The sequence below is a fragment of the Trichoplax adhaerens genome, genomic scaffold (assembly GCF_000150275.1).
Source record: "Trichoplax adhaerens TRIADscaffold_9 genomic scaffold, whole genome shotgun sequence".
In the NCBI taxonomy this organism is placed as follows: domain Eukaryota; kingdom Metazoa; phylum Placozoa; class Uniplacotomia; order Trichoplacea; family Trichoplacidae; genus Trichoplax; species Trichoplax adhaerens.
Genome location: NW_002060951.1, coordinates 1,311,524 through 1,383,612, shown reverse-complemented (window position 1 = coordinate 1,383,612; position 72,089 = coordinate 1,311,524). Strand labels below are relative to the sequence as shown.

Sequence of the window (72,089 nt, the reverse complement as noted above, 5' to 3'; positions counted from 1 at the left end):
CATGATAGATATGAAAATGGTTAGTTAATATCCCACATAAATGTTGAATAAATAAATGTGGATCTATATTACCAATTCTATCGATTAAACGACTGCATATCTGTTCTAGTTTTTTACGTGTTTCTTTCTCGAAATGATCACTCTGACTTAAATTTTTATACCAGGTTGAGATAAAATCACGACAAATGTAATTGATTAACTTATTTAATTCCGCCTGTGCCGCAGGATTTAATTTTACAGATTTAAATTCATTTTCATGATCTCTATCATGGCTATTTTTACTACTCCTTGATGGATTAGATTCAGTTAATGATTGAATAAATGCTTCAAACCGTAACGATATATTATTATTGAGTGCCAACGTTGCTGTCCATATACCAAGTATTGGTGGCACAGTATAGATTAAAAACCAAGTTGTCGTCTCATGTGAATATAAATAAAATAAACCAGCTAAAATTAAAACGTAGATACGCCATGAGAAATATGACCATAGACGCTGTAAGAAACGATTTAAGCGAATATTAGTTAAGATACTTAATGATTGTATCTTCTCATTAGACAAGAACATATGAGTGGAGTCTTTTTTCTTCATCTTTTCTTCTTGAGCTAATATAATATACTTTAAACAATTGATCGATAGGTAAAATTCTTATTCATATTTATCATTTTTTTTCTCTCTCCAAATACTCTATTATACTGCAAGAGCAATTGATCTATTCGATCTGGTAATGTTTAGGAGTTCAGCGGATTGTAAACTCTTACCTAACCTTCAAAATTACTAATGTCAATTACAATGGCTTTCTATTTTTAAATCTTAATTTTCTACGTCTACCGTTAGCCAATTTAAGGTGATATAATCATCATCGGTAACTGCTTAGGTGTAAATTAGTACTAGCTAAAACTATACTAAATATACTCTACTATTACGAGAGTAATACAGCTCTACCTGTGTGTCCGGCATCAAGAATAATAACAAACAATATTGTCGCATCTATTCTAGCGTGCCGACATTCCAATGAAACATATGGTTTCTTATTCGTATAAGAATTAACATTTCTCATCAAAAATTGAATTATTAATGAAAGGTAAAGTAGTCTATCCTAACTTGAAGCATTACTATGACTAATCTATATATTATATCAGTGATTAAAATAGATTAGACAATAATTGAAACAGAAAACAATGATGTATTGTATTGGAAAATCTTCACTTTAGATAACGGTCATTTTGATTAGCTTACAGTTGAATTTTCTAATTAAGCCGATATTATTAACATTGCATTAGTATCACAAGACGATATGATACATCTGAAATTGGAATAGTGCTGTAGCTAGTTTATGATCAACAGGTGGCGATAGATTGAACAGCAACTAATTTGAAAATATTTCACACGCATAGACTAAAGTATTAGCGTAATCTGACTTACGAATTCTATACCGACATTAATACACCGATCACCATTCTCATCATTAATGAATTATTCAGCAAGATACGCCAATCTATACAAAATCAAGATAATGTTATAGCTACATTATGAATTAGCAACCAAGTCAGGTAGTAATTAGCGTAGGATAGGTTGGATCGATATTCTTAGTAATATTGGTTATTACTATAAAAAATATATCTTAACTGAACTAGCGATAAATCTAGTCTACGAATCAGACACTCAGGAATAGATTAGATATTAGTAAAACTAAAAATGATGTATAAAATAGTCTATCTTAAAACTCAAAGTTGATTGGGCTAAGATTAATGTTACAACTACACTCTCATCAATAAATGTCATCATTGCAGGGTAATATACTTCAAATCGAAGTATGATACAGTGGTTTACTGAGAAAGTGATGGATGAACTCAAAAGACTATTATTGAACTGAAAATAAGTCATTAAGAACTTTCGTATAGGTCTATAGTAAAACTCTGAAATAAGCTGAGCGATGACTAGTAAGAGTATACAGAGATTTTTACTCACATAGGACCGAAAGCAAACACTACATAATCTGATAATTCAGTAATTATATCGATTCAAATACATACGAAAACGTGATACTGATATCATGTTCTGGGATAAAAACAGTTCGGCAGTGATTATAGTAATACCTGCGGTATGTCTCAAATAATACGTTTAAAAATGCAGATTTCTTTTAAATATGCCTCGAGCTAGCTTCAGCTAGTACTCAATGACATTCCATTAATTTACTTATATACCAACGGAAAAATCTTAAGCCAATTTGTATCAAAAAATTCAGTTTACTTTCTTATAACTAGTACAAAAGCAAGAACAAATACTCCCCGAGGAGTCACTACAAATTCAAATTTATGTATTCTCATGGTTTAAAGCAGAATACTATTTTACCATTTGCTATCAAATGATCATCTTAATAGCTGATCTTAAAAAAATATAGTTACGCTTATGTAAATCGTTCAAAAATAAATAACATTATGATTGAACAAAAACATTTTTAGCATTTTGTTTATGATACATGGCTATAAGCCACTATAAGAGAAGCAGCTAATTACAAACAATTGCTTGATCCTTAAGGATCTTATTACTGCTATTACTTTGCTTCCAAGACATATGATTAAAATATATATTTCTGTACAAATAACTCTACATTCGATTTCTAAAGAATCAAATTTCTTTCGGGCTATTCACATCGTTTAAATACAATAAATATATCACTTGCTAGTTCAGATAATTTACGTAACTTAAAATGATAATAAAAAAGCGCATTCTTATGAAACTAATTAAAACATATTCACAATAAAATTAGCATGAGCTTTCTGCTCCAAGTAGTTCTTTAGTTGCTCTCAAATCTGTGTTATAGAGCGATCTAACAAAAAATTTAAATTAGTCATATATACTGTGTATCATTGGTATGACTATCAAATACATATTTCTACTAACTGTAATTTCGTTGTCGTATCTAAGAAATTTTCAATTTCATTTGATAATCTTATCTCCGGATTTAACTGTTCCTATTAGTAAGGTACGCATAAATGCAGTTTCATAATATTTTCTAAGCCTTAACCAATGGAGTACATAAACTTTGAAAAGTACTTGCATAATCGATTAATCGCAATGAAGCCACAAACATTTAATTAATCATATCAACCCCCTAGATTCTACTAACTTTTACAATAACTTGCAAGTTTTTTGATTGGTCTTCTGACGAATGATCAGCAAATTGCTGCTCCAGTAGGTACCCAAGCCTGAAGCAAAATACATAACACTTTAGAACATTACTGCAAACAATTAAATCTTTAAAATCTAAAGTAACTAACCGGTTAGTTTCCTTCTCTTCATTTTTTAACACGGAGTCTAGATAGCTGAGCGATTTCCACAAATCAGTATCATTTCGGTCCTTTGTCGCGAAATGATTTAATTCGCTTCTATTTGTAGTACCTTCAAGATCTAAATAATTGATCTCAGTCGTTTCGGAATCTGCATTAAAACTACGAGTATAATCATAATTCAATGGATTGATTAGTTGAACAAAGGTTATTTGAGTATGATACGAAAAGAAGCAATAGTTGTGAAACCTAATTTACATCTATCGAAGAAGCTACTGATGTATATGCATACCTTGGCTCAAGGGCTAATGAATTATATACGTTGTTAACTTCTATCCATTCAGTTGGCGCGACAAATGAATCAGCCTCGTCTATTAAATAATATACTTCTACGGTATTAAGCGGTGGCAGGTCATAAATTCCGCTATTCAGCATAAGAATAAAAAGCAGTAGGTACGTTATATTCACTTGTATCCAGTATTCTATAAATACATATTCTATTTCATTCAACACTTACATATCATCTGCAGCACTTGAATATAAACTTCCAAGGCGAAGTTGCAGGTATTCATCTAAGCCAAGCGTCCAAGGCACAAACCGAGGATCATGGCTATGACATATGCCTGCTCGATTTAAGAGGTTTTCAATTCTATTTTCAAGTTTATGGATTCATAGAAAATTCGTAATATTGCATATTAGAGGTATATCTATAATACTGCTATCAGCACTGTATCAGTCACAACCAATATGCTATGCTTTTTTACTATACCTTTGCGTAAAGCCAAGATTTTTATCCAAAAGCTTAAAATATTCCAGATACCTTATTGATTCGTTCTCCCAATTACCTTGTAAAATTATTAAATCATAATGGATAGAATATCAGTAAATTGACTAATAAGTAATCACCACCGATACATTGCATAACCGGCAGTAATTTTCCATACCTAAATTAAAACTAGGTTTAATTTCAGGAATTTTAAAAGAAAGCACTAAGTTTCTTATTTTTTCGAGACGATCAATCGAATTCCAATTTATAGGTGGCAAATCTGTTACAGATAGCATTAAAAGTATTGTTACACAAACGTTATAATTCCATGAGCGAGTAGTAGATTGCTGGCACCTAACCATTTCTATAGTGAACACTATTAATGAATTCTGAAGCAGGATAAGATAATTCGTTTAACTTTTCGTTTCCAATTGTATAAGCAATATATTGAACAACGGCATTGTATAAGGCTATGAGTATCTCCGGTTCCTAAACCAATAATACAAATCGAAAGGGTACATAGCATTACTAATAACTCAGAGTACTTTATAAGTGTTTTGATACCAACAGCTGTATATCCCCATTTGTAATATTAGAGGATTATACATCACATCACGGTATCAATATTTATATAACTTACCAATTGAGATGAATTCAATCTTTCTCTTTCATAGTAATTCTGCAATGCCGGTGTTTCAAAATGAATTTGAAAACCTATTCAAGAATAGCATATCTTAATTTTAATTAAAGAAAATTAAGTTATTCACTCCTACGAAATGACCTTCACAAATTGCATCCATAATGTTTTGACGGTTAAGGCGTGGCACGAAGCAACTATTATCAGCAAGCCAGCTGTTCATATTATATATCTACACAGGAAAGATCACAATAAAGTAATATTTATAGAGTTAAATATTACATATAACAGTAGGCGTTAGTGAGACTTTAGCTCTACTCACTTGATTTAAATCAATACTATCTTGATTTAATCGAAATACCGAGTCGCATACTAAAACATTTGCACCACATGATGCTGTTAGAGTATTTATATCTAGAAAAGAAAAGACATTTCCGTAAGGTTGCTTATTCATTAGAAAGTATAAAATGTAATCTAATCATTTTACTTACACGATTTTAAATCTGATATACTTATTTCTTTTAAAAAATCCATTAGGCAAATAGCCATCGGTATTTGATAATTGTTGCTTAGACTCTTAAATAACTTTTCTAATCGCTTTCTCTGCTTCATCCAATGGCTCTTTATATAAATTAAATCGTTGGTTCAATTAATTAGTAAACGTCTCCAATTAACGATCACAGTAATTATTAATTTTCTCAAATTTAAGTTTTACATTTATAGCATTAGTAAGAATACTAGATTATTATACCTGCAGTGACACGTTGTCAGTCTCGTTTAATAAAAATAAAATCCCATTCGTTCCAATCAAAGTAGAATCAGTAATGTCATCTTCGAAAACAATCTGTCACGGAAAGTATAGCAATTTCAAATTATGATATTATAGCATTTAAAACATAAATTAAAAATTTACTATGAATTTAAAGTAAATCAACTATCTACCCTATAGCAAAGATTTGCATTTATGACACGATGAACATGACTTATCAAGCACGTTTTTATTGTAAAATTTTCGCTTTCTCGAAAGTTTTCCTATTCGGAATCATTAAAAAATTCAAAATCATAAATAAATTTTCATGGAATTGTTCGAATATAGGAAGAACTACTCCGATCTTATTGCACACCTTTATTCCATATACAGATAAAAGACTTTTGTATATATTGACATTGCATAAATCCTTTGCCGATATCACAATGACTAATTTCCACCATATCGTATCAACAACTGGTGCATTTTTCAGTTTATTGGCCAGACGTGTTGCAATCATTTCACATACGCCAAGTGTTGCACCTTTTAAATTCCTATCAGTACAATGATCAAAATTGTCGGAAAACAATATTATACCCAGCTATATCAAAATCTTCTATTACTAAACTAACGTCCAATTTATGGCACTCTCGTTCTTCATTCTTTGGATCTGTTGTACTTCCATGATTCTCTCCTGAGGGCTAATAATATTGTCAATTATTTTTAATGTGACCACTAAATATAGTCGATACAGATAATTTTACTTACTTCATTGATGTATCCAGTGAAAGACGAAGCTTTTTCGATGGATTTTTCGGATCAACCAGGGCAAATAACTCATCACATTTTTGGCTAACGTCATAAAAAAGCGGATGACTTGGGAATTCGCCCAAAGCAGTTCGCAATTTATCGAACTCAGCTTTCACTGATTTCCATCTAACGTTAAATTATATTTATTTTCAATAAGTAAGTTGCATATACAACTTAGAAAATACTCAAATTTTGCTTTAAAACAAACTAGTCATGAAACTGAATTACCTCAGAAAAAAATTACGCAATAAAGCTATGTTTTTAGTACGTAAAAAGCCGTTTAGTTTCATTATACGCTGTTTCTCCTTTTTCATTTCTTCATCAACATATTTTGCAGCAACCGTAGAAATACAATCATCCATAATAGTCTTGTGTACATCCAACGAAATCTTGTTTATTAACTGAGTCAGTTTTTCTTTTCTGGTATTATTAATCATAGCTCTGCGGAATATAATCAATTACACTTTTTGAGTAATGGAATAAAAGTAATAAGAATTATTTCATTACAGATGAATCCCCTTACGTCTTTAGGTGTATCAATGACTGTTGTACTGCATCATTAACAACTTCGTCAATTAAATTATTGCAGGTTGTAGAAGCACAAACATCTATTATCTCTTTCTTTCGTCTCTCTTGCTGTACTATTCTTTGCCTAAATTTAAAAAATTGTTATCATTAAAAATGGAAACTTAGCTAAAAAAATCTTCCCTAATTCATATAAGGAAATTTAAATGGCGATTTTATCTTTATCACCTGTTCAGTTTTTCTTCGGTCAAGGCCAGTTCACGCTGCTTCCTCACCTACATTAAAATAATTTATTACCAGTAGATTTAATGATATGTAAACTATAAATTTATTAGACTAATTATGGTAATCCTTACGTACATCATTTAATGTCGACCGACAGGTTTCCATCACCATACCGCGTACTGTTGTTTCTATAATCATTTTCGCAACTATTTCGATCTACGCGAGAAGTTTATCAGGTTATAAAATCTTAGTAAATGAAAGTATACGAACAACGTAATTGTTTATCGGAACGCATAATAAATACTACGTATATAATATCAAGCCTAACCTCTGTGTTTGTAAATGCAGGTGCTTTAACTTTCTTCGGTACAATTTCCGGTATAAAGTTCGATATTTGAGGAACATGAGTTGGTACGGCTTCTCTAACTGGCGATACCCTAGGTATCGCTCGGTTGCTCTCGCGAACCGGTGATATTATTTTAGTCTCTTCCATATTCCAATAAGAACCAATAAACCTTAAAGATTCATCAAAACTTGATGATGGAACTTGTACAGAAACATCCGGTAAGCTGCTTCCATACACAATCTATCACACAAAGAGATATTGCATTACTACATTAAAACCTGCTATGACCATTCTCCTAAAATATTTTTCATACTTCTCCAATAGTTAAATTTCTCCTTTTCTCTTCAATAGCAGATGACCTATGAGGAATAATTCTCTTATCGCAAGCAGTGAATGAATTTCTGTCCAGTTGTATCACTAATTCAGTATCATTATCATTCACAGTCAGTCCATGTTCGTGGCAGAAATTAAACGCCTGTGAGTAAAATGTATCAAAGTGAAATGCTTGTAGATATAAATAAAATGTATTCCGCTGTCCTAACAGATATGAAGGATAATTTTACATCTTTAACAAACCTCTTCATCGTTTTCAAAAAAAAGTTGCCTAATAAACTTTTTCATTGGATAGGCAACAGCTTTTTTTCCCATAGAATATGACCGAATCATACATTGTAAACCCTTTATTCGCATCTATTTAAGAAAATAATATATCAGGTGCTTGCTATATTCGGTACGACGACAACGACAAATATGCCGTAATCCCTACCTGAGTGAAATGCTGGTGCATTAGACATGCACATAAATATGGAGCCGACCTTTAAATTTTATAGATAGATGATCAGTATTAATGAGTGTATTGAATAGTGACTAATAATTTTCTGTCGCAGTATAAAATTAATTCAAGATATAAAAGCATCGTATCAGCAATGGATATCCCTAGACTCTTTAGGATTACAGCAATAAGTTGTCTTTATCAGCATGAATTGAAAACTTACTTTATTAATTTGAAAAACTTAATGTAATTATTACTAGCAACAGCCTGTGCAACCGAAATTGCAAATTGGACAGGGTCAGAGTTGAACACTTCAGGAAGATATTCTTGAGCTTGCCTATATTGATAAAAGTATGACATGTGCCCAAACAGATCACAATCCCAAATTGTTATAAAGCAATAATCTTATAGTAATTTTTTTGATGATATGATAGCATTCACTGTACATTACCTTAACATATCTCCTTCATTTACATGAATTAAAATGTCATAGCACCTAAATTCAGCTTCACCCTCTGGCTTGAGACCCTGATAGAATAGCATACCTTTATATATACGTGTATATCCATAGTTTAAGTAATTAAGTTGAAAAGGTAGACATGTAAACCTCAGCATGTAAATCTGAATAGAAATGACGCAAAGTTTGCAAGCACTTCACTAAATTTTCATTGTTTATTTTCATATCAAACGTGTGCATTGATTCCTGACATAGTAAGTGTCCACATAACGCATGAAATCTAAAAAAATACGGTTGATATTGTCAAACATTCTTTATCTTATTGTATTATATAGGTCACCTACTGTAGCATACAAGTTGGACCAAAAATATATATAGACTACCTTGCACATTTTTCAACCAAATCCGCACTCGATAAATCACAAAGGCGTTGTATGGTAATGTCCTAATTATTATAAAATACTAAAATTAGTACTAATACGAGTATATCTACACCTTGTTAATCTACAACGATCTAAAGTTAATGATGCCATTCCGGTGCTATATACTTTTCTTATAGCTCGAGTTCTATTCCAAACGAAATCGAACCATTCACCAACATCTCTCCGATCTCCATTAATCACTTTCACGATAATATAATCCATTGTCAACGAGAGAGTTTTCACAGGGCGGAGTTCATACGGCATGGGCTCATCCTGTTAAAAAAAGATTTCATGATTATAATTTCATACTCATGTACGGTATTTAAATTTTATTAACACTTAATACGTTATATAGGTAGTAAAAGCAATAATCAAGATATAAGAGATATCTATGGTTATTTTATATTGCTTATTAAGCATGAGTACCACAAATATTTTACCTTATCAGCAGCCGAGCCGCTGTATTCTTTTACGGCTATAGCACGTACAAAGTGCTTGCGACCTGGCTGTTAAGAAGATACAGAGTACATTTAGGAAGAAAGAATTTTATAGAAACGTTAAAGCTTATTGTAATATGTGCCTTAGCATCTACCTCGCTCTCATATATACTGAACCGGTCTTGTTTTGCACGCCTATAATATTCCTATTAATACGTTATAGAATATAATTTATTAAAAATTCGAATAATTGATAGGAACATGACATCAGAATCCCAAGTACTATTCTGATTATAGTGTATATTGACTTACAATTTCCGGACACATCTCACGACACGTACCAAAGGCTTTCTTTTCCTGCTCTGATACAGATTCTGGAGGACGCTCTAGTAAGATATGTATTGTTTTCTCATATCAATATCAGCATTCCACTTTTCCGTTACATAACGGAAGCTACTATTAGCATATACCAAAAGTAATATTATTAAAAGACCTTTTCTTAGGTTAGTGTCAATTTCTAATAGAATATCGTAGCATTCGCCGATATCATTAGCAATTTTATCCTTAAACGGCAAGGCTGCAGCGGTAAGTTTTCCTTCCGCTGTAGCTTTAGTTACTCTTGTTAAGTTGGGGGGTTGTGCCATCACCAGTGGAGTATCATTTTGCTTCTAGTATAAAAGTACAAGTTTAGTACCTGATATAATTATCGTTCTCGTGTTAATTCGTATAAATTAAGGATGAGCAATTGTCGGTGAAGTGTTATCCTACAAGTACAAACACTTGCCCGCATTCTTTTATCGACGATATCAGTAAAAGCATTCACTACATTGTCTTGGCTTTTTTTAAAATCTTGCGAGGTAGCACGATTGAAGTCTGGAAATCCACTAAAATTACCAGTTTCTGATAGCGAAGAATTATTAGCACTTGCAAGGTCCTTAAAATTTCTTCCATCTGTTTGCATTACTTTTAAATTATTGTTATCAATCGTACTGAAATTAGCGCCCATTGTAGCACTTTTTTCCTGCAAATTGGCATCATATTCAAATCTATGATCCACTTTATAAGATCCTACAAATTTAGCGGCATTTAATTTAGTTTCTTTGGGAAGTTACAATATTTGAGTTAGCACAATAGCACCAATAAATGTAATAGTAGTTACAGGCTGAAAACTTATTCAACAATTATTTTTGATATTATTTGAAATGATACCTTTATGTGGATTAACTTTTTGTCCAGAACTTAGTCTTTGTTTCTGTGCAAGAGTTTGAGGTACTCTCGCAGTTGGAGAAGGCAAGGCTCCAATACGACCAATTCCCCGCTTAGCCCAGGTAAGTGATAACTGACCCGTATTTCGAAACGGTTTCCGAAACTGTTTTCGACCTGCTGTTGAGTTAGGAGTTACATCTGTATCCAAGCTTTCGTTGGTAGACACGAGATCACTTTCGTTTGAATTGCCTGAAATAAAAAGTAAACCGAACCTACTGTATTTTATAATGCACATTGCCTAAGCTTTAACAAGTTAATACTGTTAATTACATTACATTAAGTTGTAAGAATAATGATTATATTTCTGAGCACAATATGTTACACCGATATCGACGGTACAACTATAGCAACAGGTAGCTTAACGAAATATTAACGTAATAGCGTTATGAGCAATACGTAATATTTTGTAGCAATATATGCGTGTACATATTATTGTCATCTATAGGTTTTTCCTGTTATTTGTAGAATCTACCCATGTTTCAATCATTAAGCAACTGTATACTACATATATAATGACGATAAACTGCTCAAACGAATAACTGCAAGTGCGGATGGTCTACCTTGTTCATATCCTAAATATTCTTCATTAATGTTGGAAGGAGTGCCGCGACCAGTTCCTCTCTGCCTACTGATATTTCTACGTTGAAGTGGTGAACCTCTCGCAGTATTTGATGGATACTGACCTCTTCCTCTCCCACTAAACAAAGCCGTGACCACTGGACCAACTTTTACTCTGCCTCTACCTCTACCTCTACTTCTACCACCACGTCCTCTATCACCCCTTATTCTACCCCTTTCAGCACCTCGGTTACCTCTTGAACTTACTCTCTGTGATTGTTCATAGTGTTCATCTTTATTATTATAGATAAAAAATAGTACCAAGCTGGAACATTCAATACGTAATTACCTTGAAATCTATGTAAATAACATTAAAACAGACCTTTTCCTTGTATAGTACTATCTTTTTTGAAATTATTACTTGAAAATCCTTGGTCCACAACTTGACTGGAATTCGTAATTTGATTATTGCCAAGTCGAGAGAACACACTATTACCAACGCCACTTGTTGCTGTATTGCCTGCATTTACACATGAAAAAGAACAAAAATTGATTATTGAACTGTGTTGTGTATTATAATGACCGAATAGTAAGGACATGCAAAGTAAAAATTCGAACTTATGTAACATTAATATCAAAAGTAGCCCTTAGATCTATTTCAAAGGATACTGTTACAATTTACCGAATTGAACAGGTATCGCTGGATCTGTATCTTGCATGAAAGCTTGAGATGGTTCTTTATTCAATGTTGGGAATACGTCGTTACTAGAACTGAAATCAGTGGTAGGAGCTACGAAGGTATGAAAGAGATTGTGAATATAGTAATCGGATCGAATAAATTTATTTTTTGACAATATCATCATTATCAACAATTCGTACATACAGTATAGTATTTTACCTTGAGTCATTGTAACAAAGTTTGATTGTTTTGGCTTATTATAAGCCTCAGTAGGAATTTTAAATGAAGCAGCTTTCTTATTTGATATTTGCTGACTGTTTTTTTTATTGTTACCAAGCCTTGAGAAGATATTTTTGCTACCTCCTGATACATCAGCTATTAGTTTATAAAACAGAAAGCAAGGGTGTCTATTATAGTTCACTGATGACCAAATACTTTTAATTAATGAATGATTGTCTACAGTAGTACAGCATTAGTAAAGTATTGTTACTCTTGTTGGCAATCCGGTTCTAGAATTGTACATAATAGGCAATGCGAAGCAAAGGAAAATACTAAACGGTACAGAATACAGTACGATAACGTTATGTCCAAGTGTCGAGCGTATAATATACAGTACACTGCGAAACTCACTCATTTCAACGGCATCATCAGGTATCGCACCAGAAAATCTATCCCTAGCTGTGTTTCTACTTCCTCTACCAATTCTTCCCCTTGATCTAGGGTTGCGGAGAGTACCTCCCCTCTTGGCTCCCATCCGTAATCTATTCTTAACATTCTGCGTAGCTCCAGTTGCAAATGGTATACCTATACAATTCAAATGAAAGTGATTTGCATGAGTTAGTGTACTACTATTTGAAAATACAAGCATGAATTGTGTTGCTTTTAAAGAGAACATTGTTCTCCTAGCTTAGGTATACTTTACTGTCTTGTAAAAACTAAGTAATTTTATCGCACTATCAAATTGAACTGTGCCATATCATGTACAATTAAAGTGACAACAACAGTATTTGCGATTTAATATTACAGCATGGATTAAAAGACTCAATAAATACATGAAGTAGTCTTGGATAAAATGTATCCATTTTTTAGCCAATACGGGTATAGTAGATCAATGATAACTTGTAATACATTCATTAATTAATGTAATGCCTTATAAGCATCCCTTACTTTCATCGCCTGTATTTTGGTCGGGACGAAACATGATTTCAGTCTTGATCGTGGTACAGTATTTTCAGTGAAATATGTCTGATACAATCAAGAGCAGCAGTAGGAGGAGTAAACTTTAGCTATCTAGGATAAAATTAGCAATAGCATATTACTGTAACAACATCAGGCATCAGCAATCGCTGCAGCATTTAAACATTTCAAGAAATTACACAGTTGGTGCGGCAACAATAACGACTAAAGTAGGTAATAATTCGTCAGTAGATGGCCATCATTCATTGACGCTACTGATTGCTATAGAACAGTTGAATTTTCAAGTGCTACGATTTCCTGTAAGAAAACAAGGTGAATCAAATTTTGGACTGTTGTTATCCATGCATTCGTATCACTGAATGACATCATTGATTTGACATTAAGTCTAACATAAACGAGTATCTACCTTAAGATTTTTACCTATAATTACTACAGAAAATCGATCTATTCATACTCTATCTCATAATTGAGTGTATAAAGCAGTCAAAACAGCTAGTATTCAGTACTTTATCTCCTAAAATCACCCCAATTTCGATTTGTAATTGAATCTACTCATCGTCATGGCTAGGCTAATTTGCTTCGCTGTTCATGCAGCGTACCGTTACCGCGTTGAAAAAAAGTGACGTTGACCGAGCTGTATATGGAATTTATCCATGACTAAGTTGAAGATGAATTACTTACGTGCTAAGGCATTCAATTGGATTTCCAATCTTGCCCTTTCAACGATATTAGATTGAACTTTAATGGCAATAATAAAAGAAGATTCTAAGGCGAGATTGGTGGCAATGATGGCTGCTGGCTGAGTAATGCTAATTTCAATGAATCGTCCGCCAGAGCCCGATTCTACTTCACCGTGTACAGTATACAGTCTTACAGTACCTTGACGGTCCTACTGTACAGCGTACTGTATCGTACTGTACGGTACTATGCGTATGACCTGCTACAGTAGCTTCACTGTACTAAGACAAGTGAAACGCACCAAAAGACTGAAGTGCCGTTGACAGTAGAGGACTGTACCCGAACTAGCACACACTAGGGTATAGGCATACCTCTAGTGAGTACACTACAGCCACAAGTTGGTACATTAAGCACTGTATAGTAGATACTATAGTACGTGTAACCATATCAGCCGACAGCCACTGTACAAATTCATAGCGATTCATCATGGCGATGGGCTAGAAAATCATGCACGATTAGAGCCAATATCAGATTCATTCTCGAGTTTCTATTGCCATAGCTTTCTCTCTCGATCTGATCTTTCATCTGGGGTCAATAAGCAAACTACGACGTATACCGGATTGGATGACTTCTTTACTCATCTATGATTACCTCATCGCTTACAGTAAATTAATTAATTCATTATTATTATATAATATATGTGAATGTCGGTAAAATTGCCTGGCTAAATTAATTAATTATAGGAAACGAATCATACACCCAATATTCCACGGTGAGTAGTCATCCTCAAATGAACTACGATAATTCATCACGACTACTAATAATAAATTGGAAATTAGTAACCATCGAAGAGACTCAAAGCTATCTAACCTAAAGTCTTGAGGGTTACGTTAGTAGCGTAAACCTTACGAAACGGACAATCGTCGTCAGTTCAAGACTGGTAAACACTGCACTGAATAGTACTAAGTAGAATCGCTGAAGTAGACCGTCCATGTTATTATTAACCAGGAGAACAAGAACATGTCCTTGATTCATCGAGCTATTAGTGCTTGGCTAGCAATTCTGTTATTTGTCATATTCGTCTTATTGCAAGCTGATGGATTCATCCAATGGAATTGGTACCTAATCTTTTTATCTTTATGGTTATACGACTCTACTGCAGTCGTTTATTTCACCTACGATTGGTGGAAAGATCGCCATAAATACTCTAACCTAAAAATAGTAGTCTTGATAATTGTTAAACTCGTTTTTCAAAGTATTTTATGTGCTAAATTGGAAGGATATATTAACATATCCTATTATCAAGTCTTCATACCATTATGGCTACTTTTCATTGCAATTATAACTGATACCGTCGTACAGTTATCGCGTGTCAAGCGTAATTAAACTAAAAATATAGCATGACATGATATATCTAATTGTTCATGTTCATTGCCGAGATATAGTCAATGTCAAAGAATTAGAATCTCTCTTAATATATCACAAATTAGCGTGAATCTTAACAGTTTTACATTGTTGTTTCAATGCTCCAACAACTCGTTTGTTTGAAATTCTGCTTGCAATTGCCATTCGAAAACAATCTATCCCAACATACATGTACATTGTACAATGGTACAGTAACCAAAGAATAGACCGAATAATAGACATTTTCACTAGCAGTGAATAAAAGTAGCCATTGGCATCTACTGCGAACCTTTAACTTTATTCGATGGTTGGATTATGTTCTGGAACACCATAATATTAGATGTGTTGAAATTGCCGTATAATACGCAGAGAAAAAATATTGCTGTCCTGTATAACCAGGTTTTGTTGGTTCTGATCATGATTACACATTCCAGAAGACCGTTATTTCGTCTACTGTACACTCCTATTTTGATATATATTATCCTTTTATAGATACCCAATCTAAAAATCGCCTGTTGGATTTCTAGAAACTCAATATTTTAGTTATAGTACCAATGTTATCTTTTATTATTCATCAAATGGTTACAATATAAATACAGTACGAGTATAAACTGAAATAAATATGCAAAGAATGTATGCTCGCATTATACTGTATACCGTATGAAAGGCTATAACTTCGCTGGCATCTCATGATTGATTACTTACTGTTAATAATATACTGTATATATCCTGTATATCTATTACGTACAAATTGAAAAAAATTTATTAAAATATACAAAGAACTAATAAGACTGCTGTGCAAGCTTTATTTCAAGTAACGTGTGGACGTTGATGACAATTGTTTCTTCTCGCATATCGCCATGAGGTATGATGCAAACGGAGCATAAAGGCAATATAAGACGCTGTACTATGATATTACAATCATGCAGAATATCGAAATCTATACATAACCTTCCATTCGAAATCAGACAGCAGTATGCGCTAAGCAATATTGCTTAACATAACCTTCCATTCGAGATCATACAGCAGCATGCGCTAAGCAATATTGCGTATTTCAATTTAAAAAATATATTGACATCACAAATTATATTGAAGATTTACAATGAAATGCCCTAAACATGTAATCACAGAGTTAAAAGAGTGTATGATACTCATTTGTACATTAACCTTGCAACGTATTCGAGCTCATCACAACGCTTTCGCACATAATATAAAAAATTTACAGGAGCTCAGATGTACCCATCGCTGTCGTACATCAAGAATAATAAAAACATGCAATGCGATCAATCCCTTTCACATACTTTAGTGCATTATACAGCTTCATTCTGATTACCTTAAAATGTCACTTATCTATATAAAACGATAGCTATATACTCGGTTTTTTCAGCATAAAGAGGCAGCTTTAACAGAATCTTTCAAGCATTTAACATCAATAAATTTTGTACCATTGACAGAATTTTATGTACAAGTTATAAAAGCTATAGTAGCTGTTGGGATTATATCTAGCCAAAGCAAAGCTAGCCATTCTAAATGGTAGAAATATAGGTTATCCAGCTGGTGCAGATATCCACATACTCGACAACTCATATACGTTTACCCTAACGGAAAAATATCAATAAAGTAGGTTACCTTAGCACTATTTATAATAAATGGATATCAAAACCTAAATGTATCTATAGCTAACGCAATAAAGCCGGATATAAACGAAGATATTACCGTCTTATTATACTGATATAATAACGATATATGTTGATATATAGTATTTACGTATTAAATGATATTGTATGACTACTGAAAACATAGCCATCTATCAATTAAATACGCTGATTTTATACCCTAAATATATAACTTCTTACTGAAAGTAAGAAATTAAGGTAATTCTAGGGCTAACCCAGATTAATAACAGCTTTTGATTTCCTTAAATCTATTTATACTTGTAGTTTCTTACCGTAGCTCTAGCACATTCGGCTAAGGCATTAAATTCCTTTAAACAATTGTTATGGCCCAAGTTTTCCTTTTGGCTAACGCATTTTCCATATATTATAGCCTTTCGATGAAATACAGAAATTTATGAACAGTTAACATTGTTATTAGAGCCCAAATACATAGTATAGCAGCTATGAAAGGTAAAAACAAGATATCCTATATTGTGTATCCGTATAATGAAAACACTGCACGCTAGAATGAAGTACCTCATTGTGACAAGCTTGAAGAACCTTTGGCATATTGGCAAGTCTTTTACGCGCAGACTGTACCGAACTCATCACTTTATGACCATGATGGCCAATCATGACTGTTAAATCTGCAAAACAATGATGAAATGTCATGTTTTATTGGTTTTTGTATTACGCTATTAGGGTTGTTGTTCGAATTTGTAGACTGTACGTAAGATGTGCATTGTACAATATCTGTTACTGTGCATCTACACCAGAGTGAGTCGCCGTTCCTTCTTTGCATAGCATCAATGCCATATAAAATTATGCACTTTAAAAATCATACCAGACTTGTAGAAATATCTAGATTAGTGACTATTATGTTGACGTAGGCAACTTAAAATTCAGGGAAATTAAACTATACGCGTATATCAGCTACATTTTCAGCTGGTTTAGATCTACATGCTATGTTGTAGTTGTTTAATCGTTCATTGAAATATTGCTGTGCGCTGATTACTGATTTACTGTATAGTAACAAACAGTAATGATAGTTTATGAAGTCAATTCTAATCATTTATGGACAGGATTACAATTGGTACAGTCTACTACGGAACGGATTGACGAATAATGATACAGAATACAGCATAATTATGACCACGTACAGTTAGCTATGCTATGATGATAGAGAAAAACCTCTCTAGTTAGAACTTTCAAGTGTTACGAAGGCCTACAGTCGATTTTGCAGACGCTCTCCGATACATACGCGTACAATCCACCGTCGATGGCATAAGAGCAGGGAGTTTTTAAGGGAGGAAGTGTTGGGAAGGACTAGAATTGCTATCTGCTGTCGAGACTATTTACTGTACGTCAAGGTGAAAATACCAATTCAGTCATTTCAGTGTCATCGATGTACTCGTGTTACTCAAAGTGTAAAAATATTCTCATCATTACCTTATTTGCTTTTTGCACTGTCAGCTCGAGAATAGCAGCAAGAGAAGACAGCAACCCAATGTAAGATATTTAGTATCTGCTATGTTTAGATACAAGTAGGATTACATAGTTACATTACATCACTTGGATAACTTGATCACTAAGCACATAATGAGTTGATTACACCTTAGCATAGACATAGCATACCTAGATATGGAGATATGGAGTTCAGCACCCGTAAATTAGCTAATTAGGTCTTAAAAGTTCACGTTATTCAATGTTCGCTTCTTGCTGATTCATTAGTGTAACTGCAGTACTATAGAAGAAGACTTGGACTGATCACTCTTGGATGGACAGACATTTTCGGATTCATCTCGTCAAAATATTGTGTCAAACACTTCGTTATGACAGTACTGTACTGTACTTAACAAGTATCCAAATGGTCGATTTTAAACTGACTGATTATTTCTAAATTAAGTAATATTACGCTTAATCTTTATTATCTGTTACTAAGTTCCGCTTGGAGACAAGTATAGAAGGTCGTCAACGTTATTGAAATTAGTACCAGCGATTTAGAAAGGAGACACGCAAGATCGTAAGTAGCTCTTTTTGGCTATTTACAGTAAGGCCTTATTGTTCAGAAAAGTCCGCCTGTCTGAAGCAAAGCAGACTGGCGCATACTAATGTAGAGAGTTTAAAAGGGGTCTCTAGCGCACACTCCTGTACTACTACTGTAAACTTGAACTTTTTTCTAGTCTATGATTGTGATTGCACTGCCATAGCCATAATCATGGACTACTAAAAGAAGATCGGACCACGAAAAGAAGACCGGACCAGTCGGTCTTCTTTTAGTAGTCCATGCCATTACTCAACGTCGAGTAAAAGTACAGTACTGTATCACTCTGTATGTAGAAAATCTTTCGTTTATGTAAACCGTCATAATTGATGTACTGTATTAGTACTAGTCCTATTAAATCAAGTTGAGCAAAAAAGTATCCATTAAATCATCCATGCCTTGCATGCATAGGGATTGTCGTCAACAGATGATAAATTGAAGGTAAAAATACTAAATCGACTCTTTTAACTCTTTTAACGAATTAATAAAAGCTGCAGAAGTCCAAAACTAAAGGAAATACAGTATTCTGGCCTCAACTACGCATGCGGTCCACACAGACTATACTGTATGATACAGTCAGTACTAAGTCATTAAAACATCACTATGGAAAAGTTGCAGCGTTGATCGTACGGTACTGTATGACGTGGTACAGATGAAATGACGCCAACCGAGTTTGATAACAACACCATGCGAAAACAAATGCATGGATCGAAATTCTTTGTAGATAACACCCACGTGATCATCGCTGGTGATCATGCTCTGTCTAATTTGGTATTGTGGCGGGAAATCTGAAAGGCTATTTCGCGCCACAAAATTCTATATGTGTCTGCCCAAATTGGATTCAATCTCATTCCAGCTTCAAGCACAATTTCGTGGGTCACTTGCAACAAGTGTCAGTCGTCTTTCCTACATCCGTTCCACATCGTGCTTGACCATTCAACCTTTCAGGTGTGACGTCTATCCAACATCGTAATCGAAGCCCTCCAACGCGTGGAAGAAATTTTCTCTTTCTCCTTGGCCACCTGGAAAATCCAATCAAGTGTTGGACCATCATGGAATTGGTAGGATTACTCTCTATTTCTACCTTTATACAACAGTCTATATGATGGAGAGTTGATTGGCATGAATACTATACTGTCGATGTTGATTGCTAGCGAAAAAGAAGTCTTCCATCAGTCCATTGCATCTACAATTGACGTTGTTGTTACTGTTTATTAATCGACTTGTTGGGTTACTTTTAGTCTAAGAAATCGAAAGATGATCCTGCTCGCCAACAGGAATTACTCATGCAAATCAAGGTAAAGATGATGTTTCATCATCCAATACGTAGAGTAATCATCTTGTCGCTGAGAGCACAAGAACTAATTTTGGGGGCTTGTTGTCCTTCAATGATGATCCAAATTAATGAATAATCAATGATGGATCTGTCGTAAACTTTGATGATACCCACTGCTAAGTCTACCAGCCCTTAATCTACTGTAGACTCGGCTTGACTCATCAATAGCATGCACACTTAAAACGGTATAATAATAATAATCAACTCCATACCAATCTCTCTCCAAATAATTAACAAGGTTAAAAGAAGCTGTAACAAGACCACCATCCAAGATTGAATATCGCCAATTGATATACAATGACTTGAATGTATCCATTATCCAATACAATAAACTATCTAATAATCCCCTCATCACCATCATCATACGTATGATACAGCAAGCGATTGCATAAGTGATATTGCCTTCCAGTATCCTAGACAAAAACTGAAAAAAAAAACATCACCAATAGAACACGATTCGTACGGCAGTTTCCGTGTTGATCCTTTCCATCACCAGTCACTAGGCGTGATGAAGTGAGTACAACTTTATACTTTAACTTAGGAAAACATCGGCAACTACTGATGTGCGCAATTGTGCTATCTACCTGCCGGCAATGCTCCAAAAAATGATCATCAATAGATAGTACGGTATTGTCGGAATCAGCCTGCCCCATAATCAATAGGCTGTAGCTTAATTGACTGACCAGATGGTGATGAAGAGAGTATCAATGGCCTAAAAGATACAGAATTCGTATAACAAAGAAGTAGTAATGCCGCAGATCTTGTAGAACACTGTAGCGATTGAAAGGATCTTGAGTTAAGGTTAAAAGCAACTAAAAATATCGATAGATAAAATTCCACGTGCACGTAGAACAATTCCTAAGACATTCTTGTTAGTAGCCCTAGAGGGAAAGGATATAGCATGAGCTTATCATTACGATGGTAGATTATATAAATTAGCCCTACACAATCCACTTCATGTAATTAATTTATTTGCAATACTGTACGGTCTCTTGCTAAACTTGTACTAACAGAGTATTTGATATCGATCGTACTTCCAGAAATGGCTAACTCTAAATACGTTAAGAATCTACTTCATGTAATGAATTCATTTGCAATACTATACGGTCCCTTGCTAAACTTGTACTAGCAGAGTATTTGGTATCGATCGTACTCTAGAAATGGCTAACTCTAAATACGTTCAGCACAAGTATCATAGCAAATTTTACCGGGTCAATTTCCCCTACACCATTGGTGTTGGTGTCCTAGAAATTTTTCTACTCATCATAATGTCGAATTCTTTCATCATGTGCACGAGATCGTTCACTGCAATATGACCTTGCAATGATAAACAGCAGTTCCTTCCATACAGTATACAGTAGTACGTTTTTATATCTAAATTCGTACTGTAAGTTATGTAGCACGAATCCAATGGTCGATCTTCACGACTCGAACCAAGAGTAAATATTTTATTGGATAGAAAGAAAACAATCGATTATAACATAAATATTAATACAAACTTACGAATTTATATGATCATCAGTAAATGGTATAACTGACTGCTATATTTTAGGCAAAACGAAGACTGGATATGGATCAGACGTTGAACAAAAACAATCAAAATGTCTTTAAAACTCCTACCTCAAGCGGACGAGGTAGAAGGAGAGGCAGGAAAGCATCAACTGTGAAAGGTACAGTCGCTACGCAAGCTTTGGTTTCGTTTATCGGTAGTATTCACCATGGCCGTCCTGTACGGTACAATAGTAATACTTTAATGACGGCCTCAAGATGTTCATTCATGATATATATTTATTTGCCTATACATATGTACAACGTAATCGGTCTAGTCATTATAGACAATGTATTAGTAGTAGGAAGATCATGTTTAACCTGGTCGACGCTCTCGATCTTGCGTATCGACTAGCTGATTAAAGATTCTCTTCAGTAGATGTAGAGTAAATGACAAAGAATGAACTGATTCAATGTTAAGTACGTACATACCCTTAATTAATTTCTTTTCTAATCCGTCATATTAGCTGCACCTGTGAAAACCACTACTCCACCAAGTGAAAGCAAACGTTATGATACTTCACTGGGATTGTTAACTAAAAAATTCGTAGTCTTACTGCGGGAAGCTCGAGATGGCGTTCTCAATCTTAATAATGCCGCTGATAATTTAACTGTACAGAAACGTCGAATCTATGACATAACAAATGTCTTGGAAGGAGTAGGGTTGATTGAAAAGAAATCCAAAAATAATGTTCAATGGAAGTAGGTCTTGACATAACGCATTCGGCTTGACGGTTAAGATAAAACGTTAAAATGAAATTACCGTTACTATTTATTGTAGGGGATTTCAGTCATGGAAATGTGGTAAAATCAACATTCCTGCAAACTCTGCTAATGAGACTGGTTTAAAAAATCTTCACACAGCAGACGATTTCCGATGTCAGATTAAAAAATTACGTGAAGACGAGAAAACATTAGATTCCATGATTGCTAAACTAGAAGAAGAAAATAAAGCTTGTAAAATATCTGATGAAGCGTTAAAGTAAGTGCACCCTTAATGATCTACTGTATTAAGTTATTATTTATCAACTACCTCAAAAGCTGACTTCAATTGAACTATGAATTAATCTAATGGCGTACCTCAATTTATTTTATAAAGGTATGCATATGTTACTTACAATGACATCACAAGCATCAAGGATTTTAGTAATCAAACTATTATTGCGATAAAAGCATCCAAGGATACTCTATTAGAAACAACAGAGGTATTAATTATACTTGCAACGGTTTATCAGTATGTGCCCATTATGTAAAGTGCAATAATAGTTAATTTTAAATATACCAGTGGTGTATTTTCCTTTACATTGTACAATTAACAAAATGATTCTCTCTTCTATATACAATTAATAGGATAGACAAGTCTGGTTAAAAAGTAATACTGCACCTATTGATGTATACTTATGCTCAGATGGTAGCCAAAGCTGTGGCGAAGTAGGCCAACAATACAATCAATCTAATGATCATCTTACAACCTTTTCTAATGCGTTTGAATTTCTGACATCAAGTGATGACAGCAATGATTCGTCAGCTTTAGTATCGGACAGCAATCAAAGTAATAGTAATCATGATATGGATTACTACGACTATGGTGCCAACACGGATGCAATATCTAAAGATAGAATGCTAACATCGGTAGCATCTGAGCACAATATCAGTATGGGAATTCCACCAACTTTACATGGAAGTATAACAGCACCTCCTCTTACTAGTTATGGCAATAATCCTAACTTATGTGATCAATTAGATGTTAATAACCATGGCTTGAGCAGGTGTCTATATGAATCAGAAATAAATAATTACCAATCTGATTTGTCTTTCTGTACACTTGACCATCCAAACGAATTTACAACCCGCGCTAGTGACTATTTGTACTCACTTAGTGAAAATGAGGGTATTGCGGATCTATTTGATTGTGGTGATATTGTTGGTAGCTTATAATAATCCCATCGTATCACGAATGCCTGTAGCCATTTTTATTCAGTGCAAATTTTATGTAAAAAATACAGTGAAACTGTTATTGATGAGCAAAATTATATACTATCCACGCAATGCGTCTATATCAGTATTATTGTTTTACATAATTTGAAATATTTTAAAATTGCAACATTTCAAATTTACTATAATGCGATTGATACTTACCCCACGTCGCTATTGCAATTTTCAAATCTTAAATGCTATTACTGCAGTATAATGGTATATGTTTATTTTTGTGATCAACTAATGTAGATAATAATATCATGCTGCGCTATCGTAGTACAGGAAAGTATTGTATTATACAGTATGTGTGTTGTATCCTCCATATCTTTTTGACACCATTGGTTAACCCCATATTTGGTGCAAGAGTATCGGCTTAAAAATTATAAGTACAGTTTATGTTTAAAAGATTACTCAAATATCTTCTTTGCGTCCTGGTATATTCACAATAGCTTACCGGCTATTAAAGTATAAACTTTGTGAAACAGCATAAGTAGTTGAAAATAGAACTACCGTTTATGCTGCAACTTATAAAGTAAGATTTTTGATGTAAGGATTACTTTCAAAATATTGTCAAGTTTATTGTTGTTTGAAGTTATCGATATATTTATAAATCCCTTTGAAAAATTTCAGCTCTGAGCAATATCAAAATAAATCTTCATTGTCTCCATTTCTTTAAGCCTTAGATGTGTAAGGTATCCTTATTAGTTTCTTCCTTCATCGTGTTAGTGGATACAGTAAAAATTCTTACAGATAACGCTATTACTGTATTTACTCTTTAAGAACATCCATCAATACTACAATGTCAGTAACAGTGAAAATTTTCTTGGTTTTAATCAAAATTATAGGTGTACCGTATTTACGGCTCAAGAACGGCTATGATATATAATTTACGATAGCCATAGCTAAGGTTGTCACGAATATTGTGATGATAGTTATTGATAATACAAATCATCGATACGAACAGATATCGCATATCCTAAATTAGAAATAGTAAAGCAAAAATCGCCGGTATGTCACATCGTGCATCTTAATTTATGGTAATCGTAGTTAATTTTTTATCCAAGCTAAATGTTCCAATTGTCTTTACTCATGATAAATACGTATATCTCAGGGACAATTAACTGCTGCTTTGATTTAGAATGTATAAAATTCATAAAAGCTACAAGTTTCGATGATAATAAATGTGATCTACCATTGTTGATGATCAAAATCATCGTCATAGGATATCGCCTAACTTCATTCATAATCACTGCTAAAATCATCACAAAAATCAGTTCTACGAACAGTTACTGTAACTGTGCTAGCCCTTGCTACTGAAACCTTATTCAAACAGTAATAAATATCACCGTTACGGCCATTCTTAGGAATGGCCGTAACGGCACTATCTAGTTCAAACCTCATAGATGATATCTTATACATAATGTGTAATTATAATCGCCATTTTTGCAAAGTTTAGTTGAGATAATAACAGGACTAGCCAATGTTCTTCACAATACATACAAGAGGTTAACTAAAGAAACTGCCATTTAATTCGTATAGACTTTAATTCATTTGTAGTATCATGAAGTATAAAATTAAAATCCACAAAGTAGAAATAGATAGCATATGGTGTAAATATATAAATTTAGTTTGTCGGTATAATTTACCTTACTTCTGATACAGTATCATATTCAATTACAGAACGCCATTATCACGTCAACAATCGATGCTAAATATTCTATGAATAGATTATTCTTGACAGTCTGCCGTACATATGCCCACTTTACCATAGTTATTAGTTGTGAGTATCTTTTTATACTTATCTTCATCGTTATTAGTAGATACGGCATGACGTTATTTAGGAATTGCGTTAAATAGTTTCATAATGGTTTACTATCATTATAATAAGTTAATAGGGCTAAAAGCTCTGATTAGGAAAAATTACAATTTATATGAAGAAAATAATTGTCACTTTACTGCTTACAAACAAATTATTGGATTATAAACGTATATAGATAGAAAGAATAGCTTTATAACATCCGGATTAAAGGTATAATACTAGTTTTTGTTCCTTTAGAATCTCATATTGATAGAGATGCGTCGAAATAGGGCTGTCTTATATTAGATTTTAAATTAATGCAAGCCAGTCTTCTACCAAAACTTATAGTAACCATTGAATTTTAAATTTAGTAATCAATATATACATATATTAAACTTTCTCTAGTGGAACAGTAGTTTGAGTTTTTTGTGTTTCTTTAAGCGGTTCACTAATAATATGGCTATGTATTTCCATAAATAAAGGAATATAGGTTAAGTAGTCTATAAATTCAACGGTTCCAACGTTGTTTTTATCAAATTGTTTGCGAACCTAATGGAAGTAAAGAATCGATTTATATCCTATCAGTTAATTAGTATAAATTAACATTACTGTTATAAAACTTAGCTAAATAAAAATTGATGACGTCTGTCAATAAAATTAAGTGAATATTGAAAATTTTACCAGTCTGACTTGATCATGGGATAAGCCACCAGCAGCAAGCTCAATAGCTAGATTATCCAAAGTAACAACACCCGATGGTCTATTAAAATTATCTTCGTCCAGTAAATAGAATAATTCCTACAACAAAAAATAGATTAAAAATTAATATACAATATTTGACTTAGAATAGTCTAATCTTGATAAATTTAATTATTTAAGTCAATTGCATGCTACTTGAATCACTGAGCTAAATTAACTTGATCATGATAAGGTAGAAATTATTTTCATCTATGTTTTAAAACGAAAACAGGATAATTCAATTATAATTATTACTCTATATCAAAGCCTTTGCAGTCTTATTTATACATCAAATACACTATCCGGTTTTTAATTTTGGACCTATTATCTAATCATAATCTAATAGCGTTAATCTCCATCACTCCTTTAATACTCACTTTGCACTTTTGTAGCTTGACATCCAGGGCATCAAAGGTTAGCTTGTTAATCATATTTTTAACAACACCACTAATAGATCAAGAATAACATAGATTAATTTATTGTAATTACAAATCGCTACAGCAGTCAGAAAATTTCCTGACAGAAATACAGCTATATTGGTTGATAAATAGACTTACTCCAAAGCTACAACTTTCTCTGACAATGCTGCTACTAAGGTGAACAATTTAAAGTTCAACTTTTTCCGGCCAGGTAGATCAAGGATCTAATAAGATTAAAATTAATTGATTAATTTATGTTCACTAACTCTATTTTAGATCTATTATCTCCTACTGCAGTATTTTAAATACTCGTTGTCGACAAAACCCATTTTTAAAGCAAATTTATATGGTCATCAATGAACTATATGAAGGGAATTGTTCTAATTGTAGGTTATTATTTATTAGTATTTAATCTAGTATTAGGATTTATATCAACATTCTACTCTTTAATTTCACTAGAAGGAATGTTGAATTATATGGCAAACCTGTTTGACAAAATCGATTTCTTTCTCTGAAATTAAATTTCGATTGACAGTCTTGAGAGCTGAACCAAGTTGTTTTAATGTCAATGATTTGTGGAACTATACCAAAAAAGCAAAAGCAATCAATAATAACAGAATTAAATTTTATCAAAAATCGACGAATTGATGGTATACCGTACTAGGTAGTTGATAGTATTCATTAATAGATGAAAACAACATTTGTTGTCTAGCAAACCTTTCCATCGCGTCCTCTCCCTCGCGAATGTGATGTAAGATATTTACTTTCTTTTCTGCCACCAGCGCTACCTGCTGTGGAAACATGGCGTGTTTCGGTCATTGCTCTCCTTCTTGGTTGATAAGATTCTCTCTGGTCAAATTCTGAGATATAATTGGAGTGTTGCCGCAAAATTTTAGTCGGACCATCTGATGCACTATTAGGCTGACTACGATGTTGCAAAAAATCTGGCCTGGCAGCTTCATCTGGCTCTTCGATAATTGGTAATCTTAAATGTGCACTTTCGCCATCCATGGCCATACCACCTGCACCTCTCGATGCTAATGGCGTTGTAGTTGTCGAATCGACTTTATTAGACGATGATACATTCGATAAATGATGATCTCGGCCAGATGAACTGAGAATGCTAGCCGCTGATTTAAAGTCAGCATCATTAAGTACCGATAGATCACCTCTTGTCTTGTGCAATAAATCTCGAACTTCTTTCATATTATTACGAAATTGGATAGACTTTGAATCTGTTCTTGGTATAGCTGATAACATGCCTTCAATTTCACCAATGCTTAAATCGCTATCGTTGGATGATGCTGGCGATACATTTGTCGACATGACTTGTCGTAGTTTATCTAGTAGTAATTCCCTTTCTTGTAAGCTACCTTTGGTTACAGCATGACGGCCTGTAATAGTTAATTGCGGCTGTTGATTTAAAGCAGCCATGGTTCCTTCAGGATCCAATCGATCTAATAATTGTGCCGGTGTCATTCCACGAATTTCACTACCGGTAAGGCCTAAGTGTAGCTATAAATTTGCAATCATATTTCAGTCTTGGTTGTGAATTATAATTGACGTATTTGACATTCTGCTATAACATTACTAATTCTAGTTACAATATAATACTTTTAGGCATACAATAATAATATGATTAAAGTAATATTATCAAATTATTCGAAGCACTTATAAAACTCTCAAGAAGCAAGGAATACATTGATGTATCTACCCTAGTTGATATGGTACTTCTTAATTTGTTATTAAATTAATATAGAAATAAAAACTCTCAATGAATATATTAATTTATTTACCCTGGTTGGCATTGCCGATACTGTTTTTTTTGGTGATTTTTGAGGTGAGCTAGTGATGACTGGAGAAGATTTCTCTTCATCATTATCAACTACTTTTCCATTTTTTTCCATAGTATCGTCTTCTTCTACTTCAGGTTCTTCTATAGTTTTCATTTTCTCTCCTTGATCCTCCTTGTCATCATTAAAAAAATCATACCCATATATTTAATAAACAGACTATTGTTTTATAAAGCGTTGTTGTATACTTACAATATACCGGTAAAGAATTACAATAACGATAACGGCAATATTTTGTCAAAATATTAAGTATAAAATATCATAACTTAATTCTAGAGTAAAACTAAGTGTTAGAACTGCAACCAAGTCATAGAGTTGAAAATTAACTGTAAAATTTAAATTTTAAATGGGATGGAGACTGAATTTATAATATAATTTTCTTGATAAAGATAAAACTGAAATCTGCTTCGATAGTAAAGATATCTGACCTAAGAAACAATTTAAATAGATTCAAATGAAAGTCGTTGCTTTACGCTATTCTTGCTTTACGCTATTCTTGCTTTAGATATCATACCTTATCATCTTGAATAATTTTATTGTAGACACTGCTGTACTGAATAATTTTATCTTTGCTGTGTAAAGGAATAGATACAATAGGTTAATTGCGATTGGTAAAATATTATGATGATATAATAGTACGCGTACACAGCATAAACCAATTTTAATATAGGCTATGATGAACCGATTACAATAACAACTGGACATGACATTATAAAATCTTATTTACCTTAGAACCGAGTATTTGGACAAATAATCCAAAGCATCAAAGTTAACTAGTGTGAAAAGATGATATCATATTGATTATTTACAGAGATTCAGAAAGTAGAGGTACATTAAAGTATTATTTTGCAAGTTAATGGTGTATCAAGCACAATCTATTTCATTAATTGCGATATCAATCACTTAGTCATGATATTATAGATGGGCAAGAGGCTAGCAGAGACTCTATTAGATTTATAAATAGAGCGATGCTTACTCGGTGATATCATCTTAGGGCTGTAAAATCTATCGTAGTAATCGTCTTCATCATCATCCAAACCTAACTGATTTGTTTCACTATCTGGGGTATGATTTTGTCGATTTCTTTGAAAACTATTGAATTTAATTAATTGATAAGAAAAGAAATTATTCGATCGATAAATTTGGTAGCCAGAAAATGTATTACAACATATTCTTGAAAAATCAATTACTCTACCTTGCTTTAATTATGACTTTCTTCTTTTTCTTTTTTAACTGTTTCTTTTCAGGTGCTTGTGATTGAATTTCTTTACGTCGGAATCCTAACCATTTTGATCTATCAATGTTTGGCTAAAAAATAAATGATTAAATAATGGTTATCCTTTCAGATTTAAATAATATTTATGCTCTTACTTCGCTACGACACAGGAGATGAATACATATTATATGAGTTTAAAAACGATTAGTTGTCAAATTTTTCATGATGGTTGTATGCTAGACTGTAAAATTGGATGAATATGTTCCTCTTATTATTCGAAAAGAAAGTAAGTGTTATAGGCTTGCGAATGCAATTAGAACACGTCATGCTTGTTATACTTTATACGGTAAAAAAGCATGTTTATCATTCATGCTTTGGCATGAAGAAGATCAATCGACTTGATCTTTTCCTTATATATACGCAAATTAATAGGATCAAGAATCGCTCCATTAAGTATCGTATATCCGAAAACATGAACAGAGATAGGCGCACAGTATCTTGATATTGTAATCAGTACAATAAGAAAGATCTGTATTCGAAAAGCTACCTTATCATCGGAGAATGTTGGCACTGGTGGTGGAGCTATAGCAGGCATATCAGGAGCTTCAATAGCCACTTTAGGTATGTCTGATATATCAACATCGGGAATCGTAGTTTCTGTTTCGTCTATTTCTCCTTCTTGTCTACTTTCATTGCGTGAATTACATTTACTTTCGAATAAATCACCTCCACGACGAAAAAATATTTCGGCATCGAATGGAAAGAGATTACCAACAAAATCTTCATCTTTCTTATAATCTGGTGCAGTAGCAGTATCTTGTATATCAACAGTCTCGTCAAGCTGGGCGGCAGTAAATGAATATAAGCCTTCACCCAATGGATTTCTATCTTCATCATCGTCGCTATCCTACATTACAAAAAAAAAATAGATTAGCAGTTATATCAGTTCATTTCGTTAGTCAAGAGCAAGCGGATCACTTAATATGTAATAAAATATAGAAATCAACATCAACTTACTGCTAATAGATCGTCCGTATCTTCATCCGTTAAAACTTCGGAACTACTAACTTTGAAAGATAAGGGATCGATTAATGGGACTAATGGAGGTTCTTTTAGAGACCTTCCAGCGTTAGGTTTTCGGATATTTTGAACTTTATTCTTTCCCCTTGATAGAGGATTTTGCCTTGAAATTGGAGATACTCCTAATGATAATCCTTTCGTTTCTGTTGTTGTATCATTTGCTAAAGAATCTAATTAACCAAACAAAAGTTAGTCTCCATAAATGTAGTCGATATGTTCCGGCAGATAATAATAGTAAGATCCTGTAATGACTTACTTGTCGTGCTCAACTTTCCTATCAATTCAACATCAGGGATTGGCTCAGGAGTTTGAGGAGCTTCGATCTTTGGTACATTTTGCATGGTCGGAGCTTCTGGCCTATTCACAGTTTGGTTTTCTGAAGGGCCATTTTTGGGGATAATTTTATTGGGTTTCTTGATTGAAATGCTGCGGCCTTGGTTATTCGTATCTTTTTCCATATGCAACGATTGACCATCACTAGCTGAATGACTTTCTTCCAAGTTATTTTCGTCATGAACTAGAGCATCTTGATCTGATTTAAGCATAGAATCATCCGTTTCATGAGCATGGTTATGATCAGGATTGTCTATATATTCTCCGTGCAATAATTCTTCAGTTAAATCAACATCAGTCGGTGAATTTTCTCGCAAGACAGGATCATCTTCATCAACAAAAAATTCTTCTTCTTCTTCTTCTTCTACTTCAACTTCTTCTTCTACTACTACTATTTCTTCTTCTCCCTTCTCATTCGTTCGTTTGATTGTTCTCTTAATTCGACGATTTTTCTGTCTCTCCATAATTCTTCTTTCCACGCCTAAAATACGAAGCGATGAATAATAAATTTGAATTACGGTATGCTTGCATAAACTGATCATCTTATTATATACTATATCTTATTCTGAATCGATTTAGTGAAATAATCGATTAATTCCATCATACCTTGTCGTTTATCTAGCGCGGCTACATATTCATCTCTTCGAAGAGCATTATTGTTAACTAAAATGCAAAAAGCCAATGTAGTTAGTGGTTAAAACTATAAATGATTATTATTATTATTGGCTATCCAGCGCCAACTTTGTTAAATAAACACAGCTATCAAGTGCTACTAATTAGATTCACCGACAGCGCGATTATAATTTAAATTAATTTTGAGGTCTGTATAACATTGATTATAGTTTAATCAAATCAATATTTACAGTTTTAACAATACTGGCCGTTGAATGAATTCTACAGTCAGAAACAACATTAATCGAAAATTTTAACTAATTTATTATAATGAAAGTTGTTAATGAATTAAATGTTACCTGGCTTATAAGTTAAGTAAACTCCCCCTCCAATAGCTCCTGTTAGATCAAGTGGTACTGAAATAGGAATACAACCAATTATTCACCAAATAAATATAGACTAACTGATAATTTTATTTTTCATTATACGATGCCTGTTCTACCATCACTTCTAAATAGAATCACACCTATCAATTTACAGTATAGCAAGATAGTAATAATAGCCTGTAAACATTTTCTTTACTATTTTCGGAACTATACTTGCTCAAGCTAGGCCTACTTTGTAAAAAGTGTAATCAAAGTTACAATAGTCTATTTTCTATAGCAACAGACCATCACTACCATATAGGATTAAAAGTTTCAAATTCATAAAATAGCGGTATATTATTGCATAAAATTGATGATATTTCTGCGATCTATGGCCTTCTTCGTATCATAGTGATTTCTATCACTATTCAATAAAATATTTAGAGTTTATTGGCAAGATAGAGGCATCTCCTTACATGAATTTTCTTCGACGTGTCCATCGTCTTTACTCTGGTTTTTACCAGTTTGAGTTGAAGACAGACTATGCGTATCCGTATCATCATTCCTTTTTCGATGTTCTGCAGAATCAGTACTTGGATTAATAGTATAACTGCGTTGTCTAAAGGTTGGTTTAGCAATTTTAATCCCATCGACTTTTTGAGCAACAATTACTGGATTAACAGTTTTAATTCCAATTTGGAGCCTTGGCGGAGCTAAAAATCCTCCAGATGCTGCTGGTGCGTCATTACTGTTTTCAACATCTTTCGATTCTAGTTTGTGTAATGTAAATAAATCAAATTTTAATATGGTAAGCCAAATAATTTAGATTGACTTGAAGTGACAACTTCGAGCAATAAATAATAGCACTATAATAGAAATACGTTTTGAATAAATTGCTTTTAATAAAAACTAGACAATTAAATATGTCGCGATACTCGTAATCATAAATAAATAATTTTGTAGTCAATTCTATTATCTAACCTTGAGGTGGATTTTTAACCGATTTCGTTATATTTTCGTCATCATTGTTATCGTCATCATCAGACTTATCGCTAGGTATATTCTTAATTTCATCCTTTGCTACTGATTTAGGAGCAGCGATTTGTGATTTAGCTCGGCTTCGCCCAACCTGCATTACTATAATGGTAAGGGTAAAGAATTTTAAAACTTTAAGACCACATTCAATTAATTTAGCAATCTTTTACATAAGCTTATCCAACTGTCGCAAAATTGAATACAGGTAGGCGAAATCTGGCAAGACAATGTAGGATACATACATGGATTTAATGAACGTTTATTCAATTCATTAGGGTTATTTTTTCGCAGAATAACCCGTTTTAGCTCGTCCATAACTTCATGGTGACTTTGCTTAGTTAATTCTACTTGTTGTCCGATAGAAATATCTTCTCTTGCTTGTTGAGTTGTAATATGTTTACCACCAATCATGAAACCTAAATTATCATTTGTTTGATCGCCTAACTGACTTGGATGAGCATCGGTAGAGGAATAGACCTGCTGCATTCTACTATTAGTTGCTATAGACAGTGCACTATTAGGAGTTACACTACCATCATCTAAGCGATAGATCTGACCAGCAAGATTCGTTGCACTTGGTGCTCGAGCTTCGTCAGGATACCATAATTCACTGGTAGGTGTTGCAGTTAGAGCATCTTCAGCCGGTTGTGCAACTACAATACTAGCGGAATTTTCCTCTTTCTCTGCCAACAACAGTGATGATTTCATGTTGGATTCAGGATGTTGATTTGAAGCCGGAACATTGGTAATATGAGCATTAGATCTATCCTCATGTAATGCCAATCCTTTTTGCTTTAACTTGCGAATTTTCATCATTTTATGGCCTTTCTGGCCTTCTATAACCTCATCATCATGCCCATCATCTTCTTCCATTGTTAACATTTCTTCTTCTTCTTCTTCTTGGGGATTAACGATAGTGTAACTCTCTTCATTTGAATCAACTATATCTGCAACTACATTCTCTGTAGTCTCATTTTTATCCTCTTCATCACTTTTCATAACATCGATATTGGCGTGGGGTAAACTATATGGTACCGATGACGAAGTAGTATTAATTGTTATAGATTTCTGTGGTTTTCTCGAATAAGCATGATCTTTATTTGAATGATCGCTGTTATAATTATCTTCTTGCGATAGATCATTGACATCATCGAGATTAGATTGTTCAAGCCTAGAAGCCAGTATTTCCCTTTTAACTTCAGCAGCTTTATCTTCTAACTTGGCGGGCTCATTATAGATAGATAAATGATCAAAGTCTTCAACAGGAACTGGAATATATTCATCTTCTGGGTTATCGAGAACTGTATTAGGTGGAACTATAGTTGGGATATAGCCAACCTAGATTACATTAAATTAATTATAATTTAAATCTGTTTGTCATGATCTCCTAATCATAGTAAAATTTGGCTAAAAATATATTAAAAATTTAAGGTTAGAATTCTTTTACCGATAATAACTTATAAATAAATATAGAAGAGATTAAAAGCTATAATTACGAATAGCTGCACTATAGTTGACTATAACAATTGCCTTTCAAAAGATCGAATGATTAAAAACTGTGCATATTAGTATATCTATTCTGTTATTATATGTTCGAGCAAATATATTTTAGTTCTAAATAAGTGAATATAAAATACTATACTATTATATCTCTCTGATAGAAGGTAAGAATTAAAAAATTTTATGAAATAAGGCTCTAAAACACTAATTTAAATCCGTGAAGTTATTGCGTATCGCTATCTTGTAAAATAATTTTAAGATATTGCATGGAAAATAAATACTATAGTTTGCAATAATTTAATTGGCTCCTAATATTATAATTACCTCCGTAGCATGGGATGTTATTACATCGATTTTAATGGCAGGCTTGCTTCTTTGTAATCCAAAACTGCCAGTATGTTGATTCCCTAACTTGGTATAATGAGCTATTGTCGTGTTTTTGATATCGTCCATACTTTGAACAATCGTGAACTTATTATTGCTAATATGATTACCACGGCTATCAGTAATTCTCAATGATTTCTTTAGTTTAGGATCTAACTTGACTAATGGTATGCAATAAATTTTACCAACAGCCTTATCTTTATTTTTTTCCTTTTTTAATTTTTTCTCTTTCATCCTTTTATCAGCTACTAAACTAATTCGTTGATCAATAAACTTGGTAGTTGGTTTCTTTTTCACTTTAGGCCAGACTGGTGCTGGCCAAGGCAGTGGATTATGTGGAGTCCACTTAGGCGATTCAGGTCTAGTTGAATTCTTATGTACAGGTGTGATAGGTACATGATCTTTTAATAAATATCCTAAATTGAAGCAAAATTATAAGTATATCGATTGTGTAAACGATATATCATGATTACCTAATAGTGGCTCCGTGCAATCAGAGCCCGTATTCGCTACTTACCGGGTAAAATTTTACTATAATCTCTTTCAGGTAATTCAACAAATCTCAGTCGTGGTGGAATAGAACCTTCATCATCAGGATTAAAATTGGACAGTATATCTCTCAATTGCTGGTTAAATATAATATAACCCCCTCCCGTACGAATAGCTCTTGGAAACCTAAGGTATATGTTTAGCAATTGAATTTTATCATTAAAATATAGCACTTAGCTTCTATAAGATATTTCAAATACACATTCAAGCAATTTATTCACTATCACCATTCAATTACCGAAGTTCTTGAGTTTCTAATCGGATACACCCTTTACAAAGAGATGCAATAGGCCTATTTGGTTCTCGTTTTTCGTGATTGTGGATGGATTTATTGTCCATGGGTGGCTGAGCAACAATAGGCATGTACTGAACCTTTTTATCCTCAGTAGGTGGATGATATAATTGCTGAACATACCATATACATAAGATTTATTTTAGATATAATCGATTAAATATATTGTCTTTTAGAATTTCATATCAGATGCTATTTAATTCCAATGTTTATGCTAAGAGTAAACGTAATATTATACATCTAAGATATATCGGCGATATCATTCCGAATCTACGTAAAACAGAACTTAAATTACAGTAATCATGAAATTAGTCCTTCATTCAATCTCCAGTATACTGTAGATATTAATTCTGTCTATTGGTAATTATACTGAAACAACATTGTAACTGCTATGCTAATATAAATAAGAAATAGGTGGTTTCTGTACAATTAAAAATATATATGAGTATAATGTACACACTTACCTCTAACATCGGTCGAATTGTATCGGGTACTTCAGGAATATCCGGCAACCATATTAAATCATCTTCGGTAATATAAATATGTCCACCACTTTGTAACAAAAGAAGAAAGTTTTGTTATTCATTTAAAAATAAAAATAAATAATCAAAGTATGTAGAACATCTTGTCCAAAATATTGTCGAAAATATTTCTTAGTACAGTATGCAATGTGATAGCTATCATAAAAGTATTGATAAAAACCGTAGTTTTTACTAGCAAAACTAACAAAATGGTACATATTATATATCCTAAGTCTGGATTGCTATAAAAGCTTATTATAGTACAATTTTATTTAGAAACAAGTCAAAGTCCTTACTTTCCCGCATGCTTTTCTTCCTCCAATTGGTTTAAAGTATCGACCGATTTCTAGAAGAAAAATATTTTAGCGAGGATTTAATTATAAAATACGATAAGAAATAACTTCAATTTAAAATTGTATAACTACTAGAGAAATTATAGCAAAAATATCGTACTCGCATATACTGTACGATATAAATATGCGATACATAATGAGATACTCTATCCAATAGATATTTAAATAGAACACCGCTTATAATGATCTAGAATTAAAGTCTAATCAGTGCATGAAGTACGATAAGTGTCATAAATGATCAACGCCGTTAGACGTATATTTTAATACTGTTAAGATCAAAAATATTTAAGCTATCAAAATAAGATTAAATGAAGTAGCATATTTAAGTTGTACATGAATGCTATTACTAAAGTCACAATCACTTTAAAGATCAGTTAAGAAGAATAATAGATCTCTGACCTCCCGGCAGTCTTTAGTATTTGCCGCCACTGTACTGTAAATGTACTAGAGTATCATAAGGTAACTAGAAATCTTATTTAACAACGACAAAGCAGTTGAAATGTGTAGTGCTGGTATATTATTTTCTGTAGTCTACTAAGCAGCATCATAAGTCGTCTGCTAACAAATGATGAAATAAGAAAAGGATAAATCGAAAATAGATGGTCATCAGTATAATTTTCTTATAGCACCAATTATGGTTACAATGTAGTACATATATTACTCCTTTAATATTAGATAACGTTAGTAGTTTTAAGGTAGAAGGAGAGTAGAGTTGTTACCGGCAATTTGCGAAATCAATCATTTTGCAAATACTTGAAATGCTTTAGTCTACTAAGTAGCATCGTAAGTCTCCTCTTAGGAATGATGAAGCCAGAAAATTGATAAATCAAAAATAGATGGTTATCGGAATAATTCTCTCATAGTGCTAACTATAATTACAATATAATATATTACTCTTCATATTGGGTAAAGTTGGCAGTTTTAAAGGTAGAAGGAGAGTGGGATAGAATAGTTTATCTACACGCGTGCAAGAATATGGGATTGCGAAATGTTAACCATCTAATCTGTGGGATTTTCAAGCGTGAACATGATATGAACATAGCGAGAATCACATGTACAACTATTACTGGACTTTAGGTCAGAGAGAATCAAAAGTTTTACATTTCTACTAAATTAAGAAAATAAAGTGTGTGATATTATTGTTATTAGTACAGTAGCTATACTGTACGTAGTGAAATATCAAGCCATAGAATGCCATCAAGTACTTTATTTCGCTAAGTGGGAAAATACAATGTGATCTGACTTGAAATAATTATGGTGATATATTATCTTTTTAAGGAAGTGAAGGGATTAATAGTTATACTTACACTTAATTTATGATGAGAAGGACGCAATTGCCCATCATCTTGTTTAGGATCGTATACATTCTCTATTGAACGTGTCAACGGATTTAAATGAAATGGTTTCTTGACTGGTGGTCGAAAGTTAGAATTAATTCCCACCGTGCCATCGGGCCTTCTGATGGACGATTGGTTCTCTTCAATTAACTGGCGTTTTCGAGAAAGTTGATAGGGAAAATTTTGGTGTAAATCTTTCAGTTGATTAGCATCATTCTTCAGTTTTGGTAATCGAAATTCTTTCTCTTGATTTTTAAAATTATGTTCTTTTTTTAAGTGATCCAAAGGGTTAATATTGGTAGCTTTACGATCAATAATAGCAGGTAAAGCCATAGCGATTAATATTGAGTTAAAATAATCCTATCTGAATATTACAATAGCTAAATAAGAAATCATAATCACACTTTCATCTTTAGAAGAATAAAATATCAGTTTAACAACTGATTTTTACTAGAAATTCAATATTGTAGCCTATTGCGGACAAATTCAAAATCAATCTATAAAATAGAGATTAAGGAACCAGATGTTACGAAGCTTTGATTTGATTACTTTCTTTCTTTTTTTCCTTGTTTTATAACTGCCATTGACATCCAAGTTTACTTTGCAAATATACAACCTGTTGCTATCAATTTTTAATCATTGCATAGCACAGTCATGATATCGATAGCTTGATTATCAACAGTTGAAAATAATTTTCCTTTAAATCAGTTGCATAACGTTACCAGTAACTGCTTAAAGTGGGCAAATTGCTGTTATAAACTATCAACGACGAAGCAGAAGGATAGTAATTAACTTGCAGTGATGTCAGTAAGATGATAAATTGTTACCTTTTGTCATCGAAGCGGAGTATACACATGATAGACCGAAGCCATTTCCTTGTTTTAGTATAGGTTTTGTGATGGACTCGGTTACTATGGCACCCAAGCTTACCGATGCTATTATCATGCAAATTATTTTAGAGCTGAAATAAGCTAATAATTAGTCAATTTCTCCTGACCATAAAAAGGACTACCCGCGAATAATTAATTAGGATATAAAGAATGTAATCAATGTGCAGTAACAATGACTGTACCACATTATTTAAGTCTGATAGAATAAACATGAATGAATAATAATGGTAAGAAAATCTTGATGAGGTTAGGTATAAGTAGCTGCAGAAAGATTCACTGGTGATGATGGACTGATGCAAATACTGTATATACTATACAGTCCTTTAATTAAGAAATCGGCTTATTCCTATAGGGTATGCGTAAATTTTCTTCCTGACAGTATTTACTATGTGTACGAGTATATGGGTCTTTGTGGGCCTATTTCCGTTCTGATCTTTTCTATTAGTCTACTCGTATTGGCTATCCTTATCCACATTTTTGGGGGTCTTGTTCGGTTCATCCGTGTTAAGACTTTATAATTTATGTAGGTATTTCTATCTCCGGTAAAGTTTTGAAATTCAGTAAATGTAAGGCCAGCCTAGTAACATAAGAACTTGAGAACAAATCGTTATTATTATTTCGGAGCAGGAATAAAACTCTGTGATTTATTAAAATTTCAATATACAATAATGTCTTAAAATTCAGTAAGAGTGATATTGGGCAATTAGGCAATGCGAGAACTTGCATACAAATCGTCATTATTTCCTGACTAGATCTTCCACCTTTCAGTAATCCATGATTTCAGATGGCTAATTTCATATAAGAGTAATATTCTTATAATCTTTAAATTTAAGTTATCTTTATCATGATATTATATTTATTTCTACAAAACTTGCTATCTATTGCATATATACAGATTCATATCTAAATTCTCTTCTAGTAGTCCATAGTTTACGGTTAGTTATTCTTTTAGAGTTAAATTTTGCCTTAAAATGATATTCGCACCATATTTACCGTCTGTAAATTAGTACTCATTGGCCAAATGTGCCCGCTAGATTCTACGAGTTATAACAATAAATCTCTTGAATCATTGAAATTAATTCTTGAATATTATAAGTACCTGTACGCAAATTACAATTATTATTGATTTTCCTTCAAAACCTCTGGTAGTCCAAGACTTAGGACAGTTCTGTACGATAGTAAAGTCCTAGAAACTTTAAAATCAATATCTTTTTGATGCTTACAAAATCAGAGCTATTAGCTGTCTTTGTAATCAATGAAAATCATATTAAATCATCGTCTATATAACTTTTAATGGTTGTTTTCACACAAAAATTTGATTAGCTAGGTAAAAAATGAATATCAGTAGTCAATCGTGAAGACTTATACGCTATTTGTATATAGTTCATATACATATGTTATTGCCAAGGCTGTTAACATTGTGGGAATAGTATATTGACTAATAATCTTATAATAAAGCTCTTGAAACCTCGAAATTTTTACCTACCTGGTATATGTCCTCTAAATTTACGCCATTATCCATCTTTATAATCAACAAGAATCATATTAAATTATCGTCTATGGTGCTATTAATAATTATTTTTACACATGGATTCAATTAGCAATGCAAAAAAGAATATTAATCATCAATTATGAATTTTTAACATTTCACATAAAATACTATTCAGTAAATCTGAGCCGTTGTCCATCTTCATTATCAAGGAATATCATAGTAAATCATCGTCTATAACATTATGAACGATTACCTTTTACATAAAAATTTCGACTAGCGATGCAAAAATGAAATATTAATTAGTCATTGATTGTAAGGTTTATACAGTAAAATGACAATGTCTGTCAATTTTCGAGATTATAATACAGCATGAAAGTGTCATTAATACTCTTGGCTAAATCCGTCATCTTATTTTTGGGTAATTTAGCTTATAATACGCAGATACTGTAAGCAACGTAAAGATTTTAGTAGAAAAGGGATACTTTATCATAGAGTATAGTTGTGTACATGTGGTAGTTACTATAGTGCAGCGTGCAGTCTATCGTGTAGTAGCGTGGAAAGTACTAACGCTGTGATTATTGCAACTAACGAAATCTGAGATAGAAATCGGTGATATTTTATACTTTTAAAGATGGTATACATACAGAGAACAAGATTGTAGGATTAGAGATACAAGATATACCATAATAGACTATGTAATAGCAAATGATTGTAGTAAATAGTGAAGACTTTAAGTGCTAAACACGATAAGCTATATTTGGCTATAATGGAATAAGATTTTAAACATCTCTTTATTTAAGAACGATATTAAATGCTTATAGGCAAGAAAGTATACTATATGTTAGAGTTGCAGTAAAATCTAAATACACTACAGTAAACAAGTAACAAGTACTCCATTTTATACCAGTAGTAATACCACAAATCTCTTGTCATTGAATAAACAAATACCGATAAGTTATATTTAGCTATAGTGGAATAGGATTGTAAATATCTATATTTAAGAATATGTTAGAGTTACAGTACAATCTAAATCAACTACAGTAAAAACAATAACAGGTATTCCATGTTATACTAGTAGTAATGCTATAAACCTCTTGAAGCAAATACCGATTAAAATACAGGGAGTATATTGAATTACGTTCGCTTGTACTGCGTGTATAAACTGTCGAGCCTAGATTGCAAGTATTGATACTATTAGCTATCTAACAGCATATAAATCATTCGCTCTAGAAGATGATATAACTTTCCATGTATATATCAACCATCCTATGTTAGTGAGTAGATAAAACTTGAATTAATTATTTAAAATTAGATGATGTAATGCAAAACACATGCCACGACGTCATTATTCCTATCATCCTGTAAGCAAATCTACGTATATATACTATTATTAATATCGTAGGTGGTTGCTATACTAGGATCTTAAATAATCTAAACTAGCTATAAAATAAGCTGAGATGGAGGTTCATGACTGAGATTCGACATGGCGTAAGAATGAATTTGATTTTGTATTCCGATTAGTTTTGCTACAAAGTCTCCACGTAGAATTTACTATACTCAGCGTATGGACGATATTCATGGTAGGTTAATGTGATAGGATAAAGTCTTTAATTTTGCCAAAATCACATAGCAGAGATCTCTAGGGAGTTTATATCAATAGAACGCTATTATTCAAGTTACATAATAAGCTGTAGACAATTTGTTATGTTCTACGTAGAGGAATACACACGCAAATTCAATATACAATAATGAGCGTTTACACTGTATTTTCTTGTCCTTTAGCATTTAGAAATGGCTGTCCTAAAAGAATTGTATTAGTGTATTGTTTAAAAATTAGACATCACAGGCAGCATACAAAGAAGGCCATAACAGCCGTTAAAAACTGGTACTAATTGAACTAATACTATGTTCATTTTTACAGTAGTGTATTTAACTGGATGGATAGAATGGTCCAAGTTTGTTGATGTAATCTATCCATTTATTTTAATTAACTAGGTTAAAGCTGAAAGAACTTACGAAAGTGTTTAGTCGCTAATTCAAGACAACAAGATAATTCGAACTGCTGTTTACTTCAGCAATGTAACATTGGGCTAATTGACTATAGGGAACCATGATACAAAGCTAATATGACCGATATAAGTCCGTTAATGATTACATTTCAATGGCTGATAGGTTTTGCAAAGATGATGATTCTCCTCTTGATGCTGACATTATACGATCAAGATATTGATCTTTATCGTAGTATAGCTGCAACTTTGCCTCACAATGGCCTCGGTATTATCACGGTTGGTATTTCGTTTTCTTTTTTCTCGTTCTTTCTTTTAATCCATCGAAATAAACGAATAATAATTGTGAATTCAATGCTAACTAACATTTGGAAATCCATTTTACTGACGATAAATATTAGTTAATACGCTGAAATAATTGCTATTACTCGTATGTGCTTTTAGATGATCATCTCGACTGCGACAGCCGTAATTTATTACCGTGGTCGTCGACTAAGTATGGTAAGTGAAGGTGTTGCGCCTTGAATAACATTAAACTGTTGTTGTAGTATGTCATTATTTTGTTATTACTTTCTGATTAATTTGAATTAAAGATCGAGTGTAATTTCAAATGGATTCTGTCCATATTGCCCTACTTAACATGCTGATCAGTTACGTTTGGCGATTTTACTATCCAACATGGCCGAATCACAACGTATCGTTCTAGCTAGTAATTTGCGTAGTAATCTATTTGGCAATAAGGTAGTCAGAGATATTTGTAATATTTTCTTTTAAACAAATCTAACCTACAATCCTCTTGCTTACACCGATAGCGATGTTTTAATTTATTACTTGATAACAAGTGTAGATATCTAATTGCTGATTTACCACTTCAACTATTACATATGGTTAGCAGTTAGCTCGAATAATGTCCATAATGGGCATTAAACGATGTCCTCAAGAGCCAAGCAGGATAGAAAAAACGTTAACCATTTGATCCAGGCCACTATTTTCATTTATGTACTACAGAAAACAGAGTCGAATCCATCACCTAATTATTAAGAATACAATATTTACTGTACTAGCTTTTATTCATTTTGAACATATTAGTAAAAAGTAGAAAAGGAAATAATTTCACGAGAAGTGGAATTAATTTTACTAACCTTGATGATAATCGTATAAAAGCAAAAGGTCTAGAATAAATATTGACAAGCTTATAGTGTTACTGTGCCAATCTCCTCTGTAAAACATCGTCTAGAATATCGCTTCGATGGTAAAGCCTATTACCAGCGCATCATAGTTCTTCAAGATGTAGAATATAAGTCTTGATAAAATTAATTACATTAACAAGACTTGTGATAGGCGATTTCGGATGGCATAAACTTTTAAAATGTAGCATAGAAGGTCTTTAAAACCTCAGGTTTTTAGCCTACTTGGTCTCGCCAAACGACTACTCGAATGAATGCACTGTCGTAGTTAATACGCTTAATAGATTACTCTCTTTCCATCTACACTAATAAGAAATAGCTACGATGAGTACTTTTATCCGACGTAACATTTAGAGGAAATAACATAAAGGGCCTTCAAGATAGAAATAACTTGGAGATTTTTAGTGTACTGGATGCTGCCCAAAATGACCGTATTACTGAATAGGAATAGCTTCTGTTGATGACGTTGATTGATGTTAAGACTTCTAATATAAGCATCAGCTGACTTTCATGAGCAAATTCCCTCTACACAATTCTCAAAAAATACTTATGAAAGATGATATGGCTGATTTTAAGCTTTAAGGAGTCATATTACAGTCCTAATTGATGTCACAACTTCTAATATAAACGCCAAATTCTCAATAATATCAATTGAGATAGATAATAAGTTCATTATGACTTTGGTAAGAAGATTCCCTTTATACTAGAGCTCCAAACAATAATACTGTTCATTGTACTTAAGTTATCCACTTTAACATTAAATTAAACTTAGTGGAAGATGATATGACTGACATTGAGCTTTAAGCAAGCGATATTGCAGTATTCAAGATAAGAGTAAGCTCATAGCTTTACTCTTGCAGTTGTTATCTGCCCGACTACCTTATGCTTCAATAAAGGCAATAGTAAATATCATTAACATTAATACTCAAGATATTAAAACAAAATCTTTTGTAGTGTCAATATTTTCATGCTTTCTACTTTTACCAACTGTTGGTTATAGGATTAGACCAATTAAGATTGTATTGCTCAAACAGAGTTAAAATAATAAACTGTGTTAACCCCTTAAAGTCCATGAAAATAAATGATGCCTTTTAGACCATAGGTAGACCTTAAACTACCATACTCTGAATCATTCCTGTTGTAATTGCATATTGGCATATCAATTTCGCTGCTTAACAGCAATCAATTGGACGTAGGAATGGAAACATTTAATGGTAATATCATTCTGATCTTCTATTTTTCAATATTATTTATTTTGTAGTTGTTATTCAGCTTTTCATTCTCCTTGATGACTATTATTTCTACCGCTATGGCAATGTCTACCTCAATGGCTTCGTCAACAGCTTTTTATGAAATGCCACTGGCCCAGAGTCTAACATTTAATCAAAAAGTAGCTATTAGTTACATGGCTATCATCGATGTTATTATCATCTCTTCCAACATCTACAGCAGCTACCAATACTGGATGGAATTACAAAATTCTGTGGGACAAGAAGAAGTCACCAATACTTGCTTAATAACTAGAAAGATTAGCAGGCAATGTTTAATAGCAGGATGTATCGGTTTGATACATTATTATTTAAATTTAATTTTTGGCAGGCAGCTATCCAATACCTATCTTGGTACCAATGTAAGAATCATCTGTTACGATCATTACTGTAGTTTCCAATTTCTTATTATATTAATTAATATCATTCTGGGAAAGTGAATATGATTGCTCCAATAATGTTATCATATCACAGTCTAACCGTAATAAATTGGATCATTTATAGATGTTAGTTTTAGGTAATATCGGGATAATCTGCCAGCGCAGCTGTAATTTATCGTTTACGGTAAGATCACACTTGATTTGATTACAGCATGATTATTCTATCTTTCAATCATCTAGTAGAATATCCTTCATATCGATCCACTAAGTTGATAAAACGGATTCAATTTTGTAGGCGGTAGCCGTTGAATTTTTCGCCTATATTATCGCCATTAGTGGATTAATTAACAGTATTTTTATCTTCTACACCGCTGTTATTACTCCAACTTGGACATTCTACTCTTTTAGCCTCCTGATCCTCGATTCTGCTATAACAAGTTTCAGCATTTTTTGTATTAATTCTATCTGCGATCGTATTCCTACTTTAGTAAACTTGATCAGTTGGAGGAATATAACTAAGATCTTTCTCGAAAATACCGTTTTATCCAAAGTGAGCTATTTTAGTGGATTAGGTCAACTTTGCTGTGGCTGTATAATCATTGTACAGTGGTTTATCCCTAGTGTATCGACTGCACCTGTGTTATTGCAACTTACAGTTCCAACAGCAATCATGGTGAGATTGAAAATAGTAGTTGAATCACAGTATAATTAACAAAAATTTGACTTTCTACAAGAAATTGATAATTTCATTTCTACTCCAAAATTGATATTCGATTCACGAGCTACGCACTCTGGATACTTTATACATAACATTAATATAGATGTAAAAGCTTGCTTATATCTCTATTTAATAGATAGAGCAAATATAATCGTATACGTTGTAATCTTAATTTTTTTACCTCTTAGGCTATCGTTTCCTTTATATTTGGTTGTCAACAAGCTAGAAATTCATCTGAAAAATTAGTAAGTTTTTCTCTTACTACCTGAAAATAATTGTAAATCTAACTGATTACTGTATTTATATTTTCAGATAATAAATTATTTAATTGCTACCTCAGTAGGATTGGTTAGCAATCTAGTATCACTAGGCTGGTTAATTTATACTCTCAAAGCTAAAACAGAACAATTTAAGTTAACTTGCTGTATTCTCTTGATTTTGCTTACTTTTAATCAGTTTATATCTGTTACTATTATTATGATCAAGTCTAATATTCTTCAAACACCTCCAATAGAGATTGAAGCAATTCGAAAACGTAGAGGCTAAATTCTGTTGCAATATCACAATCTATCAAATAGGCAGATTTTAAAGTATATGCTACAGTAATTTATTTTTGATGGCATCTACGTGTTTTTAAAACAACGTTCAATTTTCCACTAATTCTATATCGTTATTAGAGTCTGTATTTTGCCTATGTTATTTATATTTCCTACCATACAACAACTACTAATTGTACTTATTTGCAATTCTGACTCAATACGATCCTGTAAAAATTAATATCCAGTTGCTGAATTTTTAGCATCGTAAGGAAATTCTGTTTTATAATATTCAAAGAGAACTATTTTTGAATAACTGTTATCAGACACTTCTGAATGATATCCAAATTTTGATCGTACTACAGCTTGTATATCATTTCCTTTTTGAAAGCGTCTCAAATAGATTCTGTTTATGCAGTACTACTATAAGCGATAAGCGATTAATTAATGGTGTTGAGTTTGTCAAATAAAGCGCAATCATCATTATACGCTTACGTCAGATGGAATAACGTTATTAGTTGTAATCTTCCTGGTAAGGATCAGCTACTCACATTATTGTACAGAACAGAGTGGAGATGTTATAATTATTTCTTGAAATCGAATTCTCCCTGTAATCCTTATAACAGAAATACTCATGATTCAATACCTATGCAAAGCGATTTAGATACTGAATAACATATATAATCTTACTGCAATTGTAGAAATCTATTTCCAATATAGGATCACTGCGAATAGCTAGTAATTATGTTCTACTGAGCATTATGAATGTTGGCTAGTAATGATGTTTTACTACCTTGATGACTATGCCTACTATACTATGATACATTTATATTACACATAAGTTATACTGTATTTCTATCTATTTTGAGGCAAATAACATACAAAAATTTTTAAACGTAGTTCTGTTGGAAGTCTTTTCAAATCTCTTCCAAAATATATGACTTCCGTAACTCTAAACCTAAATATGCTCAGGTACGGTAATCAATTAATACGTTTGTTTTGACCTTGATGTACTTTAGAACCTATCGAAGCATACATTCTACCTGCTTTTATCACTATAAGCAATAAAGCAAAAGTAACAAGTATTTTATTCATGATCATTAGTATACAGCTAATTAATTCTGACTTTATTGATGGCAGCAATGGACTAATAATATACAAATCTTATTTGAACTTGATTTATGTCGGAAGTCTTTCAAGTATCTTGTTAATATCATAAAAAATCCACAACCCTCATCCGAAATTTAATTAGATGCGTTAACTAGCGAGTGCATCGATCACCACCTTAGTATACTCTAGAACTTATTGTAGCACGGATTTGTAATTTTTACTGTGACTAATGAAATGCCAGTAGCTGATACTAAAATAACTATAAATAGGTAAATTCAGTTTCCTTTGAAAATCAATAATTCGAGGCATACTTAAACGACCAAATTTAAATAGTCTATGTGAAGTTACTGGTAGTACATTTTAGATTGAGGTGAACTTTATAAACCCATTACTTATAAATAATTTTTTCTAGTTCTCGTTTTTACATAATTAATAGTTTAAAGTAAATTGTGCGGGCTTGTCATTAATATATACTTTATTCTGCTATTAGTCATAGCTTTCCATATATTGACATATTTGAAATTATGAATTTGAATAATTACATTACACAACTATGAGAGCATTTTAAACGAATACAGATTATAAATACAATCGTAAGTCAAATAGCTCATGATATGCATTTGTATCAGGTTGCGATTATTATTTTAACAGCCAACTTTGTATCTAATCTATTAATATTCAATTCTTATTCCCAAGTTATAAATACTCCTACGATATCTCATTTTGGCGCCTCGGCACAATATTAGGTGTAACATTCCGAATAGCAACGGCGTCACATGAATGTAACATCATTAATGGACAAACGAAGAAATTATTCGATGTAATGAGAAAGTATCAGCGCTGAGATGTTAGCTATTAATTTAATGAATAATTTAATTCTATCTATTGTGGCAAGTATAGCTGTTAGAACTACAATATATAAATTATATCAACAGGATTGGTAAACTATAGAATACAAAACTCCCTTGTTCTATTTCCTAGAAAGGTTATGATATCGTTTACACTATTCCATTTCATTTAACCATTTTTAATAATATATATATTCCTTCATTTACTTTTTAGAACATTTATTCATGCGGCTAAATTTATTATTCTATATCGTTCTTGCTTTCTGATTGATTTAAACAAAGCTCCTATTTAATCTAGGTTTAATTATTTATTGAAATAAGCTTTTTTAGACAAATTGATTTCTGTTATCGATATATCCTACGTCTCATTAATAGATACCACTATGGATGTCTAAATTCTTTCATATCAGCAATCCATTCAACCAAGATTTAATTAATCAACTATAAAATGGACCTAGCTTCATCTAATGTGTTGTTTCAACACGAAAGGTGAATAAAATCATTTATTGCTCCTCACTCTAAATAGAAATCGCAAAATTCTTAAGGCTCACTTGTTATCGTAATTGGTAATTGTTTTTATCCCTTGATAGAAGTATTATAAGATTAACTGATTCCTAGTCTCAACATTGACAGCCTTTACTAAACTTGGCGCAATATAGAGCAACAATTGCCGATCGATCTGATCTAACATGTACAGTAGTAAATTGTAATTATTCTCTTTAAAACAAATAGGATGCGTTGATCTATTTATAATTAATTAATATAATTGCAGATTTAATATAACTTTCTTCGGCTAGTCGGACCCTCTTGCTTTCCAACACAACAAGATAAACTTGGCGCGATATGGGGTAACGATTGCTAATTGATATCCATACAATTTGCTCATACAAATGACGATAGGATGCCTTAACTAAGTATATTTATTTTGATATTCTGTCACCGTGCCGCCGATTAAAGAGATTTCTTCTCTTGGCTCTACTAATGTAATGTTTGCTTAGGATAGTTTACAAAATAAAGATAACGATTGGTCTATGCTATTTTAATATTAATATTGTTTTACATTTTTAAACTTAACCAAACAATTACTTTATGGGGCCGAATAGTATGATAGATGTATTAATTTTATATAATTTTTTCACTATTTTAATATTGATAATGCTCCATAATTTTGAACGTAACCAAATAATTGCTCAAGAATTATGGGACTGAGCACTATGATAGTCATATTAATTTTATATAATTTATTTTTAACTACTTTAATGTTAATATCACTTCACATTTTTAAACCTAATCAAACAATTACTTAAGAATTATGGGACCGAATGATTTGATAGGTACATTAATTTTATATAATTTATTTTTACTATTTTAATATTAATATAGTTCCTCATTTAAACTTAATCAAACAATTACTTAAGAGTTATGCGAGCGAACAGTACGATACACATTAATTTTACCAATTTATGCCACGAAGTAATTTATTATAGATCTGGTACGATGATGAAAACTATTGTACAACATTATTGTGCAAAAATTTAATGCCTTGTTTTGCGGATACTAGAGTAAATTCGCTTCCGTTTTAAGATTCTGTTTATGCCATAATAAAGCTGTCATCCTCTAAGATATTTTCAGTATTTTATAGCTATATTCATGTTGTGTTAAGACTCATGGACTATTATGTTTGGATAGATTCTCTTCTATATTTTAGCATAATGGCTATTATTGTTATAATTAACAATAACCTCCAATTTTTAGCAGATGGGCTTTCTCATGACTTAGATATTATTAAATACATTGGACTAGCAATAAATAAAATTGGCCGATTAGGTTTAAGTCCTAGTCCATAATATCCATTTTGACATGACTTTGGTGCGTAAATGATTTACATATTACATAATATACTTCTTGATACATAGCCCTGATGAAGTCGCAGAAAGATCAACAACCTGTTGAGTGATTTATTCAGAAACAGGCAGATAGATTTTCCATGTAGCATTTTTCTGTTGCATTAATTCAGAGGGCAATTACAACCCGAATCTCAATTATAGACCATTACTAAATAATAACTTGATAGCAATGATTTAGTATGTTTCTATATTTAATTTATTAATTAGGCTGATGTTAATCTATGGCTCTGCTACTGCAGATCAACGTACAGATATAACAAGTTTTCGTTTTGTATATGTCATATAAATATTTCCATCGTATGTCACCGCCAACCTCATTTAGTCCGGGAGAGTTTTACTTCCTGACTTGAAATTAAGTCTTTTTCGTGAGCGTTTTGAGGCAAAATAGGAATTAAAAAATAAGCGTAAATGCCTAACTCGCATAGTTCATATTAACAGCAGTCTTTTTCAAACACTATTCCACAATACAAGGAATTAATAGCTATCCTGCAGTCAGTAGAAGCATTAAGCATAGCAACAAATCCTTCAGGTTTGTGTAGTATGATTCCAGAAATCTATGTCTATCTTGCAACCATAAACTTTATCATTTCTATTCGAAAGTATATCAGTCTTGCCCTAACTTACACGACACTGTACCATGATGCAAGAAATGAATAACTATCCTATAATCAATATAAGCATTTTGCATAGCGACAAATCCTTCGGATTTATGTAGTATGATTCAAGAAATTATTGTCTATCTTGTAGTCATGAACTTTATCATTTCTATTAGTGTATCAAAAGTATATCAGCCTTACCCAATCTTAGAGAAAAGAAACTATATACGAGGTTCTATGGAGTACAATGCGGAATAGAAACTGGTTAAGTCTTTTCAATCTTTATGCTCATTTAAACACAAATCAAGTAGGCTAAAAGAGAATGAAATGAATTCTTGTTGCTTTTTGTTTATTAATTCGCTACGAATTTTTCAAATTCTATATTAGAATACAATAATTTACATCATATAAAAATTTTAGCCTATAAGCGTTACACGCTCATAAATGGTACATATTAAAAAGCATTTTTAGCCAATAGTAATGATATTTTACAATAAAAAGGTACATCTTTCTTCAATTCATCTTTATAAATTATCCTAATTATACAGGCAATCTATCAATCATTTAAGTAAAATAACAGTTGAATAAATAGCTTAAGTCGATAATATCCCGTTAAAAGAGTGATTTGTCCTATTTTTTTGCCTTCATTCTTGCCCCATATAGTCATCATTAACAACATTATAGCAATACTAAAGATTATTTTTCATTTCATAAAAATAGCGATCACGTTGTTGTTAAAGTCTCTGGATAACAATGAATACGGTTGGCATATTAAAGTAATTAGAGTTATTTTGTAAGTTATTATGTTGACGCGATAAAAAACAAGAGATTCAGCGATTGAAACAATCTGGAACATCTTAGATAAAATAACATTTCATTATAACTATTGATGTAGACGTTATGATTGAATTCTACTATTATAGAATAGTTATAGTTCAATGCAGATTGTCAAATTGTAAAACATGACATTGAATAGGATGATGATTCACTATTTGTTTGTCAGGCTAGAAGGAAAAGAGAATTGTTTTAAATTGAAAAGCTTATGACCAGTCATCAGGACTAAATGAGGAAATAATGAAGTATTGGACCACTAAACACCTCACAGTTGATTCAAATATACAGTAAATATTAAAAGGTTATGGCATGATTATCGGGGGTCAATGAGTTTGCAAAATTAATAAAGCTATCTTAAATCTTTCCTTTTCTATCTTAATATCTCATATCAAGAATAAAAAGTAATTTCATATCATTCTAACAGCGATAATTAGTTAATTGGCTCTGAAATAGAATAGGTAATTGGCCTTCTTGTTCTTTTTCATGACAATCATTTAGCCAATTCATGATACGTGTAGTCATTTGGTCACACTGTTGGTGACTATCATTGGATTTCTTTTTGCGACGTTTTAATTTACCTTTAGATGATGATGATGGAAGATTTGTGATTTCGTTAATACCGGAATCGTAACCCATTTCGAGCTTTTGCTTTTGGCCTTCATTAGTGGTTGTCGTAGTAATAGCTTGACTTGATTTAGGAATTAATTTAAGATTTTTCTTGGTTAAACATTGATAAACTGAGCTTGAATCACTGATTGAATCATTATCATTATGGCTATCATATTCATCTTCAGCATCATACGAACATACACTATGATTATCATTATAATATTGGGCTTGTTGTACTAAATGCAACTGATTTAAACCAGGCAAAGCAGATTGTGTAGATTTTTCATTTGCATGGCTTCTAATACTAGGGCGTCGATTGGGCGATTCGTTATAATTTTGTTTAACCAAGACAGAATTTCCAACACTACTTTTCCTTCGATTTGCTTGTGGAATCGATGGGCACTGAAGTTGATCGTTCTTATTACTGAGTCTTCTTGTTGCAAAACGTTGACGAATAATTTCACGCTGTGGATCAGTAGCAGGCGTATCTTTAGCGGTAAAGGTATAACGTCTTCGGACGAAATTATTACCAGATGAGTCTATTTTTTTACTTTCTTGATCTGCTGTTACTGTAGATGGCTCTAGCAATTTTGGTAGTGAATGATTGGAGCGGCTTCGACTCTGTAGCATTCTCAATTTAGGCTCAAGACGCATGATGGCAGTAGTATGGAGATTAGTCCGCTTTAAACCAACGATCAATATAAACTAATAAACAATCATAAGCTAACTTGGATCAAATTTTTCAACTTGACCATACAACAGCAGCTATAATCCTACAGAATAAAACGATTTATATCCAATAAATGATCTCACTAACAGATAGATAAATAGTTTACAGGTTGTAAAGCGAGGAAATAAGTAGCCAATAATAATAATTAAATCGACTAAGAAAGGATGTCGAGAAAAACGGTTTAAAGGGTACCGGCAAGCAAAAACGTGCAACATAAAACTACCAACACAATATGACAGGATAGAGTTTTAACAGAAATGGCAACCGACACTAAGTCTATATAGCCCAAGAGGGTGTTATTGTCTTGGATAAGTGATGAACTGGTTGTATTCACGTGTTGACAAATTGATTAGAATTAAATTGATGTCATCCAGCCCATTTTGATTATTAGTACCCCCCATTTAGTCGCCATCTATTCTATTGTTGATCTTGATAAGTCTCTTATTTAAAATTGGACGTTAGTAGTATTCTGCCATGGACTGTATCTAAGAAAAAAACTATAGACAAATAAAACGATAATAGGCTTAGTTATCATCCACGTAATTTCAAGAATTCGCAATTGAATTGATAAGAATACTATCAACGTATATTAATCGTCATAGCGCTCCCTATTGAGTAAATTGTTGACTTTATATTATTCCTTTTGTATTGATTTAATTAATCTTATTGAATTGATACAATAAGTGTAAGCCTAATGTTAGTTACACTGTAGCTAAGGGAATTATTCAACGCCTATTTCCTTGTCTTTCTTAACTCGTTCAACTATTCAATAAATTTCATGTTTCTTATCGGATTGATAATTGCTTTAATATCTTTTCTATTGTATCCAACATTCTATTAAGCTATTTGCTATGAATGTTAATTTTTGCTATATAGTAGTTGATTTCTTTCAGTTATAATGCCGATACAATTCTATCCAAATTTTATATTATTCGTACCGTTCCAATGTTATTATGAAATGTAAATGCCATGCTAAAGCTGACTAATCCTCTATTCAGTCATTACAAAAACTACAAAATTTCGGATACTATTTGTGTATATGTTATATATATATATAATGATCTGCAATTAATCACGTTATAGGCGTACAGTAATTGTAATAATATCAAACGGATGTTAGAGATATGATTGCAGAAAGCTAGTAACAAATTAGACTAAATTATGGAACAATTAAATAAATGCTATACAGTAGATAAATAGCGCAAACGTAATGATGCCGTCGATAAATTTCATAAAGCTTACTTTATTACAAACATAATTGTATTTAGATAATGCTGATACACATAAAGCTGTTGAAGCCAAGTAGTATTATAGGTTAAGTTATACAAAAACGAATGATGGTATGCCCTAACATTACATGAATATAAATAGAAATATAGATAAAATTATTTATAATGAAGTATTAATAATGCATAATCGTATCAAATTAATGATGAATTAGATAAAAATTCACAACCCTAATTATTGTTGTCGGAAATTGCATAAAATTTTACGACGATGAGGACTTAATTGCTAGGAATTAAATAGTTATTGATATAACTATATAAAATCAATAGCGATGTAAATATTGTCCAAGGAATCAAACTATATTATAGATAGATAGTAAAAATCAATAAAACTAATGATGGATTTTATAACGTTCATAATGTTATTAGTAACTAGTATGCATTTCCAGCTGATTTATAAAAGTAGAGGTTCCAGTTTTTTGCATTCCTTTCTCTGTCATTTCGAAGCAATCTAAATGTAGCATTGTGTATGATGTATCGCTATCAGCAATATTGTAATCTGCATAAATTTTACCTATAATTAAGCTAATTAACATTGAAATTACTTGATAGCAGCCATTTCCTCTCCGGCAATAGATTACATATTTTCGGCATATCATGCATGACCATCTGTGGTATATATTGACTATCAATTAAGTTATTAACATGATTTTGTTTTGCTGCAATTATCTTACTTAACATCTTTAACACATTTAAGTAGATAACAGATGCTACTTTTAATAATGATACGTAGCGAAAATTTTAATTAGCAGAGTAGCATCGTACTTCTGTAAATACGAATCCAGTATTCGTCACTTTGTTATTACTAGAGCTATTTTGCAGCCTTGTTCACTTAATTAAAGTCTTCCTAATATGATTAATGTTATCTTAACTAGCATATGATACAAACTTTATTTCCATGTAATTGAGAATAAGAAATAAGTTGTGAATATATAATCAAAGAATATGTATATTTACTAGTCTATGAGCTATCATAATAGTTTTCTCTAAAACTTATGTAGATTCATCACTTATACAGCTAGAGAAGTAAATTTCATTTTACTTTATTGAGAGATTATTTTATAACTTGGTAGATAATCTATTCATCAATTATAGTCAATCATCAATATTACAGTCGTAATATTATCAAATAAACAAGTCTTGATTATGCAGGCTGCCGGGTGATGTTTATATAACCTAGTATTCATGTATTTATTCCATTAAGTAGGTTAGAAAAAATTCTCGTCCTTCAGTTCAATCAAATGACTTGAGTATAAGTATGTGCTAGTTTTAGTTATATATTGAATGTGTTTACTAATTATATCTTTTCTCTAATGCTTTGTTGTAGTAACAACCAAATAAATCCTCCTCCTAGATATATCATTTGATTACTTAATTGACAACCAGTCCATCAAATACGGGCATAATTATAATGGGCTACATGATATATTGCTTATTTATTTATCATCCTAGAAGTAGTAAATGTATCAGATTTATGTAAAATTAAAAAGTTCTGTATTTAATATATCAGGAATGAAAGTTGAATTTTAATCATTCCATTTCTAAATCAATATAAAAAATAGTATTTCTTGACCGAAAATAAATATTTTGCTAACATAATGAAATGGTCAAATTTAACTTTACGCAAGCTAAAATAAAGATTATATGAGACATCTTGTTCTACCTGTAAATAAAGATTTTTCTATAACGTAAATATACTATATTCTTTACTTCAAATTAGGTAATACTGTAACTAGCATAACTGCTAGATGATTGTTTTCGGAGATTTCCATAAATAATAGGTAAATCGTTATCTCCGACATTTTAATTATCAAAATTTGAAATACTTTTATTTAATTATTGTACCTGTACCGTATAACTCTATAATCATATCAAATTAATGTTCTATTGAACCTCTGTTCTTTTCTTTTATATGCTAGAATTTATTATTTCATACGTAATGTGTCCGTAATATTGTTTACTACAGTAGCTTTAATATGCGTTTTACTATCTTATAACATGCGAACTAGAACATTCTCTAATTATAATTTAAGATAGATGTCCTTGCTAATGCATGGAATAGGTATTACTCAGTTAAAATCCTACTCCATATAATTGAGGATTATCCTTAATGTACCATACGAGTATTAAGATAGATTTATCTAATTCTTATGAGCTCTATAATGCAGTAGTAAACCTCAAAAGTTCAGATAAAATTGAGCCTGCATTACTCAATGGTAATCTTAGACCCATATATGTAAGTTTGATCATCAGTTTCTATGTCGGTTGCACAAAATTTTGTTCTAATTATCTCCAATGTTTACATTCCATTAAAGTGTTGCAGGCAAATAATAAAGTTCTAAGAAAGATAGTTGCTAAAGATAGGATGTAATAAACACTAAACTGAAAAACAAAATTATTTACGGTCTCACCCTATAAACTCAGATTACTTTCTAGATTGCAAACTCAAGCATAAACAATTACTATACCAGCTATAGACTACGCGTATTTTATGACCAGTGCCCATTTGGACTATAATATAAACGATTGTCTTCGTCTAAATAGCAGCATCAAGTGCATATGATCATCGATTCTGCCAGCGCCTATCATTGTGTTAGTAGGTTAATTAATACTTGGCAAAGGTCATAGTTTTATTGACGTATTTCTATATTGATAAATAATATACGAGTAAAAGACTGAAAAGGATTAGTAATAACAACAAAGCATATGGCTACTAGTACCTATGGATAGGTTTTACGTTTTTTATTATTAGACAGTTGGTATGAAAAAGATTTAAATTATTGTTTGATCAAAATGGGACAAAACACCCGTATAAACAACTACTGAAGTTTATAGTATAAATAGAACGCCTGTGACGTCTTATTTATTTCAATATCAATCATGCTATATTATTTACCGTTATGACTGGCAACTGCTATTGTTACTATGCTAATAAGAGATCTTTAAATAGACTTCTTTTTAACTATCAGCAAAGTTTATGTCACAAGCTAGCAATAAAGGCACCATTGAGTGAATTTTAAGGGTAGAAATGAATAGACTCTATTTTTAACGATGCTAGATTGTTGATTCGAAGATATAGAAATATTTAGCAGACAGTAAGCATAGATCGTGGCGACACTAACGTAAACACTCGAATTTATATAAATGTATACAAACACTGTATACAGATAAAATCGTATCTTACATATAATTATTTATTATTAATTTATGTTGAATATCATCAACAGAAGTAATAGGTGTGAATGATTTTTAGTTATAAAGTAAAATTGATAAACATAAATCGTCGTAAAAAGGATTGTGCTTATTAAAATTTATCGAAGATTTACCATATCCATTTTCAGAACATAAATGATTAGTATACGAAATTGTATATCCTTAATAATTAATTTAAAAACAATATTTGACCTAGTTTAAGACTATCGTGTTATTATTGGACGCCAGCTGCAATGTACGCGTTGATGAGAGTATTAATACAAAAAGGGATTATATTATAAACATTTTGACCTGAATGATCATAGCATATGTGTATAAGTTACTACGTCAACAATTCGAGTCTACGTATGATACTGCATATTTATGACGTTAGCTGTATGAGTAATTACAGTTTAATTTAATATTAATCGGTATAGCTCCTATTAAATATTTGCTATAATAGGTGTAAAGATAATTTATTACAAGAAAATCAATCCTAAAATAGCTATTCTAGAAACTTTTTCTTTACATGTCGGGATATTGATGCTTGTCGCTTAGTTTAGATATAATTTCAGCTCTAATTTGAGAACTGATCGTTGTTACCAGGTATTTTTAGCGTATATGAAGTATAAATGATTATATTCAGATCTCATGCTACAGAAATGATCGTTTCGTAATTTTCTCTTAATTGACGTAGTAAACTCATTGCATGTAACTAAAAACGGTGATAAAAATAGAGTATGCATATATTGTATCTTAATATGTTGTTCAAAAATTTGAAAACTTAATGCCACTGAGTGTATTGAGCATAATATATTAAAGCAAAAAAACTAAAATTTGACTACATTATATAGAATAAATTTTTTTGAAGTAAATTTACTATAAGTTTTCAACTTTAAACTAACATGAGAAGCATATTAATCTTTAAATGAGGTTAAAAATGGCTAGAATTAGCCATTAATTTTTCGTTTGTAATAAATTATATCGGCACTATAGCTGTTGGAAATACTTCTTAATGACTATGCCATTCTACAGTCTAGCCAGAAATCTTCTATAAGATTGTAGGTAATAAAGAACAATAATATAAAATTAAAGTCTAAATAAGTCAACTTTCGCTATTTATGAGCATACCTTAATCGTTATGCCCCAAAGAATCTCTTTATTATAAAGTATTATAAGCTATACGTACGTATCTAACGCCAATCAGCGTTATTTGCATATACAACGTACTACGTTACTAATGAAAATAAATACTGTTAAAGGCTCATCAAACAGTATTTCTGAAATGTGATAGATGAGTCTGTTGGTATTTGGTAAGCTCTGGGCCTGATGGCTGAGCCATTCTTACCAGAAAATATTACTCATTCCTCGTTTTTGACTACTTAACAGTAGTATAGGAGAATTTTGTATGTGAACAGCGTTATTGCAACCGCAGCACTACAAGTTAAAAGTGACGTACAAATTTTAATAGATGGTATTAATAATCGAGATAAATTCAATCAAGTCATATTTATAACATCTTAGCCCTGCAAACTTGTTTATTTGGAATACTACTGTATTAGATGCGGTACATGTACATATTTTGTATAGCCTTTGGAAGTGATGTTAGGGCTAAGATATTTCTCTTCACAGAGTTTTCCGATTCCTATTATATATTATTAATATCTCATCATGCACTTATTCATATCCGGTATACCATATCAATAGTTTTATCTTACTACTTTGATTAATGTACATAATTGTAATTTGTGTAAAATGTATTCGAATATTTTACGATACTTCACAATACACAAAAAATGGTGATGATTTGGACTGCCCAAAATATTTCCAATTACCTCGTAAATCGTCAATGTAGGACAAAAATATTTACTTACTGCATCTGAAGTGCCTTCTATCACATAACTTCAAATAGTTATCAATTATACTATCCAATAGGGATTCTAAATATTTAATTAACCCTCAAAACTAGAAGCTACTGTGGTATGATGTAAAAACACAGTCTGTAGTTACCGCTGCAATAAAATTTCATCAAGCAAATGATTTTAATACCTTAGCGCTATTAGAGAGAGAAATTTTAATTCTGTTACGTAAATATACACTAATAATATACAATAGCATGCAGTACCATTGATGAAATACAGTCCATAATGACTCAGTATATGCCGGAGGATAATACCACCAATATTTAAGTTGAATCATCTACCGACAGTAATGATATAACGGAATACATTTAGAATTAGTCAATAAATAAATACTGTCAGCAAATAAAACATTCCTAAGAAATGAGACCTTCCAGCGACTGTTTCAATAATCTTTTTTGAAAATTTTCAAGGAGCAGATAATTTAAATTCGAACTTCTATGGCAAAAGCAGAAATCGTAATTACGCTTCCGCATTACAGCATTAGATTCTATATACGAAGTATTTGAATGGCGCAATTTTCGGCAGACCACAATATTAGCAATAAAACCTCTATTACAACAAATTTTAAGGAACTTGACATGAACTGAAACTAGAACAAGGTTATCAGGAGTTCTCATAAGCCGCATTGTATATCGTTTGGCCTTCAATTGAGCCCAGAATTCAGGATTACATGATTTTATTTAATAACTCATTGATATTGTCCTCTGATCTTTTACGTTATAAAAGGTACTGTAGATTTGCAAACGCCTGCTAGCAAGAAAGTAAGCTATGTCATTTACTATGCTTGGTTCCCTTAAATTTAAAAAGTTCACTTTTTATTAACGTGACAGAATTTAGGATCAAAAGATTGCGGATACTTTGCCCTAGAATTAAAATTTGATAAAATTAATTTTAATTATTTAATATTAACTAAATTTATTTACGACCATAAGGCTGCCTGTAGTATTATTGATAACAATCTGCTATAAAAGTTCGCTCTTTACAAACTCACATTTATTAAAATTGACCTAGGCAAATCCCCATGCTTCTAGAGCTTGACAATAAAAATGCTCAGTTTTTGACATGATTTCATTATCGAAAGTTTGGCACGGATGACAACTGCCGCGATACAGATCTTCATCCATCCATAAACCAAAATGGCCACTAATTGGACAATCGAAATAATTGTTTATAAACATTAAGAAATATTTCAGCACTGCATATAGTGTAATTACTTACTCTCCTCCCCCTATAGCAAAGCCATCCGTATCGCCTTTAATAATATAATGATTATGCCCAGTCCATTGATATATCTGCGAAAAAATTCGTTAATGAAATGCTTCTAAAATGGTACAAAAATTACCGTAACAGTACCTGAAATAAATGGATAAAAAAACACATTAAAATAATGCTTACATTTCTCTCGGGTTTTATAGTAAACATAAATGATTCCCCTGTGCCATAGTAGCCATCACTTATTCGAATTTCAGAAGATACTACAGCACCAAATACCTACAATGCGAGACACGTTGTGTTTTAAAGGTTGAAAAAAATTATTTAAGAAATTTAGTTATAAGTAAAACACTTACATATTCATCCATGTCCCTTATTATTAACAAAACTGGTGTATCCCATTCAGCCATATTTCTGTACAAAGTTTTCAGGCTAATGCCATGTAAGAAAGTGCTATAAATCATGTACCAATTGTAACCGATACACCGAGAGGGCATATTTTCAGAGAGCTGTTCGGGTAGAAGCAGTCAATGAATATCATTATTAACTTATACGAGAGGTTGCTGATTTTATGGTGACTTACGAAACTAATATCATCCTCTAGGAGCAATTGTGTAGAACCTCCAATCATTTCCGGTAATGGAAGTTTTAAATCTTCTTCAATACTATCTCTAAAGATATTAGTACATAAAAAGAATAGTTAATCATAACATTTATGCACATAATTACTAAGAATTGATTGCAAGCTTCTTACATTGTACTTAAATGTCCGAAATCGAACGTTTTCGACAACATTTGCACCGACTAGTTCAAAAAAATAAACGAAATTACTTGTAAGGTTTCATTCAGCCAGTAGATTTAAAAAGTAAACACACTTATAAAATTAGCAATTGTACACTTATTACCCTCCGACGAACTGCAGTGGCTACACCGTCATCAAGAACCTCAAAGTCTTCCTCGCGGCCATATATGTTAGGAGACCAATGAATAAAGAAGGAATATAGTTGGTCGACTCTAAAAAGAGATTAGAATCATTAACAATTCATCCCGAAAAAGATGTTTTTAGTAATGATAATTGCCTGTTTGAAGGAACAGCAAACCAAAATTCTTTCCTATATGGAAGTTTGTCTCTAGCTTCATCGTGAACGAAGAAGGAACCGCGAATATTAACTGTTTCAGAACCATCTTTCTTATTTTCACTGCCGGTAACACTTCCTGGCATGGTTTGCCTGGCAAAACTAATTGTTGACTTAGCTATATCTGCTGCTGCATTTAGGGCAGCTGAAGCAAAAGACGATTCTTTTGGCTCTGTTACTGCTTTCGCTTTAGGAACATGTTCGACGTGCAGACTTAAATAAAAAGGCATATCGGGCTCATGATATTCTTGTTTGAGTGATTTAGAATCTGTAACAAATAACAATAAAGTAACTCAAGAATAATCCTGTAAAATAATTTGACTGGTTTATTTTAAAATATTCCCTAATATAGAATATTAATAACCATTTTTCGATTCATCTTCATCAAACACAGAGTCATCTTTTTCTGTTGTCTCGGGCTGACAGTCATCAGTTGGGGCATTTCGAGTTTTTCCGTTATCTGCTGATGTATGCTCTGACGATGGCTGAACCTTTGTTTCCTGCTGTGCATCATCATCATGTTTCGGCTGTTCTGTCTGTGATTCTTCTTGACCTTTGTTGTCGTCATTGCCACTATCTTGAGATTCAGCGCTAGTTTCCTCCTGTCCTAGGGTATGCTGTTGTTCTCGTTCCTTAATGGGTACGCTAACAGCAATTCCTGGACTAGGTAAACCCCGTTTAACATCAGAATCAGTTTCGCTACCGCTGTGATGACGATCAGAAACACTTTTACTTTTCTTAATTCCTGTCTCAATAGCTGATTTACTGCTTTGGGGACTAATCTGTTTGGGAACATAACTAACGCTTGCATATCCCGAAGTGTCTTTGTTTATTAACACGGAAAAAAGGCTTCCAGACTCAGAAGATGCGCTTACTTCAGAGCTGACGCTATCATGACCCTCATGACCAGCTAATTTTTGTCTAATGTCTAAATTGCTTAATGGGGGATCAGACTTATTTCCGAATATGGGGTTTGTATCTTTCGATCGATAAATAGGAGCCTCTGGGTCACTTTTAGAGCTAAAAGAATAGATCAGCGATTAGGTACTACTGCTAATATTGTTCTGATTTGCATTTAATAAAGAGGTATAGTGAGACCTAAAGCTCTAACCTTCGTTGTTTTTTTCCACTAAATTTCTTCATAATCGTAAGATCGTGATGCATTGCAGCACTAGTTACTCTACCTAGAGGTGCTACAACCTCATAACAATTGGAACCGTTTTCCATCACAAGCGGATCTGAGACGTACGGGTTGAACATTATCGATTGAGGGGTTACCAAGAGGACACCTTTTACCGTACCCTAAAAATACATGGAGTCAGTAATAAATTGCTAGTAATTACCTAAAGATATCAGGCTGCATACAGTACGTGCTAAGAGTAAAATAAACCTACATAGGAAATGTGTTTACTGATTTTATGTTTTAAGTAATGAATGCAACAACGTGATATATCGCGTAAATCCAGTAAAACTCAGACTATAGTAAGAACAGCTCCGATTGAGTCATAGCATTCATTATTACAGATTAACCGATAATTTATACTTGGCATACGCATACTATTGTGATTGAGATTTTTCTTCAAAACTTACCAATTTTTCAGTGATCCGTTTAACATTAATTTTCAAGAATATATCTGAAACCTCGTCTTCTTCTTCAGAAATAGATAAATTCGAAGAATGTGGACGAATGTCCTCGTTATCATTACCAGAAGTTTTTCTACCGCTCCGAATTACTTCTTGTATGATCTATGATAAAGAAAAGCTTTCAATTAATGACAAATATATAATATAAAAGATATGACAGGATTCCTATACTTGATATAATAATGTTATTACAAAGATAACTTGCGATAATGATTCAAATGATAGCAGTTACTGCAAGACTTTAGCTGTATGCAATACCTTATCCGATTCATTTTCCATTGAACGGCGATTTGATCGCTCTGAGCTTTCAGACGCGTGTCTAGCTAATTCGTCGTCCGTTTCGGAGTCTTTCCTCGAGGGTACAAATAAGATCTGTAATTTTCAAATTAAAATTAAAGATAAGCTTTTCAATCACACATTGAGATTTTAAGTTACATTGTGTATACAACATCTACAATACCTGTCCAGGAAATAGCATCTGAGATGTAAGCTTATTTAGCCGTTTCAGTTCTGATGGTAGTGTGTCGTGTTGAAGGGCAATACTGGCCAAAGAATCATGACTTGAAACCTAGTTTATCATAATAGAAAAGTTTTTATGCAAGTTCTAAGAGATTATTCCTTAATACATAATATAAACTTGTATTGCCTTTCAAACATATTTTTTAATTTTGGTTATTTTATTAGCATAATGACATCGTGGTATGTTCGTAAAAGTGACTAAATTAGCTAATAAAATTCATAAAATAATGACTCCAATAGACGCTAATGTAATGATAGACTATTCCAAGAGTAAAACGCGAACCAAATCATAGAAAATACCGTTACAGGCACAAGAATTTATTACGTAAGTAATACTACGGTCTTTCTGATTCAAAAACTATATATTAAGGTCTTTTGACTTTATGATGGCAATAGCTGAGTTATGTTTGATAAGGTATAATCAGCCTATCTGTGGTGATAATTATTTAAAAGAATTTTTTAATTTGAGAGATGAGCGATACAAATTTATTGCCAAATTTACCAGGTATTCTTTGGTATTAGGCGGTTGTTTTATTCTTCTATTTTTCTTCTTGTTGTCCGTGTTTGATTCTAGATCTATTCGATTACATATTATTGATCACAATAACGTCAATAAATCGGATACGGTATTATATTACTATTAAGTACAGTATCATCGAACAGTGTTATCGTGCAGTTTCCATTATCATACATTAATTAAGCGGCGGTAGTTAAGGTATACTGTATGTCTCGTATAATTACGAATATGTCGTTCTCAAATTAGGATAATCAGTTAGAAACTACGTAATAATTTGACTTGTTTTAGATATGCTATCAGGATAACTAGTGTAAACTTCCTGAATCTTAAAATATAGGGAATTATAGCAGCACTGTTATAAAATAGTATTTCCAAATACAGACAACTAGGAAGTCGTCACCTCGTTTGGCTTGGTAAAGTAAGCATAGAGATAAATACACCATAGCAGCCAGATGCCCAGCACAACGATAGAACGATGATACAATGAAAATGCAGAAGCGGAGTAGCGGCGTTGTAATCGTATGAGCATAGTAAAATTTGTACAACAGCGAATTTTAACGGTAGCGATATATACGTAGTATAGCGCAAAACATATTATAGTTAGCATAAAAAGTTGAGCTAATAAGCATGGGGTAAATATATTTACTGGCAGTGCTAGAAACTTGTGATAATACATTTCGTAAATAAATACGGTATTAATAGATGGAGGAAGTCAAGATAGTTTGAAAACTAATTGAGTTTACAATCTGTAGTGGCTCAACTACATATTATATTACGCATACTATACTACTGTATATGCTTAAGTCTTGCAAGTGTAACAATCCTATTTTTATTAACACTTTGTGATAATGTGTTAGATCATACTAACGCAAGAATTGCAAAATATGATATTATACAGAATACTAATCTACTGACTTAATATACAGTATACAGCAGCATATTTTTCGACAATTAATATTATAATTATTAATTGTTACTGTCAATCCAGCATAATAAAGTAGCCAAAATGCAAATATTTTTTAAGTACACAAATTAAATCGAATATTAGGAGCTTTTTTAACTAACTTTGGTGAGATCCATTTAATATTGTAGATCAAAATATTGCATATAAAACTATCGCAGTAAGATAGTACTAATACTTAGGCTTCAGAATATATTTTTTGGTAGTGTTTCAAATAAATCATATAATTTGCATATTTTCTTGGTATATTATGATTGATCTGTTCTATAATAATACTAGGTCGTTAAATTAGTTTTATATTGTGCAAAACAAGAATGTAAATGGATGTAGCCTGATAGTGAATATGGTTTTATGCAGTTGAGATTGATTATCCATTTTAGCGTTGTTCATTCAACTTACCCAAGGAGCGAGAACTGGTACTAGGAGCTGGCGAAGCAAGCGGTAGTTGGTCTAAGCTGGCACTAAGGGATTTACTTCCTAGATCTAAGCGTTGCTTGAGTTGGTTGGAAAATAGATCCCAGTGAAGTGGATTAACACGTTCATTACCTTCAACACGGGCTGCGAATCCTGGATGTTTACTCTGGTGTCTAAAAATTAGACAATACAGTGTAACAAAATTTAGTTATAGTATAATATTATTTTTTTTTAACCGTTCTCTTTCAACATTACCCACAATATGTCTTTTATATTATATTAAAATACTATACTGTGTATTATTTTCGAATAGCGAAATACTGTATAAGGAATGTATAAATAGGAAGTATACTTACTGATGTTACCTTTCCTACTCACACAATAGTTGACAATTTTCAACACCTCATTGTATTGACAGTGAATATGTATTTGTATCTCATAGACAAGTGCAATAGTGTATAGGTAAGGATATAGCAATACCTTATGTTGTCAATTATACTTGAACACGTAAAAAGTGCGAATATGCTGTATATCAAAACAACTGTGTTAAGGGCTAAAGTGTTTAAACAGAACTATTGAGCAACACTTTTATGTCATGCAATGAGTTCGATTGGAAGTTGTTGTCTGCCAATTTTCATACGTAGATCAGGTTCAGGTTCAGTAAAATACAATGTGTCTACGCTCTACACACCATAGAAATTAATGGGTTGTATGTTATTCATATATAGCTTTTCTATTAGAACAAAATAATGCTGCCGTGCAATCGTATGCATTAATGCTTACGAGAAATGTCTTCTTGAAATGCTATTTTCAGCTTCTTGATAATTTGCACTCTACTCGTCAATCTGGAGGCATATAAAGTTACTGTAAATAGAAATGACTGTTGTCTGGATATCACTTGACCTAACAGTAAATTGTTTGTATATATGTACTGTCATGGTACTGTATGCAATGTGATTTGTAAAGGACTACTTTTTAAACGACGTAGAATATGATAAACATTGGTTGACATGATTACAGGAGGAGAAAAGTAGTCGACAAACGCGTATATCTACATCGATTTGACAGATATCGAGATAGGACATCAAGAATCCTAGTTAGATTGCTGTTGGAGTAATTTTAGCCATAGCCGTACGGTAAGAAATAAAGGAGTTTATAGCTCACGAAATGGAACATACAACTAGATAGCGTGGCTATTGAGTGAGCATACGTCAAGACACCGTATAACATATGACTGACTTTCATAAGGTGGGGTGCAAGTTATATCGAGCTACAAACCCGTATTGACCACATTACACGTTTGCCATGCTTGCAGATGAAGAATACGGTGATATGGCGAGAATATATACTAAATCTTGATGCAAATTTGCATATATGTATTGTGATGATCTTCAAGAGTGAACTGTACGCATCATTTACTATACGATTATACTGTTCTAGATTAGTATCTGGACGTAGGAGAATTTATGATAATGTACCGAATAAAATCAGTGTCATTTGGATGTAAGCTTGTATAGCCACTTTTATGCACTGAGTGAAAACAACTTGATTATGTTTGTCCGAGACTAAAGTTGACTACGTGATTAAGATGCGTAATCGCAAAGATCGAAAAAGCTGCTTTTAATACAGTTTTCTCCTCTTCGTACACTCATTGTTGCAAAGATGGCGATATTATGGGATAAATGGATAGTAGATAGCCTGTATAAACTGCGCTATTTAACAACTAGTAGGGAGTAAGGCTACAGTCCTGATACTTATGTATCCCAATAAAAATTTTAGCTGTTTATTCCAGGGTAATTGCAAAACGCTTGAGTTAAACGGCTGGAAGTTGCGAAATGTTAGAACTGCGATAACCGAGCGCTAATTACGTAATATAATACTGGGGGGGATAGTGTATTTAAAATCTAACAGTCATTTTTTTCGGCACTCGCCAATAGTCCTTCTGCTTGAATCTTTCGAGAGTATTTTGTAAGTTAATTTACTACTATGCGAAAAATATATTTGCGACATTATCAATGGTTTGTAGTATATGCAAGATAGGTATAAACAACTTTGGCAGGTACCCCTTCATTATTATTAAAATCATGGAGAAAACGGTCCAAGCATTTATGTGACCTAACTGCTAAGATTATTCTGCATGTCTTTACTTTAAATTTTGTATGGTTGATTCTTTGAGATTATCATCAGGTCGTGCATACAATCAAGTTATCTATAATAAAAGTTATAGTACTGTACTTGAATTGATGTTGCATTATTTTTCAAGAAGAAAAATAACTTGACTACTTGTTTTGCTTGTCCGCAGTCATCTTGTGATACTGTACGGAGTGTACAGTCGAGGATACTCATTACTGTACTGAGTAGAGTAGAGTAGAGTAGAGAGTCATATGGAAGCGTAGCTATCTGTCGAAACTCAAATTAGTTCGTTCAAAATGCTTGTTGTCCGTTGCAGTATTTACTTATAGGGTAAATGAATGTTGTCAACAAGTAATGCAATGGCTGCCATTGCTAGAGAGAGTTGACTGTCTATTTAACCAATCTACTTTTACTTTGCTAACATAGTATAGAGTATAGAGTTATGGAAGAGAAATTAATTTTGACACATACGGTTTCTTTTCGCCATCTTTGGATTCACTTTTAGTGAAGTCTTCTAGTTCCTTGCCCGACGAGTTACTTGAAATCATGGCTCCAAGTTGAAGGGTTATTTTAAGTTGTCTAAGCTACGTCAGTATGCTAGGATTAAGGAAATTTTTCAATGGTATAAGACTGTCAACGAAGAGAGATTATTTTACAGCTGCCACCATTTTTTTTCTTTGAACACACTTGCTAGTCAGGTTCAGCCTAGCTAATAACACAGTGGTGTGTTAACTTGCAGTTGACTTCAGCAAGTGTGTATCAGTACAGTACAGTACAGTACTGGTCGATTCAACTCGATCAACCGACTCACTCCACTGTAGGCTGAAGCAGTCCACCAACGTCATCCGACGACACCAATGTTTTGTTGTTATTTGAACTGTTCACTGGACGTTAATTTAAATGCTTCAGACCGGGTTGCAACCGTTACAGTACAACAGCAGTACTGTACAGTATTAGAGCATTGTTACTACAGTACTCAGGAGTCGCATACTCAGTACTAAGTACTGTATTTCGGGACTTTAAAAAATCGACTGCGACTGTAGTGGGCTGTGGTATAATACTCTACTAGACACTGGCACTTGCTTCGTGTATGGGGCTATACAGTATACAACTGTTGTCGAGTGCTGTGGTATTATACTCTACTACACGCGGACACTTATTTAGTGTATGGGGCTATACAGTACAGTATACAACTGTTGTCGAGTGCAGTACAGTGCCAACCTTGAAATGGTCAATCCTAGGTTTAATTCGAAGCGTACTATAGAGTTAAAGAAAAAGGTTTTTTTTACCTCTATGGTTCACTCCAGTGTTGCATAAGTTTAAACATTTTGAATACACATGGTCAACATGGGTTTACGCAGTATTCCACGATCGTTCCTATGGGCTATCGGTCGAAATAGACCTCGTTTTAATTCGCAATCCCATGCAACACTGCTTCGCACAGATTACAGACATACGGACAAACAGATTCTATATTATTACTATTATATAGGGAAAATATATAATATAACCCTAATAATAATAATTATTGTTTAATCCTGTACTACGCGTTGTACTGTTGATGGTACTGTAGGTAGTCCAGGGACAGATTAGCAATGCAAGTTGTTATATAGACTGTATTTATTTTTATTATTTTTAATTACAACAGGAAATAAATAAATACAGTATACTGTACTTTACAGCTTCAATTCACCATGGATTTTACAGCTTTATTGAAGGTGAATAGCGTTCCTAGTTTTGTCAGCTAGTTTTGACAGTAAATAAATTCATACTCTGCATTCGTAAACTTTCAGTTTAAATGAACGTACAGTAATTTATATTATCAAAATTGTAGTGCGCTATATCGCTTTACTGACTACGCGCACATTCTAATTGCTCAGTACAATCTCAGACATTCTTATTGCATATCAATTACATACAGCATATAGTACTTTATACTTTATAATGTCGAGGCTTACTAGGATAACTGGATAAGGCAGAACAATGTAGAAAATGTTGTCTCTAGCTAACATCTCAGAGTAGTGCCACAGAGTACAATGTAGTGATTAGCATTAAAGTGACTGTGAAGTGTTCTACAAATACAGTAGAGGGGAATCTTACAGGCCAGCTAATAATTACTTATTACTTTAATTTTGGGCTTATTTATTGTAGCGAAGATTCAGAAATATGCACTCAAAAGTGTTTGGTTTTATAGAAGATCAAGTAAATTATGCTGTAGAATTTATGTTATATTCTATCTAGCGTTCAGAATCATGATGGATATTGTCATGTCATACTGTCATACATAACTACAGTATCATGAAGAGAACACAAGGTACATAGAGCTGGGCAGATGGAGAGGCCCTGCCCATCAGGGCTCCAAACAATGATATTGTTCATTCCAATCGTAGCTAGTATACATGGCATTATAAAAGTTGAACTTGAGCTATATTATACACTTTACAACGTAATACTGTTTATTTAATTAAAAAGGCCGAAAGTGAGGGACTAGTAGTAAGGTAAAGCAGCCTGTTGCCATTGCTTGCCTAGAGATGAATCTTGCATGATTGATGATAGTGACCTTGACTGCAAGCTCAAAGCTTAGTAATGATATAAATGTGCATAGACGTCAATATGCAGTGAAGAAAACAAGGACGTCCTTCAATTATTACGTATAATAAAATTATCCAGAACCGCTTGACGCAAATATATTTCTATTCTTATGTTATCAAATATGATCCATTTGATCAGATTTGGCCGACAATTAATTCTACCCCCCCCCCCCCAAAAAAAAAAAATTTCTCTACTGTACGCAAGTATCCTTGTTAAAATGATAAAGACTAAATGATCGTGACAAGTTTAAATTAAAAAGGTATCAATCAGCTAGGCCTTTGAATAACAATCTCAGGTGATGATAATCTATTCATTCTAAAGTGTTGATGTACGTAAGCGTGGAGCTGTGAATGATGACATCACTGGATATTTATAGTCACTAACAACGTAACGTCAACTTAACGCTCTACAGTACAGTACTGTACTGCACAAAAATGTGTAAAATAGATGTCGTATCATTTCTTGATGCTCTATTATAAACTACACCTAAGCTTACGACATCTGTTTTACGTCTAGGTTTGGCATACGGTACTATACTGTACTGTACGCAATATTGACTACTCTACTGTACAGTACAGTACAGTACTGTATGCTAGATGACGAGCGCAGCTGCGATACTGTGTCGTACAGTACAGTACTGTACACTCTTGTACTGTACAGTACACTGTACCGTACAGTCTACAGTACTGTACAGTACTGTAAAAAAAAGTAAAACAGGTGACCCGTGACCGTCTCGTGTGAAGACTGTACTGTACACTGTACTACTAGTACTTACTGTTAGCCATCAGGACTGCTTTTCTACTCATAGTAAAAAGAAGATTGAATGGCTAGTCTGCGTACTACCCCAGTCACGTTACCACTGTTTGTTGATTTTGCATTTTTGGGCTTTTTTGCATTATGACTATCATGCCGTTGTTTACACTCGAGCAATGAGAAATAGTATCCAGCAGTTTTACAACAACGGGTTGATTATCCACTTCTGCCATACAACACGCTAACACCGACCTTGATGATGTAGTTGAACACCTACAGTCGGCCGAGAGACTGAAAGGTTAACATCGGTATGATACCGTAACTTCAACGTTATGTCATAGAAAAACGCGTCCGCTAATCAAGTTGCTCCCACCTAGCTGCGCCCATAGTATGCCCAGTTCCCGATCGAGTCAACACTCTTCGGCGTCAGTCACACAATAGTGGTACGTTGACCGTGAGTGACACACTTTCCAAATTCACTACATTACACTAGCGTTTTTGCCACCAATTTTTACCTTTGCGGATCAGCAT

The 72,089-nt window shown here is 32.6% G+C and overlaps 8 protein-coding genes across 8 annotated transcripts in view; 2 read left to right on the top strand and 6 right to left on the bottom strand.

Annotated features, from left to right (window-relative positions):
- The window catches only part of TRIADDRAFT_58921 (uncharacterized protein), a gene marked incomplete at both ends in the record, with an annotated part of 4,237 nt that extends 3,645 nt beyond the window's left edge, over window positions 1-592 (bottom strand). The window contains one exon of the mRNA XM_002114889.1: window positions 1-592. This exon is cut by the window's left edge and continues 1,425 nt beyond it. Coding sequence (XP_002114925.1) covers window positions 1-592 — 592 coding nt within the window.
- Window positions 593-2,770: 2,178 nt separating this feature from the next.
- On the bottom strand, window positions 2,771-13,143 carry TRIADDRAFT_58920 (uncharacterized protein; the record flags this gene model as incomplete). Its single annotated transcript, XM_002114888.1, has 41 exons — window positions 2,771-2,834; window positions 2,909-2,979; window positions 3,135-3,213; window positions 3,286-3,456; window positions 3,587-3,718; window positions 3,812-3,943; window positions 4,064-4,139; window positions 4,420-4,549; window positions 4,701-4,774; window positions 4,842-4,929; window positions 5,020-5,111; window positions 5,189-5,318; window positions 5,449-5,541; window positions 5,640-5,729; window positions 5,822-5,999; window positions 6,043-6,146; window positions 6,303-6,381; window positions 6,484-6,696; window positions 6,779-6,907; window positions 7,009-7,055; window positions 7,141-7,221; window positions 7,334-7,591; window positions 7,665-7,826; window positions 7,928-8,041; window positions 8,118-8,166; window positions 8,347-8,460; window positions 8,575-8,668; window positions 8,964-9,025; window positions 9,076-9,275; window positions 9,443-9,508; window positions 9,595-9,645; window positions 9,752-9,825; window positions 9,933-10,107; window positions 10,218-10,507; window positions 10,649-10,894; window positions 11,266-11,556; window positions 11,646-11,783; window positions 11,946-12,053; window positions 12,162-12,317; window positions 12,573-12,746; window positions 13,110-13,143. The coding sequence occupies 41 exons, from the start codon at window positions 13,141-13,143 to the stop codon at window positions 2,771-2,773; spliced, it is 5,109 nt and encodes a 1,702-aa protein (XP_002114924.1).
- A 2,883-nt stretch (window positions 13,144-16,026) lies between these two features.
- TRIADDRAFT_58919 (uncharacterized protein) lies at window positions 16,027-17,548 on the bottom strand (the record flags this gene model as incomplete). Its single annotated transcript, XM_002114887.1, has 3 exons — window positions 16,027-16,128; window positions 17,170-17,268; window positions 17,414-17,548. 3 exons carry the CDS (start codon window positions 17,546-17,548, stop codon window positions 16,027-16,029), a joined length of 336 nt encoding a protein of 111 aa, XP_002114923.1.
- Window positions 17,549-19,577: 2,029 nt separating this feature from the next.
- Window positions 19,578-23,742, top strand: TRIADDRAFT_58918 (uncharacterized protein; the record flags this gene model as incomplete). Its single annotated transcript, XM_002115070.1, has 8 exons — window positions 19,578-19,668; window positions 19,869-19,981; window positions 20,162-20,218; window positions 21,809-21,926; window positions 22,272-22,506; window positions 22,586-22,786; window positions 22,904-23,009; window positions 23,155-23,742. The coding sequence occupies 8 exons, from the start codon at window positions 19,578-19,580 to the stop codon at window positions 23,740-23,742; spliced, it is 1,509 nt and encodes a 502-aa protein (XP_002115106.1).
- Window positions 23,743-25,969: 2,227 nt separating this feature from the next.
- On the bottom strand, window positions 25,970-38,499 carry TRIADDRAFT_58917 (uncharacterized protein; the record flags this gene model as incomplete). The annotated part of the gene is made up of 25 exons (XM_002114886.1): window positions 25,970-26,128; window positions 26,261-26,377; window positions 26,695-26,764; window positions 26,875-26,960; window positions 27,222-27,317; window positions 27,454-28,251; window positions 28,533-28,703; window positions 29,104-29,161; window positions 29,317-29,362; window positions 29,566-29,681; window positions 29,785-29,897; window positions 30,353-30,712; window positions 30,823-31,055; window positions 31,142-31,699; window positions 31,825-31,881; window positions 32,190-32,246; window positions 32,672-32,965; window positions 33,177-33,332; window positions 33,473-34,568; window positions 35,055-35,530; window positions 35,632-35,789; window positions 35,902-36,068; window positions 36,420-36,507; window positions 36,773-36,822; window positions 38,137-38,499. 25 exons carry the CDS (start codon window positions 38,497-38,499, stop codon window positions 25,970-25,972), a joined length of 5,943 nt encoding a protein of 1,980 aa, XP_002114922.1.
- A 5,916-nt stretch (window positions 38,500-44,415) lies between these two features.
- TRIADDRAFT_58916 (uncharacterized protein) lies at window positions 44,416-46,653 on the top strand (the record flags this gene model as incomplete). Its single annotated transcript, XM_002115069.1, has 6 exons — window positions 44,416-44,424; window positions 45,003-45,371; window positions 45,514-45,573; window positions 46,296-46,352; window positions 46,420-46,455; window positions 46,564-46,653. The coding sequence occupies 6 exons, from the start codon at window positions 44,416-44,418 to the stop codon at window positions 46,651-46,653; spliced, it is 621 nt and encodes a 206-aa protein (XP_002115105.1).
- A 5,702-nt stretch (window positions 46,654-52,355) lies between these two features.
- On the bottom strand, window positions 52,356-53,201 carry TRIADDRAFT_58915 (uncharacterized protein; the record flags this gene model as incomplete). The annotated part of the gene is made up of 1 exon (XM_002114885.1): window positions 52,356-53,201. The coding sequence occupies one exon, from the start codon at window positions 53,199-53,201 to the stop codon at window positions 52,356-52,358; it is 846 nt and encodes a 281-aa protein (XP_002114921.1).
- A 7,483-nt stretch (window positions 53,202-60,684) lies between these two features.
- On the bottom strand, window positions 60,685-61,416 carry TRIADDRAFT_28587 (uncharacterized protein; the record flags this gene model as incomplete). The annotated part of the gene is made up of 4 exons (XM_002114884.1): window positions 60,685-60,820; window positions 60,896-60,969; window positions 61,073-61,168; window positions 61,246-61,416. Coding segments are annotated over 4 exons (477 nt in total), but the record flags the coding sequence as incomplete, so codon positions are not given.
- Between the last annotated feature and the right edge of the window lie 10,673 nt (window positions 61,417-72,089).